Raw genomic sequence first — 72,089 nt, forward strand, 5'->3', positions numbered from 1 at the left:
TTGGGAGAGATTTGACATACTTGGAGAGATTTCACATACAAAGAGATATGTGAGAGAGATTTCCCATACTTAGAGAGATTTGGGAGAGACTTGACATACTTGGAGAGATTTCACATACGAAGAGATATGTGAGAGAGATTTCACATACTTAGAGAGATTTGGGAGAGATTTGACATACTTGGAGAGATTTCACATACGAAGAGATATGTGAGAGAGATTTCACATACTTAGAGAGATTTAGGAGAGATTTGACATACTTGGAGAGATTTCACATACGAAGAGATATGTGAGAGAGATTTCACATACTTAGAGAGATTTGGGAGAGATTTGACATACTTGGAGAGATTTCACATACGAAGAGATATGTGAGAGAGATTTCACATACTTAGAGAGATTTGGGAGAGATTTGACATACTGGAAGATAGAGTGAAAACGATTGAGAGTGTTTTCGTGTGTGATGAATGAGAGTGTTCGGCTTCGCAATGCAAGGTCTTTAGACCCCGTTGTGCCATGATTTAGGATCTTACGCACTCCCTATGAGTATGCAACATTGTATTATTGTTTTTGTTCATTGTTTAGCACTAATGCTAAGGAAATTTAAACACATGAACTTTCCAAGTGGTGTTTTCTCATTAGAATAGTGAGTTATACAGTAATTACATAATATAAACCCTATCATACAAGGTTTTAATCGAGTTGACCGGTTTGACTCGTTGACCTTGACCGGCTTAGACTTGACCCGATTTTGACTATTGTCACACTTAAGCTCCAGGTTGGTCACATGAATGTTTACATACACTTGCAAATTTGACATTGTAACAGATAAGAAACACATAAAAAATCACCACTCATCCCTCCCTCTCTTCTCTCAATAAACGTACAAGTTTTTTTTTTAAAAAAAAAAACCCACCTTGAAATGGATTATGAACAAGTTTTGGATCGCTGGTGGGTTTGCACAGGAAACAATGCGAGAGAGAGAGAGAGAGAGGTGGACCCTTAATGTTTTTAATTAATAAAACTTTAAATTAAATAGAAAAAACATAAAAAGTTTATTAGAAGGACATTTTTGTCTTTTGAGTTTTGCGAGGGACCAAAATCACAAGCAAACATGATCAAAACGACAACCAATCAAAAAAAGTTGGGGTTTGGACTAAAACCCGGAAAAAATACATACCACAGAGACTATTTTTGTAGTTTTGTATAGTACAAATAATAAAAACAAAATGTTAACTACCCCAAATACAACACCACAGGTCAAGACATTTAAAAGATCTTAACATGTGGGGTAACTAAGAAGCGAAACCACCACAACACATGTACTTTTAACATAACAATATACTTTCATGAGTAACCCAACAATATCAATGTACTTTCAGGATCAGCCTAGCAATATCCATGTGCTTTCAAGATCGATCCCAAAAGTATCAATGTACTTTGAACTTTTAATGTAGGCATATAACAATATACTTTCATGAGCAACCCAAAAATATCAATGTATTTTCAAGATCAACCCTACAATATTAATGTACTTTTTGTAAGATGTACTTCAAGAGCAACCTAATTCTTTAAAACATTTCCCTAAAAATATCAATATTCTTTAAAGGAGCCTCGAAATGAACTAAGAAGATGCATATATATATATAAAGCCTAGGGGCAAACTCGTCAAAAACTGAATCCACGGAAAAGAGCCATCCAAAATAATTTCCAACACCATCCCACATCTATTAATAGATTATTATCAACAATAGGTCCATTGTTTCAACTAGAGACCAACGCTCACCACTAAAAGCTTCACTACTACAAAAGGCCATATAGGACTCGCCAATTAGGACCCGGTTTTTCAAAAAACCGGGACATATTATGAAATAACCGGGATCTAAAAGGGGAGAAGCAATATGACCTGGTTCTTTTTAAAAAACCGGGACATATGTTATACTTAAGTAACCCGGCTCCCAACATAACAACCGGGACTTTTCGTTTTATGGGTATGTGACCCGCTTTCGAAAAAACAACCGAGTTCTATTAGTTTTGCACGCATCACCCTATCTAGATGACTAAAGTGCTCATTTCTATTCCAATTAGTCAACTTAATGCTCATATCTTGTTTCTTTTTTATATCAATTTTTTCTCATGTAGAACACAAGTAATAATAACTCAGATGATGCTTATATTGTATATTGTATTATTTGTATTGGCATCATGTTTTTTTTTTGAACGATTGATGTATAGACATCAATTTACTTTCATGTATATACTATTTTTAATCAATGGTCTAGAATTACATGAAAACATAGTCAAGTTCAATAAATTACATTAAATTAAGACTATATATTAAAAAGAATTGAACTTAGTTCGCAAAAGATGTCCTCTGATGCACTTTGATGGTTAGAAATACAACACCAATTCTGCATCAGATACCTTCAATCCCTCCATTGATATTGTTGTAGCTGAAACACCAAAACCATAAGCAAAACATCATAAACCCCACTTGTCAACAAGTAGATATATACATTTTCAACATGTTACATAATCTTGAGTTAAGTGAACAAGGTTTCGTTACACATCAGGAAGAGTCGGAAACGTAATGTTAGGGAAAGGGTAAGGGCTATCTAAAATTGGAATCTCTGACTTATTATCATTTAGATCAGACAAAAACGGAGAAGATCAACTTCACACAACCATGGGAACATATGGAATCATCTATAATCCAACAACCAACCAATAACGAAGATTGATCTAACACAACTTTACCAGGTAACCACTTTCTGTATTTGAGTATTTTAGGCTAAATTCATGCCTCATCTGAATGGCAAAATGAAAGCAAGGGCAAAATTGTCCATAATTCCCCACCACAATATATTAGAAAAAAAAAAAAACAAGAGCAACAGGAAGCTAGAGCAATAAAAAAAAAGTTCGTAGAAACGAACAGAATAAAGAAAAACTACTTTACTCCCAAATCGGCAACCAGAGGAAAAGGAGGTAATGAAGTCTTTAATTCAAGAAACAATATGAAAACTATAAGCATAGGCTCACATGACATATGAATTGTGCATATGGAGCCTTAAGCTAATAACAGGGCAGCACAAAAAAAATCAGTTGAATTTCACCAAAATAACACTAGGGGCAAAATGGTCAAGTTGGATCTGAAGGGAGGAAGTTATCTCTCAGCCACCCAATTAGCATGAATGAACACCAAGTAGCACCAGAATAGCAACTAACTCTCATGAACGGGCATCCATCCAATGGAAAATCAGCAACTCAACAACTTTTTAGTAAAAATTGATCAAAAGTCAAGACGTAGGTCATGAAATTCTCGTGGGTAATAACTCTATGGCACCAGGTATGAATATAGCTAGATGCAAGGTCCACACCAAATACCCTTAACAAGATTCTGATTCCAGGTTCTAAATATAATTACCACTAATTTCTGGGATTGTTTAGCTTGATTTTATTTTTATGTAATTCCACTCAATTACAAACATGTGTACAGCTGAGTTGAAGTTATGTCTTGTGTGTAGCTAGGAGGGTAACGTTGGAAAATTTGTTCAATGTCTTCACTCTGCAAACATGAAACACAGTCATCAGTAAAACAGTATATCTATATTCTAAACTTTATCATATCAAGATATGCCAAAACCAATAACGATTGTCATAAAAAAAAATATTGATTTTTTAATCTAACATAGGAGAAAAAGATATAAGATTATCACCAAATAATATATGAATTTTAAAACTTAACAGATCATGGAACAAAATCTTAACAGATAATGATAACATCTTTTTGAATAATAATTATCACTGATTGTTGGGATTACTTTAGCTATTTATTGAATTTATTCGACCATTAAGGCATAGAGAACCCCAACCGGAGACAACAAAAGGCAACTAAGTGTTTAATCCTCCATTAACACACGCAGATAAAGAAATTAAGAAGACCAATATATTAGGAAAGTAGATAAAGAAATTGATTACTAAAGAGAAATTGGATAATTACCAAAACACCAAAACCAACTCCAATAAATTTAGGATTCCAACAGATTTGAAAAACAAAATTTCAATAAAAACCCACAAATATCTAATTATTATCTAAACCTTTGAGAAACACAAACTGTAGACTAAAAATCTTAAATCTGCCGTAAGGTTGAGGACACCTTTGAGAAAACACAAACCCTCTAATGTCCACACAACGATTTGAATTCATTTTGCTGTTAATACTTACTTTTTTTTTAAATGTTAATTTTTATATATAGCTAATGTAAGTATTTGTTGATTGTTGATTAATTTTATTATTTAATAGTTGCTATTAAGTATATGACAGTCAAGTTAATTGATTTTGCTAAAATGTATTTATAACTTTTTATTGTGTTTGATTGTTTGTCAATTATTAAAAAGTTATGTTACATAGAGGACATCAAAATGAAAATGAAGAAACAATAAACTCTTAACGGTTCCAAAAAAGAAAACATTAATTTTTTTTATGTATTAGAGTAGCCACAGATGAATGTTTACATACTTTGGTTTTATATTTTATTCGGCCCCTCGAGTCAAAACGTTTGTGTTCCGCCCTTGGATGTAAGGACAAATTTAAAGCCCAGTGTTTGGATGCTTCAGGTGGATTTTGGGTAATTTTGACATTTTGACCCTCAACATAACTAATTCAAATATAAGTTTAATATTTCATTTAGGAAGGTTATTTTAGTAACATCTTATATAATTTTGAGTTTAGATAAGTTTTTTAATATTATATTACATTAATTTTAATTAACGAAAGGAATCGAAAAGAGTAGACGACAATGGAAGGAGCAGATGACGATGAGCAGAGAGTATGGAAGAAGATGAAAAGCTATTGATGTAGGTCCTTCTCAAATCTAAAGGAGACGTAAAATCGAGAATTGTGGTGGCGGTGGGAAACAGGCGAGGTGTAGAAGATGGATTCGAGTGAAAGATAGAAGTTTGTGTGGAAGATAGATAAAAGCAGTCGGTAATGAAGAATTACCGGTGGAACCATCATATCGGAAAAAAACGTCAGCAATCCAAAAGTGATTGGGTGAGAAAACGGTGAAGACGACATGCGGCAAACACGTAGCAACAAAAATCGATCAAACGGCAGAAACGGTCCAAAAAACAAATACGGAAAAAGAAAGCCAAAAGTAGACATGTATAAATAAAGGAAGGACCATTTTTGCCCCATCCTTAGCAAATTTACTGTAGCTAAGGATGGAGAAATTTAATATATAGTATAATTAAAAAACAAATTTGGATATATATATATATATATATATATATATATATATATATATATATATATATATATATATATATATATAATAAAGTTTTAGAATGACATATACGTAATATTTAAATTTATACGGATATTAACGTAATATTTAAAATTTAGAAGGATATGGATGAAATTTTCCCTAATTAATATATGTTACTAATAGTTATTCATTAAAAAAATAGAAACGTTGGAATATCCATGACGAAAAAACGCAAAACATATGTGCTTATGACTTGCAACAACAAGTGGATATCATACAAGAAGAGGCTTAAAAAGAATTTCTTGGCCAATGAGAATGAGAAAATCCACTTGAAACCTACTCATATCTGGAGAAGACTGCATTGCTAAAATTTAAGGATAGGCATTTATCAAAGGAATTCCAGGTTTGTAGGATACTAGGATATAATGTCTCTTGGTAATATTAATCATTATGTTTTAGTTTTATAATTGTGATTGTTGCTTTTATTGGCAGGTTATAAGTGAGAAAGTAAAGATGAGTTCAATGTGTAATACCAATTCAGCTCGAGTAGGCCCACATGGGTATTAGGGAAACAAACCTAAGTGGGAACAAGAGAAGGCATCGAGTGAGCTGTCGTTACAGTTGTATGAGATAAAAAGCTAGCGTTCATTAGATTATGTGTTGGCGAGAAGATCTAAAAATGAGTCAGGGTCCTCTTGGTGATTTGCCCGTCAAATCATATTGTATACATTTTGGATTCTCTGATGAAGTAAGAAATTTTTTAATATGGTATGAAAATAACATTATTTCTATAAGTTTGAATATAACTATGCTAGTTGTATATTTTTAGGGCTTTTGAGAGTTATGAAAAGAACACATCAATTCTAATTGTATGAAAGATCACTGAGGTAATTTATATTATTACTTATCTACTAGTTAGATGTAGTTTCACTTGTGATTTATGTTTACCTTCTATCACAATTTTAGTGCAACCAAGTCGGTGTATTGGAACGTGAACTTAGTGGGCATTATGTAATGAATTGGATCTTTGATTTTGTGTTGAACAGATAACATGGATTTCCGAGTAGAGTAAGTAATTCTTAAAAAAATCTTTTGTTCCAAAGCAAGAAACAAATTGTTTTGTTATTTAGTAGTTTTAATTTTATGTTCATATAGTTTGGTACCCTTTGGAATGACAGAACTGCATTTGAGGAAAAGGCGTTGGTTACAACTGTTGCTACATGGGCTGAAAATTTTTATGAATGATGTGGTTGTCTAAAAGTGCATATAAGGTTAGTTGTTAATCTTTATAGCATCCTACTTTTAGTTTAATGATTGTTTGCTAAATTCAACTCTTTTAAAATGCTAGACAAAAAACTAATTATTTGTTGTGTTTTGTTTTTTCAGTGAAGATGAAGGATAGTTGTTGTGTTTTGCTTTTAAGTGAGATTGGAGGATAGCTGCACCACTTGCTTATTGGACAATACCTCTGCATAGGAAAACAATTTTATTTTTGAATTTATATATGTAAGTTTTATGTACTATGAAATGACCAAATCAATGAGTTTTTAGCAGCACTTAAGCACGTTTTTATGGATGATTATAATGATTGGTTATTTAGCATGTTTATATTAATATAATTTGTTCATCAATGCATAATTTTTGTTTGTTTTGAATGTGTTATTTGGATGCTAGTATCAGTTTGTGCTTTTTGTTTGTTTTGAATGTGATTATAGTTTGTTTTTGCAAGGCTGAAAAAGACCCGGTTATTTGAATGGAACCGGATTATATTTAATCTTTATATGACCCGATTTGGGGATTGGAACCGGGTTCTTTTAGCCATATATAACCTGGATTCGTATGGTTGGACCGTGTCCTAAACTTCATATATAACCAAATGGTGGGCATTATGTTCGTCTTATAAGTCCCGGTTTTATGAACAACTGGGTTCTTTTGTGCTAGATAGGAGCCAGTTTTAAAACCGGGTTCTATTCGTTTTTTCACATAGGTCTCGCTGACTTTAGGACCCGATTCAAAACCGGGTTATTTAATTGAAATAATCGGGTCCTATAAGCTTTTTTGTAGTAGTGCTTGTGAATCTCCCGTTAAACACCTACAAGAAAAAGAAAACTCATGTCAATTATCTTCCCATATTTTTGGTAATTTTAGTGTTATAAACATATTTTAGTATATTTAGGATTACTATCCAATAATGGAGGTGGGGGTGCACACTCGGAGTGATCAATGTCGAATCGAGAATTAAAACGGGAGTTCGGTGGCAGCGCCCCTAGGGTCAAAGTTTCAAGGGGTAATACTCCTAGCGGGATCTAAGGGGCAGAGCCCCTGGTAGAGGTTTTCCCTTCATAACCACCCATAACCGACATATTCCATGTATAAAAGGAAGATGGACATTTCATGAAAATGTTGCAACTTTCATATAACTGAAAATTATTCCTCTTTACAACCTTTTGTCTCTATAAAAAATCAAATCAGCAGGTATATTCTATGTTTCAAATTTGGAAGAAGCCTGAATTCAAAATTGATTGTTCTTGAAAAATCCTAAATTAGATTTCATGATACTCCATGCAATAGGTTCAAAATAACATATTTTAAAAAGTATAGACATAAAACACGATCTTTGAATTATCCAAAAAGTGAAAACGTGGTGTAGCCACCCTGGTGCATGCAATAACTTGGTGTATGTTCTCGTAAGCATCATACCTACATTTATAGGTAATATTAAAGTATGTCACTATATGTATAAAAAATGTAAGTATGTTTCTATTTTAGGTAAAAATTAAATTACGTAATTATTTTTATTGTATTTAACATAATAAATCATACAATAAAAGTTTAATAGGATTTAATGTGACTCAAATATCTAGGACGTCTTCTAGACTGATGCTACAACGAGTATCTTAGATCATTGTGCAAATTTGTTAGAACCACCCCAGGGACTATACCTTGGGAGCAGGCTCCGACGATCAACTTAGATCGGTTTATAGATATGATATCGTTCTTCCTAGTTAGAGATAACCATCTTGGTGTAAGGGGGTAGTGTATAGGCATGATGGAGGTTGATCCCTTAGGGTCTTAAACCATAGGAGGAGAGTCCTACTCTATGGAGGAGGTAATGTTCTATTTATAGGGGACAATTAGATCAAGGGAGAATTATGTCAGGCCTTGGTCCAGCTCAATTCAAGCCCATCTAGCCAAGGCCTGCAGGAGGCGTTAGGCAGGCGCCAGGAAAGGATGGCAGGCGAGCACCAAGCGAGACTGGTAGACACGGACCAAGAAAGGTTGGCAGGCGAGCATCAGGCAAGGCTGGAAGGTGAGCGCCATGCAGGATGGCAGACGTGAACCAAGTAAGTCTGGCAGACAAGCACCAGGCAAGGCTGGCAGGCGAGCGCCAGGCAAGGATGGTGCGCCAGAGCTGTGTAGGTCTGCTAATAGACCTAACATCGTCAATTCCCCTAGTCCAATGTGATTGATATGTGAACAATTAGATTATACTAAACATTATCATGAAACTTGTGCATCAAGTCCCCCAGTCCGATGTAATTGGTTTGTTGTCAATGGGATCAGACTAGAAATGGAAACTATGCATCGAATTAAGTATATAAAGAACGATTGAACGTCGCCCATGGGATCCCTGGTATTTCATGATGAGGTAGACATGGATTTATGCAGCATGAGTTGAATTACTAATCCTTTCTTACGTTAGAGGAATGTGATATGGTCGATATGATGCATCGTAGTTGTTGGTGATAATGTGATGCAGAGCAAGGTTGTTGATAATATTATACAAATAAATGTTGTTGATAATGATGACGTCTAGAGCAAGGCTGATATATGAATATGCAGCGTGGATAACATAATGTTTCTTTCATGTCTTGGTGGAATGTCACTAATGAGCATCCACATAGTCTGTTTTGCATGAGCATTGATAACCATCTTGAAGGTGTTTTTTGTATGAGCTATACCTAGCTGATTTCCCTTAGTTTGATGTCGGTAGTTTAGGTATCTGTATCAGACTATGATGAATATGGTAGGGTTGTTATAAAAATTTACAACAAAAAGGTTAGCATGATTACAAGCAGCAAGACTATGGTCTTGGGGGTAAGTAGCAAGACTGTTGTCTGAATAATGTATTATCAAGATAATGAGCAATTAAATTTTTGTCCTAATAATAGGTAGTAAAGATTCCAAGAGTTGGTTGGTTAGGTTGTTGGCGGGGATTACACAGCAAGACTATTTCCGATGGCCAGGGAAAAGAGATGTTAATGGATGAGTGGTGAGGTTGTTGGTGAGGATGACCCATCAAGATTTTTACCGAGAGCCGGACAACAAAGATGTTGAGGGATGGGGTGAGGCTATTGGCGAGGATTACACAGCAAGACTATTGCCAAGATCCAGGCAACAAAGATGTTGTAGAGATAATAGGTAGTAGGGTTGTTGTTGTGATAATGTTCTTTGTTGAAAAGTAACCTTGTTATAGTAAGATATAATGTGGGAAATGCCTTATTGATTGTCTGATCACAGGAAAAGCATGTTGATTATAATAGAAGAAACACAAAATGTGTGGTTCTAAGCATGACATAGGCTTATGATGCGTAACTTACGATACACTACAATGCACGAATTATATCGTGTGACTTAGGATTGGGTTAGTAGCTAGTAATCGTGAAAACGCCACATGGTAGAACAACTCATGGAATGGATCGGGCTTAACAACTAGCGATCAGGAAAACATTCCACAGTAGAGCATCGCGTGGAACGGATCGAGCTTAACAACCAACGATCGGTAAAACATCATATGAGAGAGCATCGTGTGGAACAGATCAGGCTTGGTAGTCAGCGATTAAGAAAGCATCATGCGGGAGCTCATCACATAGAACGGATCGGGCTTATCAGCCAACGATCAAGAAAGCATCATGCGGGAAATCATCGCATGGAATGGATCGGGTTTAGCAGCATGAGGTCGATAAATCATCATGTGGGAAATCATCGCATGGAATGGATTGTTACAAATATCGATAAGAAATAGCACTTGAAATTCTTAGAATCGTGATTATCACTTTCAAATCAAAGTATTTGGGTGGTACTCCTAAAATTCTGACCAAAAATGGTTATTAACCATCCATGTCCAAAAACTGCCACCAAGTAGTTTTTTGTCTGAAAACTACCAAAACTGTCCTAAAACAGTTTTAGCAACCAATAAAACTGTCATAAATTCGGGTTCTACAAGAAGGGTCAAAACCCAAGTTATTTTTTCAGAAAAACATATTTCTGATGTATTTTTTTAAAAAGCAATATAACACAAATAAAAAAAATTTGCGCTACCACCCCTTGGACCCCACTCCCAGGGGCGTTGCCCCCTAGACTACCATTCGTTCAGGGGCTTCGCTCTAAATGACACTCTACTTTGAATCTTTAATAAACTTTCCGCACCTTCCTTACTTGTTTAATATCCATCAATATCGATTTTGGTCAAGAAGTCAATCCATTACACTTAAATACAATTAGTGAAACAATTCATCAACATGGATCGGGCTTACCAGCCAACGATCGTGAAGGAATTAGGCATAAAAGTACGCAATTCAAGGATAAGGTTATAATCCTTTTGATCCCTTTTGGCGGAGCTTTCCGCTATAACAGAGTTGGGTCGAGAAGCCAAGCAACTTAAGTCAAAAGGTTACGAACCTTGTTGTTAGAGCTCTATGTTATAATGAAGTTGGGTTAGGAAGCCAAGAAACTCAAGGCAGAGGTCATGAACCTTCTAAACCTTGTTGGATAAGCTTGTCGCTATAATAGAGTTGGACTAGGAAACCAAGAAACTCAAGGAAAAGATTATGAACCTTGAACCTTGTTGGCAGAGCTTGCTGCTATAATGGAGTTGGGATGAGAAGCCAAGAAACTCAAGGTAAAGTTTATGAACCTTATAAACCTTTAGTAGGATTTTACTTAGCAGCCTGCAATCTATGTGCCTGGTTCGGGCGATCAGTCTGGTCCGAAATATAATGACAACTGATGCTTTGTTGCCTTATTAGTTGTAGTGATAGTTGGTTCCTATCTATCTTTGCCTATACATAATGCAAAGTGACACAAATGACATGTTAGCGACATGATTTATATAGTAATTATGGTGGTATGCATCAAGAGACATCCGAGATTGTAGCGAGACTGTTTTCCGAGAGCTATGTGTGACACCCCAATTTTTACGGCCAAATAAATTTTTTTATTTATGCTTATTTAAAATATAGTATCCTTTTGAAGAATACATTATTGCAGAATTTGTCCCAAAACATTTTTTCTTTAAGATAAATCAGAGTCAAAACATTTTTAAATAAATGTTTTAATATTAAAAACTTCTGATTTCAACAATGATACAGAAAACATAAACATAAACCAGTTATTACAGGCCTTACAACTATTTATTATACTAATGGCCTTAAACTCCTCAAATTTATCATTAGATTTAAACAGCGCTATCCCTGTACCTTCGTATCGCTAATTGTGATACAAAGAAACTGAGTGGGTCAGGCTTGGGAGCTTGATCAACACATAAGGTTTTCAACCCACAATAATATAATTAAATACTCTTTTAAATATATTTAACATCACATAGTTAACCTAATTATCCATTCTCATTATTCTCGCTTCCTGACCCTAAGATGATGATCTCAAGGGACATGTCCTAAAGGTTCACCGTAAGCAATGATTAGACACTATCAATTCAGGGATTCCTTAGCAATATATGTCAATAACGCAACCATGTGGGGGATAGAGTACCTCAAATGAACGTACAGTTCATTAACATCTATAGGTAATGATTCTGCTAGTTCTCCACAATATTGTCTAGAATAGTCAGTGAACGTCATCTATACGTTGCTAGATGGATAGTTCATCAGTACAATAGTACTATATTGGTCATGACCTCTTGTTATTACTATTTCCTTCACATTCCTTCTCTACCCAATAATTATGGTAAAATTAATCATTTATTCTGTCAACCAATTAAACAAGCAAAATCATGTCATGTTATTGTATCTAACATATTTTTTGAAAAAATGGATAAATAGCGCACATAACATTTAATCATTTAAAATACTAAATATCTATGTATAATATGAAAGTAACTATGTACTCACTTGTTAAAACTGGATGATGTGTGGTTAGGTCAGCGCTTAGCCTAACACCTTAGTTTTTTTCCTTTCAAAAGACCTAGATGTAAATATCACTAAGTTTTAGTCTTTTTTTTTAACATTTCTCAAAACTATAATAGTAATAGTTTAGGTTCCTCAATAATCCCAATGAATATTTTAAGTTCTAGCTGATTAGAAATAACCATGTAAGATAGTATCGGAGGTAGGATCCATTTGGTATACAGAGTATACTGTTTGGAAATCCACGTTTGTAACATTCGTAATTTGGTATGTTTTCCTTTTATCCCCTTAATGCAAAATCTTTATCTTTTTGGTCCCTAGCTAGTATACGATGCATAGTCTATGAGTACGCTTAGCGTACTATCTCTTTTCTGGACGCGAGATTCACCCATGTACGTGGAGTACGCATGGCGTACGTAAGGCAGGGGCAAACCCTAATTTTTAGGGTTTGTTCCCTTTTTAAGCAACTTATACCACCTTTGGACATTCTATTGATCATCCTCCACACTCTCTACCCTAAAAACGAAACCCTAAGTGCTTTTTGTAGTTTTGACCTTGAAAGTGAGATTTGGTGGTGTTTTTAGTGAAGAAGAAGAAGAAGAAGAAGAAGAAGAAGAAGACTTGGTGGTTTCTTGGGAGTAGCTTGCGCTTGTAGATCTAGGGCCATCTTCATCTTAGCAAGTCATTTGAAGTAAAAAGCCCCCATTTTGATGATTCTTTATGCTAGATCCAACTTAGGGTGTTATTTATGCATTTTTAGGTATTTTGAACTAAGTTGAGCTTTTAATCTACTCCAAAAGCTATGGATGTTAGATCTTAGCTCCATTGAGGTCCTTTTTTCATAAAAATGCAAACTTTATGTAAGATATTGGTCCATGCAAGTGTTAAGATTCTTATCAAGCTTCTTTTTGAGTTTTAGGCCTTATGAAGTCATGCATGGGTGTAAAGTTGCCAACTTTACGTGTTAAGTCACCATTTAGGATCAGATCTGGAATTTTGGCTTTTTGGATTAATAGATTAAGTGCTTTTGAGTTGGGTTGGTAATATGGGGAGTATGCTAAGCGTACGAGTTGAGTACGCCCAGTGTTCTTAGCACATTGACTTTCATTTTGACTTTCTCGGGTTTGGGCTATATATGTGGCTTTTAAGGTGTAGGCCCTGTTAGGCCATTGTACTTCTAACTTTGGGCCATGGATAGGCTATGGGTTTCTTGGTATTGGGTTCATTATGATTTTGGGCCCAATTTAGAAGTTGGGCCTTATTGGGCCTTTGGGATACCATTTAGGAATTTGGACCTTTTGAGCAATGGGTTGGGCCTTGGTTTTGGACCAACTAAGAAAATAAAAGGGTAAAATGGTCTTTTACCCTGGATATTGGACAAGTAACTTAGATTCTTGATTATGGGTCATGATCTGATTATTAATTGGATATTTATTTGATGATGTTAGTGCGGGGATTTTTCGGACCAGCAGACTGAGATTTTATCCGAGTGATTCTGTAGCTTGAGGTGAGTTTACTCACTGTGTTTAGTGGGTCGAAGCCACCAATTCTGGCCCATGGTTTGTTATGTTTAGGATGCTAGTTGTCTGCGTGACTCTTGCATGTGTTATGTGTTCATACGTTTATCGGTCGGGGCCCGATAACTATCATGTATGTTATTTATCTTTGTGATTTTTGCATGAGTTATATGATTATATGATTATATGATTATATGTTTATATGTTTATATGTATATCGGCCGAGGCCCGATACCAAGCGGGAACCGATGACTGACAGATTTGTTCCGAGGGGGGCTCGATGCCAAGAGGGGACCGATGACGAGCGGGTCCCATTATATGTTTTATATGTATGTTATGTGGTATTTTGGAACTCACTAAGCTTTGTGCTTACGATTTTCAGTTTATGTTTCAAGTACTTCTGGTTCGAAGGGGACGGGCCTAAGATGATTGCAATGCACACACCACATCGTTCCACATTTTTATATTACTTCGATGTACTTTGATGTTATTGATACACTTTGGTTCACCATGGTTTCTAGGATGATGTTTTGGATAGTGGTTTTATTAATTTAAAAATCAAAATTTTTAGTCTTAAATTTTGGGATGTTACAAATTGGTATCAGAGTCTTAGTTTAAGGGGTTCAGACATACTCTCAGGTGTGTCTGATACAGATCTGATTTGGAAGAAATGATTGTTACAATGGTGGCACAAGTGGTTAGTGACGACATGTGGTAGTTGGTGGTGGTGGTAGAGTTCGAGTTTGACTTTTTTGAATCTTTGAATTAGTGTAAAATGTATGGTATTAAATTGTGAATTTTATATATTAAACTGTAAATTGATTGTATTAACTTGTGTATTATATATATATATATATATATATATATATATATATATATATATATATATATATATATATATATATATATATTGTTAAAATATGAACGAAAATATTAGACGGTAAAAATTACGATTTTGCTCATTTCTTAACAAAAAGACAAAAAATCAGGATTTTTGTATATATTTAATAAGTATTCACATGTTTAATAACTATGAAATGGGGGTTCTTAGAGTTATTAATCTTTTATGGTATCCATTGTTACCCTCCCTCCTTGAGGTTGATGGTTCAAGTTTCGCAGTTGACATAGGTGGAATTAAGAAATAGTTTAGGTGTAACGTCCCAAAAATTAAGGCAAAAAATTTAAAATTCTAAAATAATAAAACTATCATTCAGAACATGTTCATAAAACCATGGTAAAATCATAGTATGTCAATAAACATACAAATACATTAGAGTCATATAAAATGTGCAACAATGTGGTGTGTGCAACGCAATCATCCCGAGCTCTTCCCCTTCGCACCAGAAATACCTGAAACATAAACTAAAAACCGTAAGCATGAAGCTTAATGAGTTCCCCAAAACACCACATACCATACATATCAAACATATAATGGGCCCCGCCCGTCATCGGCCCCGCTCGGAACAGATTTGTCAGTCATTAGGCCCCGCCTGACATTGGGCCTTGCCCGATATACATACAAACACATAAACACATGCAAGAATCACAAAGATAAATAGCATACAAAATAACCATCAGGCCCCACCCGGCATCGGGCCCCGCCCAGTATACATATCAGATATCATACATGCAAGAGTCACGCAGACAACTAACATCCTAATCATAATAAACTATGGGTCGGCATTGGTGCCTTCGACACGCCAAACACAGTGAGGAAACTCACCTCAAGCTGTTGAATCTCTCAAATAAAATCTCGGGTTGCTCATCCAGAAAAATCCCTGCACTAACATCATTAAATAATATCCAATTAATAACTGGTCCACAATCCAAAACTAGAATCCTAGTCCAAAGTCCAACCCTCAAGGTAAAAGTCCATTTTACCCTTTCCTCACTTGGCCCAAAATTCGAGGCCTAATCCAATAGATCAAAAGCCCAATATAGTCCAACTTTCTAATTGGGCCCAAAACCCATCACGAGCCTAATTCCAAGAAGGCCCAAAGCCTTATAATGCCCCAATATCAAAAGACTATTGGCCAAACCAAGCCCAAACCCTAAAAGTCCAAAATATGGTTCAATACGCGAAAGTCAACAAAAGTTACACTTAGTGTACTCCCTCCGGGGGCCAGTACGCATAGTGTACAAGCTGGGTACGCCCCGCGTACTCCACATACGACCAACCCAACCCATTAAGCACTTAATCGGTTAAGTCATTAAGCCAAACTCTCATATCTGATCCTAAATTGCGTCTTAACACGTAAAGTTGGCAACTTTACTCCCATGTATGACTTAATGAGACCCAAAACTCAAAGAGAACCATAATAAGGATCCTAACACTTGCATGGTTATAACTCATAAAGATTGCAATTTTATGGACAAGGGACCTCAAAGGTGCTAAGATCTAACATCCATGGCTTTTGGAGTGGACCATACTCTCAAATATGGCTTAAAGGACCCAAAAATGTACAAATAACTCCCTAAATTGGATCTAGCATAAGGAACCATCAAGTTGAGAGCTTTATACCTCAAATAGCTTGCAAAAATGATGATGATTCTGGATCTACAAGCTCAAGCGACTCCAAAGCAACCTCCAAGTGTTCTTCTTCCTTCAATTCACCAAAACTCACTTCCAAGCTCAAATCTCACAAATGAAAATTAGGTTTTCGATCTTAGGGTATAGAGAGATGGTGGTTGTTCATAAAGAGGTCTAAGGGTGTCATAAGTTGTTTAAATAGGACACAAACCCTAAAAATTAGGGTTTGCCCCTGCATTGCGTACGCCGTGCGTACTCCCATGTACACCCAACGTACGTGGGTGCTTCCGCAATCAAAGTCTCAAGCCAGTATGCTTAGCGTACTCATAGAGTACTCGCCACGTACTCGGCTAGGGACTAAATGAAAGAATTCTGCAAAAAGGGTTAAAAGGGGACATACCACTAAACTCTAATGTTACATTAGAAGTAGAGTAAATTTGTCGTTTCAAAAAAAGTTGTTAAGTAAATAAATTTATTAAGTGATTGAGGGTTTTTTTTTTAAGTTTTTTTTTTAAATAGCAAAAAGTTTTAGAAATAATTACCATGGAAAATGCTTTTGTATAAGCTATATTACCAAAAAAAAATCAAATAGTATAAAACTTTAGAAATAGATGATTTTATAAACTAGTTTATCAAAAAAACCATCTCAAATATTTTTTAAAAAATACTAACATATATAAGTTAAGTTTATAAGCTAGGATAATCTTTTTTTGCAGTTTCATCATATACTAAAAAATAAGTTATAGATAAAATAGAATTGAGCAGTTTATATATTCTGAAAAATAGCCATAGGACAGTAATGCAGTTTATATATTCTGAAAAATAGAATTGAGCAATTAATTGAAGGAATAATAACGTGGTCAAAACAATAACATCCGTTACATTCTCCGCCCCCGTCGTTATCTCACATCCCCCAATCCCCCTTAATAACTCTCAAAACACTTTGCTCCTTTTTTCCTCTGTTTTTCTCATGGCGACCTCCAACTCCAATCCACCTCTCAAAGATGACCTCGATATCGTCATACCCACAATCAGAAGCCTCGATTTTCTTGAAATGTGGAGGCCCTTCTTTGAACCATACCATTTGATCATCGTTCAAGATGGTGATCCTTCCAGAGCCATCAAGGTCCCCAATGGCTTCGATTACGAACTCTTCAATCGTAACGACATTAACAAGATTTTGGGTCCCAAGGCTTCTTGCATCTCCTTCAAAGACTCTGCTTGTCGATGCTTTGGCTACATGGTTTCCAAGAAGAAGTATATTTTCACCATTGATGACGACTGCTTTGTGAGTTTCAATCTTCCATTTCGTAATCTTTAGCTTTTTGATGATTTTTTTTTCCAAACGGGCAACGAAAATATTGATCTTGTTGTTTAGGTTGCTAAAGATCCAAGTGGGAAAGATATAGATGCACTTTCACAACACATTAGGAACCTCCTTCACCCATCGACACCCTATTTCTTCAACACCCTTTATGACCCTTTCTCCGAAGGTGCTGATTTCGTCCGTGGCTACCCTTTCAGCCTCCGCGAGGGCGTCCCCACCGCCGTGTCTCATGGCCTGTGGCTCAACATTCCTGATTACGATGCCCCAACACAGCTTGTCAAGCCTCGCGAGAGAAACAATAGGTACGTACGTTACGTAGTGTAAATACTTTCTATCTTGTTTTGGCTAGTTTCTTGCATGAATGCATGGATAATAATAATATATAACATTTGGGTTGATTCTGATCAGGTATGTTGATGCAGTTATGACAATCCCAAAGGGAACACTATTCCCTATGTGTGGAATGAACCTGGCGTTTGATCGTCAACTCATAGGCCCAGCCATGTACTTTGGGCTCATGGGTGATGGTCAGCCCATTGGTCGCTACGATGACATGTGGGCTGGTTGGTGTGTCAAGGTTCTTACTTCTTACTAACAAGCTTACCTTTTTGTCATTGTTGTTTGAGAAACTACAAAAAGACTATTTTAACCCTTGAGTCAGTGATACAGGTGATTTGTGATCATTTGGGGCTTGGGATCAAGACGGGGTTGCCATACATATGGCATAGTAAAGCTAGCAACCCATTTGTGAACTTGAAGAAAGAGTACAAGGGTATCTTTTGGCAAGAAGAGATAATTCCATTCTTTCAAGCCACCAGTCTCCCAAAAGAGTGCACAACGGTTCAGCAATGTTATGTGGAATTGTCTAAACATGTTAAGGATAAGCTCGGGAAAATAGATCCTTACTTTGTCAAGCTTGCAGATGCCATGGTTACATGGATTGAAGCTTGGGATGAGCTTAATCCTCTTGACTCCAAGAAGGGAAACGGGAAGTGAAAAGTCAAAGTGTCTATGTGTGTGTGTGTGTTTTAGGGTCTTTTTGTTTCGAGTTGTAGTAGGTATGAGTGTCAGGATTCAAGATTATTTCTCAAACAAAGTTTTATATATGATTTCAGGTTTTGTTTCTAAGTTGATGATCTCATTTGGTAATCTTACAATAAAGTAATAGTCCCAATTTTCGGCAGATGAGATCTTGTGTTCATTATGATCTTTTATTCATCGGAAGAGGTTTTTAAACCTTTTATGCACGTGTAGCACAAACCCAACACTAATAAAAAAACCATTTCGGAATATTTTATGAATATCTTTTCTAAGGAAACATATATAGCTAATTACATGAATTTCCATTCAAGCTAATACATGATACTAATTAGAAAAAAAAAAAAAAAGACTTGACGTTTGAGATTACAAAATAGAATCACTCTATTTCTGCACAGAAATGCAGATTAAGATTAGGAGATGTGTATTAAAAAGAAAAAAAATCAAGTCTTTTATGAAGAAGAAATTGAAGTAGGTTCTTCTTCTTGTGTCTTCTTACGCTTGGGTTCAGGTTCATCCTGTTGTTCTTGATTGTTGTTGTTGTTGTTGTTGTTAAGAATCCCATCAACTATATCTGGACCCAAAAGAGAGGCATGTTTGCTAGTAATGGTACGCCCAGCCCTAAGCTTTGGGCCCCAATGTCTTTCAGGATTTGGAAGAAACCGGGCAACTTTCTTTGCTTGAGCTTTACTTAGTGATGCCACTGCCCGAGCAAAATTAGCCTGCCCAACCAAACACACATGCAAGTAGTAAGTAATTACCTTTCTGCCCCTATTCATGCCCTACCAATTAACAATGAACCATACCTGAAGCACAGGTTCCTTAGCTAGGATCACACTTCCAGAATGTTCCGGTGGTTGAGCTTTCACAGGATGATTTTTAACCTACAAATACAATGTGATTGATCAATAATAGCAAAATGTAAGTATATTGGTATTATAAATAAAAAAATATAATGAAAGTAGCTTACCCAACAACGCATGATATCCCAGATAACATCCATAGGAGCATCAGTTTTTAACCCTAATGGGTTCACATGAGTACCAGAGATACGATACCCTGCATTGATTACAGCAGATCTAAACACCATAGCTGATGGGGAAGTGCACTTAAGGGTACCACCAAGGTTGTGTAAACTCAGGAAGAGGGGTACATCTGGCAATTCCTGATATTTTTTTAATAAAAAAGTTAGAATTTAGAAGCCGATAATGATTATCATAATCTTTTTAGCAAGAAACGCACCTCTGAAACTGTAGTCAAGACAGCAGAAATCCGATCAAAAGCAGGATAGCGATCCTTCATAGATTTCACATCTGATAATATGGACCCCACCCAATCTTGATCATGAATTGGAGCCGACCAAATGGGCCCACCCATGTTATATTTTTTACCACAATCGCTACATTCTTGTGAAACAACAGGACCAAACCCAGGGAGATATCTCACACTGGTGTTCTAAGAAAAAGGTAAAATGATTTCAAGAAAAAAGAAAAATAATTGTTTATCAAAATTTAAATAAGATGTGCACCTTGGATACAGTCCTTCCGACTGGCTGGAGATGAAAAGAATCACAGCCTATACATTGGTAAACATATGAAAGCTTAAGTGGAGTGTTCTTCATTGCTCCTGCTGACCTGTAATTGTTTTATAATTTAGCAAAATTACAGCCTTTTTCCAAACTTTTTTTTTTTTTTTTTTTTTGAGATGTGAAATAAAGGATAAAGGGTATTCTCACGTGTATATACGAACAAACACTCTGACATAGAAGTCCATTTGAACAGATAACACCGGGACAATGTATCGCTTGTAACGATTTGCATGACTCTGTGTTTCATGAAGGCAAGAGAAATAAGATAAAACTTTAAGCTCAAACTGAATGAAAAACTAGAAAAAGGAAGAAAAATAATACCTCAATGCATGCAAGAAGAATACGCAAAGCCATTTCATGGCAATATTTTCCCCTAAGTGGATAGGAACCATATCTAGCTCATAACAACAGAGCACAAAAATTAATAAACTATTGCTCATGTGTAATCTTGAAAGCAAATAATCTACAGATAATAGAATCTTACTTGGAATAGCAGACTTCTCCATTGCCTCCACATAGAACTGCCATATCTGTTGCTGTACACATCAGCATCCCTCCATCAGCAATTGACTGAACCGCAGAGTCAAGAAACACAGAGGGTGAACCATATGGATCAAGATCAACCTGAACAAGAATAAATCAATAAATTCTAGTTATAACCACAAGATTATAAGTTAATCATGTAACATTACTTAACATATGAATCATAAAATTACAGTGAGAACTCGGATGTTAGAAATCATACCATGTCAAATTCCTTTGGATGAGTAAGCATATAAACTCGAGCATCAGCAAGGTTTGATTCCACCTTTGCACTTGCAACTGAACCATTGAATTTTATATTTCTCCTGCAAGCTTCAACAGATGCTACACACACAAAAACAAAAATTAGATTTTACAAAAAATCATGAAACATGATTCATGAATATACAAATTGACCAACCTTTATCATTGTCTAATGCCACAACTTGTCCAATCCCTTCTACTTCACGAGCATATCTTAGAGCTCTTAACCCTGTAGCTGATAGAGCCTATTGATTCAAGGAAAAAACTTATGTTAATTAGCAGAGAAAGGCATAAAAATAAGGTGAAGATGTGATATGTAAAACAAAAGCAAATAGATTTGAAACCTCAAGCACTCTAGGTGGCTTTAACTCCCCTCGGAATTTAGCCTCTGGTTCTTCACCATGTGGCATCTTTTCAGATTCACCGTTAGATTTACCATTAGAGGCAGTAGTCCCACTTGGTGCTTCTAATCCAGAATCATGGTCTTCTGATGCCTTCATTGCTTTTTTTGTTCTTTTAGACAGCTGTGCTTCATGTTCTTCTTTACGTTTTGATATAAACGTCCTGAGAACAGCAACAGACATATCTCTGTTGTTAACCTGCCAATTTTAGAATTTTAATAGTCAGAAATGTTTCATAATGCTATGGACTGAAGGAGGTAGATATGTTGATAGATAATATCAAAACTTGTAGCAAAATAAGGATAATCCAATTTATAGCAGAAATCTAGTGATAACTAAGCAAAATATTGACCTGGGTTTTATTGTAAAAGACTTCATTCTTGGTGTGCATCAAAATCTCAGCCTCTCCTTCTTTGATGATGGTATAATCATTGAGATCAAAAGGTGTGGAACTCTTCTGGTTCTCTTCTTCCCCTGTTTTTGTCTCTTCACCGCCTACCATGTTATCTGGTCGTTGTTCTTGTATTCCTCCTTGATTCGTATGCCGGAGTTATTGGTGGCTGGCGGCGGAAGAGAGAGGGAGAAGTTCGTAGGGCAGTTTATAAACCGCTGAGACTTAAAACCCTATTTTTGATTCAATTTTCTTGCCCCATTGAAGATGTTTATAGTTATTATACTATACTTTTTAAAGTAAATTACAAATTTGAAATTTTAATTCGAGGAGAATTCTTTTATTTGCAGATTTCGTCTAAATCTTTTTAATTAATTTAATTATAATATTAAATATCTGATTTATAAAATTATTCGATCTCTAAAATATGTGTGAAAACTTTAAAGGAATATATTTTCTTTTCACCACTCGTTTTTCAACCGCTCGCCTTTTTCAAACACAATGATTTGAAATTTATTTTTCCAAATCAAAATAATAAACACATGAACAAGATTAAGCTCGTAATTTTACAAAGATGAAATCTATCTTTTTCAGCTTCAAGTTTGATCCAGATCATCTATCAGAACTTTGAAAATCTGTAATGACTTTTCTGTAATTTGATCTTTAAAAAAAAATGAAATAAAACTTTATTAACTAATAATGGCAATTTAACTTGTATAAACTTTGATTTGGAAAGTATTATATGCATATTTGTGTTGTAAATGATAGGAATATGAAAGTCATATTATTTCCACTATTCAAACTATACCATATATCTTTGAGTATTCAGACGAAAGGTTTGTCTCTTTGATCTAAATGAATATACTCCTATAGTTTTTTTTTGTCAAATGTTTTTTTCTTTTTTAATTTATTTATTTATTTTAGCAAAGTAGAGGTTCAAAATCCAGGTGTTTTCACTGCAAACCCTAAAATCCGAGTGGTAGCTTCTTGGAAACCTATAATATTTGCAAAAATTATTATCCCCAATGAGTAAGCTCTCAAAATCCCTAATTTTTTTATCCCTGAATGGCAAATTGTATAAATGACTGAAATACCCTTTTCTAAAACACCATGATATTAACATTTTTAGTATATAGGTTTCTTCTTTTTGATGAAATACCCTTCGTTTCTATTTTTTTTCTTCATTTCAGCCATTCTTGACCTACCAAAATTGGTTACTAAGTTTAATTGGCTTATATACACAAATTTTAATGAGGTGACATTTGATGTGGCAAGAGAAATGTCCACATAAGCATATATTGATTGACACCTTTTTGACACTTATATGTAAATTTTAATGAGGTGACATCTGATGTGGCAAGGGAAACAACCCCTTATATGGACATTTCTATTGCCACATCATTAAAAATTGTCCATGTAAGCAAATCAAATCTCTTAACTGGCTTCTTTAGGTCACTTCTTTCTGAAATTGAAAATTTCTTTTATAAACTTACTTTTATGTAAAAGAAACTCATAATGACTTTTCAGGTAAAATGTTGATAGTGTAATGACTTTTTTGTAATTTGCCTTTTTTTAAAAAAATGAAACAAGACTTTATTAACTCATCAAACGCTCGACGAAAATTTAACTTGTATAAAATTTTATTTGGAATCGCATAGGACCAATTCCCGATGATTGATATTTGCTAGCATCGGTGTTGTGTTGGGCGTGTGCGAAAGGTTCAATTTTCCTTTTTCATTACTATTACTTTGTTTAGTTGCTTTCGCTAAAAAGATGTCCCAAGGGTCTCAATTTTCTTTCAAAACCCACCCTCTATTGAGGCAAATTAAGTTTTATTTACATTTTTATATGATTCTTGCTTGTTTACATATTTCCTTTTTAGTTGTAATGATTGCGTATTCTCGAGTTTTTTCGTGTCTTTGTTACAGTTGTTAGGCGGACTTGATCTACTGGATTCGATTCTTCAACATTCAATTAAAGTACAATCCTAATATCCGCATCTCAGACTTACTTTCTTCTATACTATTAATCTCTTCTCCAAGGTAACACAAGTAATCCCTCACATTCTAATTCAACTTTTTTTTTTCTTTTTTATGAAATATTCTAATTGATGATTGTAATTTCAATTTCTGAATTTTATAAATTGTAGTTTATTGTACTTTTTCATGATGAATGTATTTGAATTTTAGATGTTTGATTTTTCAGATTTCTTACCGTAGATGTGGATTTCTGAAGAGCTAGATCTCTTCATGTATTTGAATTTCTTTGCTCCATAGATGAGGTTTTTTTGAGGTTTATTCCCCTCTAATAGAAATCTTTAAGTTCACTGATGGATTTCAGTCTTCTTGAAACGAAGAACAACATAGTTGGGATGATCTGGTGCAATAAGAAGAGCCAATAATATATTTGTTTTTTTTTTTTTTTTGGATTTGTTAGTTGTAGCAAGTATATTTAAAACTGTATGGAGCATCATGAATTTTTTTTATTATATCATTATTCTATTTAGTTTATTATTTTCTATTTAATGTTTACTTAATATAATAAAGTAAAGTAACACTCTTTTGGAAAAAAAAATATAGTAAACTAAGATAAAAACTTTAAATATAACTATTATACTATGATATTAGTTTCTTGTGATTTAAGATGTTGTATAAGTTAAAAATAATTTAAACGAATCTTTGTGGAAAGTACAACTTATATATATATATATATATATATATATATATATATATATATATATATATATATATATATATATATATATATATATATATATATATATATATATATATATATATATATATATATATATATATATATATATATAATTGGAAGCCTCTCTCAATCTTTGATCAAAGCTGGATGCATTTGCTCTTGATGTTATGGTTGTCTGAAATCATACTTCTGCCCATCCTATGCAAATCAGAGACTAATTTGGACTTTTTTGCCCTTACTGTTGGTGTCACCTATAGCCTATCCGGGTGATCTCAGCCATTGTGCTCTATTTTTTTTTTTAATTGCTTAGTCTCTTTTACTAAAATCTTTATGCGCTTCGTTCGACCCTTTGCTGATGTAGGTTTCCAACCACCGATCTTTCATAGGATTTAGAGTTATTAAAATCTAATTTGTTTTTTTTTACACATATTACTGTTTTATCAGCTCTGGTGTAGAAAGGTATCTCATATAGTTGTGGATTACACACGCGTCTTAGCAATTAACATGGTTTGACAAGTAATTTGTTTTGATTTAAAAGTTTATGTTTTTTTTCATCTATTTCCCATAAAAAAAAAATTAATTATTATATGTTTCCTCGCGTTTAACGCGGATTATAATCTAGTTTAATTTTAATATTAAATATCTGATTTATAAAATTAATTGATGTCTCTAAAACATGTGTGAAAACTTTAAAGGAATATATTTTCTTTTCACCACTCGTTTTTCAACCGCTCGCCTTTTTCAAACACATTGATTTGAAATTTATTTTTCTAAATCAAAATTAATAAACACATGAACAAGATTAAGCTCGTAATTTAAGTTTTCAATATAACCCAAATCAAATTAAATGTTATATTCTGTGCATAGAATATTAGAACTCTATAAACAGTGGCTTAAATATACAAACTCCGTATTGGTATTTTTCCAATTTACAAACATGAGAGATTCTTGCAAACTACATGCATATATGGATATTTTAGTTATTTTAAATCCGAAGTAACATTTGAGAATTGGTCATGACTAATGAAAACTAGTTTCGTTAGGAAATGATTCGTAAACAATAATTTTTTGTCATACACAATAATTTATGTATTATATAGTTGTACAATACAACACTTGAAAACACAAATTGTTGTGTACGGAGAAAATGTGTTGTGTACGAATCAGTTCCTGTTTCTAGTTAATAAAAACAATATTTGATAAAATTAGTTGATAAGTTAGTTGAAATATATAAAATAATATAATAGATATATAGAAGGTTAAGTTTTTTTTATAATTAATAAATGATATATTTAAAAGAATTTATAAGAATAATTGTTGTGAACCTAAATAAAGAAAACAAACGTAATCGTCATATTGGTTATGTCAATTTCGTTATTTAAATTTAAATAATATGGATCCCTTAAATATCCAAATTTTTATTCTATAATGTTTAGAGAATCAAGCCACCTATACTCACAAGTAACAAAACCTACATCTTACATGCCACCATCATAAGCAAGGGCGGAACTATGAAGGGCTAGGGGGCCATGGGCCATGGCCCTGGTTTTTTAACTTATAATATGTGGCTTATATAGAATAGAATTGATTTTGGGCGTGTTTGGCACGGAGCTTTTGGAAGCGTTTGGGAGCTTCTAGCTTTTAACTTTTGACAAAACACTTTAGTTTAAACAAAAAGCTTCGTTTGGCAGTACGAGCGTTTAGCTTTTAGTTTTATCAAAACGCTCTGATTCTAAAAGCTACTTCATGTAGCTTTTAACAAAACGCTCCGGAGCTTTTGAAATCAATTTCCATAATTACCCTTAAAAATATATTTATATACTTTTTTATTTTTAATCAATTGTCCTTTTATGTAATTTTATATATTTCAAAAGCTTCCAGCTCCTTTTGCCAAACATTCATATAACAAATAAAAGCTACAGCTTCCCGCTACCAGCTACCAGCTACACGCTACCTGCTACCCGCTACCAGCTAACCGCTACCCGCTTCCAGCTAACAGCTACTTTTGCCAAACACGCCCTTTATATATCAGTTATCTTTCAATTCAAGAGAATTATTTTAATAATTAAATACCCCAAATCTAAACAAGAAACATGATATTATTAACAAAAAACAAGAAGTCAATGAAAAAAATCAAAACTATTCCCAATAAGATTATGTTAGATTTGGAAACTAAAACTCTATATAAAATGGAAAAGAAAATAAATAAAAAATAAATAAAAACATCCTAATTTACGAATACTAACTTAATCTTTGAGAAACAACAAACCCTAGCTAATATACTAAAAAAAAATACCACTGCCGCAGAAACATTGCTCACCGGAAATTAAAAAAAAAAAGATCATAAGAAACTAATGCGGCGATCTCTATCCCTCCGGTCTCTTCAGTCGTTAGCCGTTAGATGTTGCTTCCTCTACGCTAATACGATCTACGCAGTTACCAGAGAACTTGGCGGACATTTGTTTGCTATTGTCTTTCAACTACAAAGTCCTTATCGTCAGAATTGTATCGTGTTAGTTTCTCGTTCTTTTTATCATTAAATAAATATTTCTCTCTTTCACTACAATATTATATTTGAAAAGGTGAATTACATATGAAATGGTAGGCATAGGTAGTCTTGCATTTACAGGAATAGAAAACTTTAAAGCCTACAAGAATTTTAATTATTATTTGTTGCTTTGTCAATTTCTAGAATGTGTGAAAAAATAAATAAAGAATATTATAACAAAAATGCATATTACGAAAATTCAAATAAAAATTAAGATAGTTTTATTTGTTAGAGATGTATTAATGTATATCTTACATGTTAACTTCTTTATAATCATCAATTATTATTTAATTTTGTACTATTTACAAGATTATTATGTTATAATTTTGATTATTTTACTTGTATTAAGTGTTGATATAAATTCATTGGAGGAAATAATTGAATCCGCAAAATATGATAGAACACTTGATCACTGGTAATTTGGCTAAAACCCTTATTAATTCTTTAATATGACTATCTAAATCATTTATTCAATCCGAATAACTATAAGACCCGGTTGCAAAACTAGGTTGTCTTACCCATTTTAATGATGTTGTATAACCCGTTTTTAATAGTGTTTGTGTCGGTCCCCCTAGTTTCAATATCTGTGTTCCGCCCCTGATCATAAGTAACAAACATGAAAATCACAAATAAAAGACTAATCTTAATGAAGGAAAAAAGTACAACTTAATATCTTTTAGCTAACTGCATTGTTAGATGTATTGGTCAGTGGCATAGCCAGAAAGAAATGTAATAAATAATACACGGTAAAAGTTACACTACATCAAAAAAATCTCAAAAAGAATTTTACTACAACAAATTAAAAATAACACCGGCTATCTCATGCTTCTATAAAGTTCCACACCTCGTATTGGGTATGGTTTAGATTTGTTTTTACGAATATGTAAACATCACATGTTGTAATAGCATGTTATGTATGAATAAATGGAAACATTAATAAATATTAATAAATAAATAGAATGTATGAGTGAATCAAATAAACATCGACACAAAAGGATTATTGTGCTTGGTTGGTTTAAAACAATCTATCTCTTATAATAAACAAAATCTATTTTTGCCACACATCTATATTCTACCTTGTCACTTGGCCACGTATCATCTTATGAAAAAATTATATAATTCCGATTAAATCCGATAAATTAAATAAATTCAAAAATAAATCAGAATAATTAGATATCTATTAATGTAATCCTGTTTTTTTATGAAATTATTAAATGTTTCGGTTTCAAATTCCATGTTTTTTTGGAAATAATATCAATTCATGTTCTAAATCTTTGGTTACAAATCCTATATTTTTTTGAATCATTTTAAAGATTTCAAAGAATCCCAAAAAATCAACATTTTGAATTCAAATTTTAATAATAAATATTGAGACTCCATTTAATACATCTTCAACTTTGATTCCAATTGTCGAATTTGATTATGCTTTCTTCTTCAACAATACATTTTCTGCAAATGATACATCATAAGAAATAGGGTTAGTTCATCTTCATATCTTCACAAACCAATAATTCTAACCTTTTTCTAAAAATACTTTAATATCAATCTACTTTCAGTTCTTATTTGTTTGTTGAGATGCATCCTACTTGACTAATCTATTTCTGCTTCGATTTCTTGATAAATAAACTCGATATCAGATCCTACAATCTCATATATGATATATGATTATTTCTTGCATAAGAGTAATATGTTTGTGAGTCCACCATTCCCTTTTCTCCAAAATTTCACAAAAAAAATATGTTGCTTAAAAATATATATATATATATATATATATATATATATATATATATATATATATATATATATATATATATATATATATATATATATATATATAACCGAAAGTATGTATATCATCCGGAAATATTAATTCAAATTCAAAACATCCCAAAAAATCCGAAAATTATATCTCCTCCTCTTGGTTTTGAATCAAACAGATTGTCTTTGTAATTCCAAAAAAAAAAAAAAAAAAAAAAAAAAAACAATGATCTAGTTTAAATGTTACACGATTTAAATCTTCCCATTATATCCATTTTTCTACTAACAATATAATACTAATAATATTGTGTGTGTGAGGTTCAATAGATAACCACAATTAACCAATGAATCAAGGAACCAATCTTTTTTTCAACTTTTAAAACTTATTTTTTATCAAAAAAAAAAAAAAAAAAAAAAACTAAAAATACAGAAATTCATAACGTTTTATCCTTTTTCCAATGATATAAAATTCGATTTTTTTACGTCAAATTCACAATGTGAATCTTTGAAAATTCACAACATGAATCCGGATTCACACGGTGATTCCGAAAAATATTTTTCACATTCACAATGTTAATATATGAATTTGGATATTTTTAGATTTTTTTCCGATAAAAAATAAGTTCTAGAAATTGAAAAAAAGTTTTGGTTCCTTGAAGAACCAATAATTATGGTTCTCTATTGAACTTTTATATATATATATATATATATATATATATATATATATATATATATATATATATATATAAACTTACACACTTTGAAAATCCTATTTACGCATGCATCATTTCGTGACTCACTACATTCATACATCGGGTTAGTGCTTTGTCTTCATTGTTTGTCATAGGTGCTATAATTCCAAAAGGGTAGCATTCAAATGAATTCATGGAAAACAACTTTGTGTGCCTAAAAAATCCGGATTCTGCAATTAGAAGAATTCATATATAAGAATAAAAGGGGGGAAATACCAATTGTTGAATTGGGATTCAACTTGTATTGCTGAAAAGAATGAGAATATCAAAGTTATCACTGATGAATTGAAGGTGTGGCAACTAGAGATTTTTCATGGAAGGCATATGCAAATTGTTGAGTATTGTAGTGTCCCGGTTGACACGGGGATTAATGTGTTGGAGCATCGTTCATTTGAATGTTTGGAAGGGGGTTCGAGAAGTAATGTCGATGTTGAATCAAGAAAGTCTAGAAATGAAATATTGTACTCTTATAACTTATTATAGTTAGAGTTGTAATTTTTGTTTCTGTTTATGGATATTGTGTTTAAATATTCGTTTAAAAACTTTTGCTTAGTAAAAGGCATAGAATATACAAATGAACTTTTCGTTTTCTTTTTTGGTCAAATCTTTCGATGTTGAAGTTTGATGACTAAATTGCTGTAATTAGGTAGATGTTTGAAAGTATATTGGGGCAATAGAACAAAAGGGTAATATGATCATTTTCATCATTCAGATTGTCAGTCAGATGTATAATTAAACATCCAAGTTTTAGTCAGAGCTAGACTCGGTCAGAGTTTGTGACTCGGTCGGCCTCTGACTCAGTCAGATCTAATTCAATCAACAACTATCAAACTAACTCTAAGTCAACTTTGAAATGTGTGGCCGTGTGGGTATAATAAAAAAAACTACGAATTTCTTAGTTATTTCTTGATAAATAATTACGGAAAGCAACTTATTTAGTCATTTTTTAGAAATTTCATTTTTTAATAATATCAAAATTTTAAAGCATAACATTATTTGTCCATGTAATAAAAACCGAACACCAAAATCATATTTATTAGAGCAAATGCTATTTAATTTTCTCCTTTATAGTAAGAGTGAGAAAAATCGAATCATAAAACTAAAATAAAAAATGTAAAAAATAAAGAAATAGAAACATCCATAAAACCCATGGGTTTGTTTTTTTTTTTTTTTTTTTTTTTTTTTTTTTTTTTAAATCAAAATATTCGATTCGGTTTCAATTTTAGGAATTAGGAAACCACAAAAAAACCTACCCACACTAATTTGTATAAATTGCTTATAAATATATTTAGTTTATAGATATTATAAGTATGTTTGAGTTAGCTTTTTTATGTCAAAAATGATTTTTAAGAAAAGTGCTTATTAACTTATGGTTTTTAGGAAAAACTTGTTTTAAAAAGTGTTTGGATACGAAAAGCTGCTTTTTCAGGGGTAAAATGGTTAAAAAGCTAAAAAACTAGGATTTTCCAGCTTTTTGAAAGCTTTGCATTTTCCTAACCAAAAAGTTGTTTTAAAAAACGCTTTTTAAATAGACAAACACTTTTTTAGCTTATTAGCTTTTTAAAAAACTAAAAAGCTATCCCAAACACCCACTAAATTTACATAATTTTCTAACAATGACTTAATTAACAAAACAATGAGTTGATTAAGGTGTTGAACATATGAATTTGAGATATGAAGTTTCAATCCCTTTAGCTTATTTTATTTGATTTTTAGTTGTTGTGGTTTACTCATCCCATGTTGGGGGTACTAAAAATTCTTATTTCTCTTTGGTTATAAATGTTAGGGATGTGCTTCGGGCCGGAACTGACAGAACTCGAATAACCCGAAACCCGAATTAGACTAAAAGTGGGAATCGAAACCCGGACCAATTATACTAATATGGGACTGGTTCGGTTCGGGTAATACGGGTTTCAGTTCGGTTATTAACCCGAAAGGACCGAAATAACCCAAATAAACATTACACAAAGTTTTTGAAATGAATAACCCGAATAAACCGAAATGACCCGAATAACCAAAATAAGGAAATTCTATATTTAGTTTAAGAAAAAAAAAAATATTAATTTAATATTTTTTTCTTAAACTAAATATAAAATTTTCTTATTTGGGTTATTCGAGCCATTTCGATTTATTTGGATTATTCGGGTCATTTCAGTTTATTCGGATTATTTGGTTCAAGTGACTATTCATTTTTCGGGTCGGTCTTTTTGGCCCGATTAAACCTTTAGTTGGGTAACCCGGACCGAAAAACCCAAAACCCGAATTGAGCAAAAACAGATACCCAAGAACCGACCCAAATAACTTATTCGGTCCTAATTCGGGGCGGTCTGGTCCGGGTTCCAAACGCACATCCCTAATAAATGTATTGATCAATTTGCAAACTTATACACCACATTTCATTTGATCCATTTGTAAACTTTTTTATTATATTACATCTATCACTACATCGATTGACGGATATAAAAAAATTTAGGGTGCGTTTGGTTGTGGAAAATTTTTCAGTTTTCTAGGAAAAATTTCCAAGAAAAACAGAAATTTTGAAAACGCGTTTGGTTGGTTCAGTTTTCTAAGAAAATGAAAATTTTTAGTTTTCCAAATTGTATGTAAATTAGAAAAGTGATTTTTACAGTTTTCTAAAGTTTTTCAAATTTTTAAGATGAAAAATGAAAACTCTACCGTTCCAACCAAACGCGTTTTCATTGAAAATTGAAAATGAAAACTCAACCCTATTTTCTGAAAATATTTTCATAGAAAATGAAAACAGTTTTCCACAACCAAACACACCCTTAGTTTTTTCATCAATAAAATAGCAATAACGACCTACAAACCTTAAGATTTAGGTGGTGTTTGGTTTAGCTTTTCAAGTCCAAAAGTCCTTTTTGAAAAAGAAAAAAAATGAAAAGATGTTTGGCAAACTTGTTTTGAAAGTTACTTTTGCAGTTTTTATATAAGGAAAATGAACTTTTTGGAAAAGTCAGGAAATCCTGACTTTTTGTAACTTTTTTAAAAAAGACTTTTGGGCTTTTAAAAGCTAAGCCAAACACCCCCTTAGACTTCATATTAATTTGGGAGACTAAAACTTCTTTTTCGGTATAAATTTTTATAGTTGTGGTTTGGGTTTAAAAAAACCGACCTATATTGGTTAAAACCGTAAACCAAAAAATCACAACCGATTGGGTTGATATAATTTTGGTTTTGAAAATCAAGAAGCTGATATTACGGTTTTAAAAAACCGCATCAGGCTGATCCCTATTTTGTGGTGCTTCATTTCATTAGAGTTTTGATTAATTCATACCAAAGCATGGGGATTTTTCCAATTGAGTATATAATAGTTCAGGGACTTTTCCAGTAAACTTATGAAAGTCCGGGGGTGTCTTTAGCACTTTATAAATTCACTTCCATCCTCGATGCCTATTTCAGTTCACAGTAGCGATAAGGCGAGTATAATCTTATACCATTTTGCTGCTATTTTTGGAATTAGAAAAGGAAGCACGAAACAAAATCATGCTGGAACACATAACAGCAAGTGAAGTAGCCGGCTATGGAGTTGGTGCTCTTCTCCTTTGCGCCACAATTTCCGCCCCTAAGATCGATTCTTTCATCTCTGCTTCTCAACGCAGGTAATCCCTTATTGTTTTGTTTTTATCTCTCTAGATTCAACTGTTTAGTTGCATCCATCATATTTGGAAGTAATCTTGCACCTTGCTTATGTTTTTTCTTGATTAATTTCATCTTAGATATTTGAATGTTATTGTAGGGTTAATGTGGAAAGAAAGAAATTCCCAAAATTTCTTCTAGTTCGATGCATTCATAATCATGTGATGCAATTTTGAATCTTATTTATGGGTTTTTTCCATTTCTTTCATATTAGATAATAGAAGAAAATTCTTGGATTACAGTGTAATAAAGTTGGAACAATGAAATTGTCAGCTCACACATTAGAAGAGATAATTTTGGATTATGATTTATGGGGTAATTGGGTAAATAGGAAAGACCGAAGAATAAAACACCCAATATTTCTAGATCGACGCCTTCTAAGTTCTAAGTAACTTGTTTTCTATTTATCTATCTTTTATTCATTTATTTATTTTACCAGTTTGACTGTGTTAATGATATAACATAAGCAAGCTTTTCTGATGATATTTGTTGGAATACGTAGCTCATTAGGCATGTGCAAGAGATGTGGTGATCTAAGGTTGATTGCATGCTCAAATTGCAAAGGTTCTGGATCACTCAGACAAGATGGCGTATTTAGCTTAATCACTTCAGATGAAGTTAAGTCAAAGACGAGTTCTTTGTCATGCAACAAATGTGGAGCTAGAGGCCATTTCCCTTGCCCCGAATGCAGTAAACTGTAAAGTAATTCAACTTGATTGTTTTCGATTATCAGGTTTTATTTGGAATTGTATATTGTCATTATTAATTATAAACAAATATTCTTAGCTTTTAAATCCTCTAGCCACAATAAGTCAATACTTGTGGAGTAAACTTAGAAGTCTGGATTATAAGGTGATGAAAATAAAATTATAATTCGTAACATCCACATTATGTTGATGTAGGTTTGGGTATTGATACAAATACCAATCTGTGGATTAATGAATAGTTTAGGATCCGAAACATCATTGAAGTGCATAATAATACTAGTTTAATACTAACAGGTGTAATATTTTTCTAAAACATCGTTGAAGACTTGAAGTGCATAATAATACTACGTTGATCCTTAAAAGGGTAATATTTTTCTTGCTAAAGATCATTTCAGTTTATTGGTATCTTGCATAATTGATCATTTTTTGATGACTTTTACCGGGTTTATATATGAAATAATTTCATCACTTAGACTATACGTGGACAATGTTACCAGCGGCAAACACCGCCCCGGTGGACTTATTGTCGGCGGCATTATGTCGATGGCAAGGTTCTGCCATTCAAAAATTTGAACGTCGGAGATGTTACCGTTGCATTTTATGTCCTTTGGAGTGTGTTTGATTTTTTTTAACCTTATATATATATATATATATATATATATATATATATATATATATATATATATATATATATATATATATATATAGCTCATGTGAAAATACAAATAATTTGAGAAAACGCGAAAATAAAGAAAACCTATGAGATTGTGCCCACTTGAACTTTATATTTTGGACAAGAATCCATCCAAACTTTTAACTAGATGATAATAATCGATGATAAATGAGAAATTGTTTCATATTTGCAAAACATGTTTTTTTTGACATTTTTATTATGAAAACTTAAATCGAAAAGTAGTTAAGGACGTGAAAAAGAAACGGTTGTTAAAACGACCTTTAAATCCATATTACCATAATATGCTCTAATGTGAACTTATTATCTTTAATTTATTGCTAAGGCTGGACGGAGTGGGAGCGGGGAAGGGTCGCGGGTGATGGGTTTTGGTCATAAGACATCCTATGTGCTCATACAAACCCTAAAGCTCGGATCTAGGTTTCTCTATTGTACATGCTTGAATCCAAGACTATAAACCCTAATTCTAGCATATGGAAATCACAATTCACATGTAAATAGGTTTAAGAACTTACCTTGATTGTTATATAGCAATAACAATCCAATTCCTCCTTGAATTGACCTTGGAAAGCTGAGAGTCACAAGTGTCACTCCTCTAATGGCTCACAAACACCATAAGCAAATGGAGAAGGTATAAAGAGAGAGGAGAGAGGTTAGAATTCATATTTAGGGCTTCTTGGGAAGGGATACACGAATTCATGGCCTTGGGGTTGTTTATATAGGTGTAGAGATAGGGTTTCAGTCATTATCCTTATCTAGTTGATTATCCATTAAGCAACCAATAAGATAATCCTTGAATCCTTATCATACTCGAATTCTAAGGCTTTCCAACCTTAAATTCGTTCACCACACTTATAAGATAATCCTTACCTTATTTTGTAACTATCACATAATTACAAATCAGCCCCTCTAGTTTAATTAATTACATTTGATCACAAAACTAATTCTTAATTAATTATTGACCAATATTAATTAAACAAATATGATTTCTCCTTTAATATATTATTCTTATAACATATTAATAAATCATATTATTCTCTCTCTCTTTATTCATTTCTCCAATCAAGTTGCTTTGGTGAAGGCAACCCAAAAGGACCATGCACCATCGGGTCAAGTACATACCAAAATAGTTATGGACTTAGACACTAATCCAACAGTCTCCCACTTGGATAAGTCTAACAACTATTCTGCGTATGACTTCGGATCCCGATCTGCAATCGTAGCTTTCCAAAGCCGCTGTCAACTATGATCATATCAGATACACGTGTCCTTAGATAAGGGATCATATATTCCTCCATTCTAGATATCATATGAGAAATGATTTCAAATCATTTTCTTTGTACTACTTCTCGATTTCTGATTTATGACGACTGACTAATTGAACAAATCAAATTAGCCCTAGCCCGGCCGAGCATTTACGTTTGTCATCACTAAACCATCGAGGGGCCCAAAGATATCGCTTTTATTCTACTTTGAATAAAAGGAATGGATAAACTTTGATACAATGCTCGCTTGCACTCACGCACCAAATCACACACAACAATATGTTTTATAACACCAAGTTACTGGTGCGTTTACATATTATCAATGTGCAACCGATTTGCAAGATACAACTCACACATCTCGGTTTCAAGAATATAAGATGTTATCGTCTCACCAATCACTCGCGATACAATTCATGGAGTGATCCAAGTGAGCGTGGGTCTAATCCAATGCTCAAATCACATTCATAAGCACTCATGAACGTTGCAGCAAACATTTGCTTATGTCTAATACTTTTCTAGACATTCCACACACCAATTCACGACAGTCTTCATTCATATCTACTTCCAACATATGAACGACTGTGGCCCGTTTGAATAATTCGATTATTCTTAATAAACTCAATTATTCTGGAAGTCAAAACATGCAAATGTGAAACACAAGAATAATACTAATCCCATATGGCCTCAAACCTTTGAGTATAAATAAAACTCCTTTTATTTATCACCATATCGATTACTCATTATTTGTCGTTTCGGGTAATCAACTTCTTACTTGAATTCCAACACTTGTCCCATGCTCCTAGCATGCACACAATGTTTACCTATGGTTCTTACTTTGTGAAATAGATCAATTGAACACATTTCCAATCTTTCTCATTTTACAACTTCAAATCCTTTTTCCATAAGTGTAAGAATATCAATTCTTGCTACTTATAGAATATGCTAGATTCTAACACTTTATGCAATGATCCTTACGTAATTTCACTGCACCAAAGTCACAAAGACTATAGCCAATGATATTACAAAGTCCTCTATCGGAGATTGTTACAAGACAATTCCATAGATGTGATGTCTCTCACTCACAGTACATTCTTTGAACATCCTTTTGCATAGAAGTTTCTAATCTAATCATAGATTTCTCAATATTCAATTCCCAATATGGACACACTTCCATATGTTCCATATGACAACTCATTCTTAATAGAATCTTATCTATTCGTAATGATGTCGATATGGTCCATCCAATATGGAAACATTTCCATATTTTCCAATACTATACTTCCAACTACTCACAAGCGACCAATCCTCGTCGAACTTTGGGTTGTCCTTTGATAGTTGTTTAATTGTTTTAGTCAAAACCAATTCTAGTCCCTTTTCCCTCTAAATGCGCTCGACATTTGGAAAATTTTAGAATGGTCAAACATCATTTGCAATGGATCCTATACTCGAAGCGTATGGGACACGACGTATAATGTTTTATTTGCTATGTTCTCAAAATTCGAATTGTGAAGAGGGATGCCGTAATCATAATCGAAACTTTAAGAACACACTTTGTACCTTTGACTAAATTTTATTAACATTTCTCAACCTAATCCTTTAGATTTGAAATGAAGCATAATATTCTCTCCCTTAATTATAGTAAAACAACCTTTCAACTCTTACAACTTTGCAAAGTATGACTCTTGTTTTCTATAATTAATATTGCTAACCTTGCAATACTTTCCTTAATAATCATACAATCATAACATTTATGCTCCCACTATCATGATGATTATTATAAAACATAACACTTATGCTCCCACTAGCTTCGACATGTATTCATAAACATCTTAACTTTCAGAAAACAATACTTATTGAATTTCTTAAGTTCATGTTTCTAATACTTAGTACTTTGATAATCCTTTATCAATGCTTCTTGAACTTATACACCTTTGCCTTCGATAGTTCATATGTGTGTCTAAACAATTAAGACTAGTTGCCAAACCTCACAATTCAAATTATGGAAAGGGATGCCGTAACCATGATTGAATTTGAGAATGCAATTTTACAATCACTATCTTCTTAAATCTTTCTTAGTGAAAGCATTTCCTCACAATCATTTTCATGAAGGAGGAAATCTTATGACACTTAGATTTGAGCGGTGTATGTGTTCCTATCCATGTGAATTTGTCAAAACCAAGGTTTACGACAAATTCAAACTCTTATGGATCGAACTTTCTTGGTCTCGATTTCTTGCCTTTATGGTAGCACAGCTGCCCACCATGTCTTCCAAGTAGTTAAGCAGCTCACCCTTTCCTATCAATGTACCTTTCATTGATTAAGGTGCTTTGCCTTTTATGCGTTCAAAAATGAGAACTCATAGAACTCACATGCATAATTAACTTGATTGGATTGGCACATAATCAAGATAATGTCAACACGACAGGTTGTAAACCTCAACTCGTGTGCTAGTGATGATCGATAAGGTTTATTTGATTTGTTCTTGAAACCTTTCAAGACCATTAAGACTCCCACTGACTCCTTGACATATAAGATTCTCTTGTCAAAACATTTCTTGACAAACAAATATTCAAGAGTTAGTGTAGCTTTTATCAAAACTCTTCACAAATTGGTCCTAGTTGGTCTTTGTCTTATCTAAGACATCACAACTTACCACATTTAATGAAAGTTATAAACCTTCTTAATACCTTTCACTCAATGTCACAATCTTAACCTTAAGACTTGTTATTGGAACGAAGTATGATTGACTTATTGATTTAACCATTTCTTCAATTCTTGATTCCTCTTCTTAGACATACAATTGTACTAAGACTCACTTAGAAGATCAATTGAGATATGGTTCTTAATCATTAAGACCTATCATAAAGCATAAAAGCTACTCTCCCTTCTTCTTAGAATGGAAAAACTTTTATCTTTCTGCCTACTTGATTCTTCTTATTCGTTCTACTATTGATCTAAACCCTTTAATCAATTTAGAATTACACTTAATCTTGTAAGTATAATCATATTTACTAAGCCTTTAGTAAATCATGACGAATATCTTTGTTATTCTTATGGTGAACTTGATCAACACACTACTTTGTGTACTTGATCTCCTAGTCCTTCACTTGACACTTTGTCAACGAATTGGTCTAATTTCCAAATATGAATTTCTCATTCATCATGCAACCAAGTTGCATGATTCCAAATTTCTGTCCGATTGAAACTTTGGGCGATGAGAAACTCTCCCTATTTGGTAAATTCTTGACATTTCCATAAATAACATAAACAAGAATCATATCCATTCGTTGTAGAAATATTCAAACATCGATTTTCATAATGATTTCATTGTAAGGAAATAAACAATTAAATAAATAAGTCAAACAAAATTTATTTTATTTATAAAAGCAGCGGAAAAAATTGTCCTTACAATGCAAAAATCCATTGAAAACTATGTACAAAAGAAATTTTCTAACAACCCTATCATAACTTTCTAAGCTCAAAATCTAATCTTCAAGTCCATGCGATCGAGATCCATCTCTTGTGATTAGATTCATCTTGCTTTTTCTTATCAAGCTTCCTTTCTTTTCAAAACATTCAAATGCAATCTTATTACATCATGTATCAATGAATAGGAACTTAATTGAGTTAGATAGTGGATATTTACCTAAAGCGCAATCATACTATTGACTCTCCCATCTCTTAGATCTCTTAGGTAATTAGGGCAACTTTGTCTCCAATGGCAATCAAATTGACTCTTTCGGAACAACACATGGAACTACTTCAGACATCGCCTTTCTCTTATGATCAAACTTTTCGACCATTGCATGTCTTTCATTGCCATTGTCTATATCCATAGAGGTCTTGAAGGCAGATTCACCAATTAACTTTGCTTTTCTATTGCGCCAAACCATTGCTGATTCGGCAGCAATAAGCATATAGGTGAGATTTATAAGGGTCACGTTGTGGTTCGTCATATAGTACTCTCTTACGAACTCACTATATGAGTTGGGAAGTGACTGAAGAACCCAATCAACAGCCATCTCTTCACTAACAACGGATCCCATCATTCTTAGTCTATCAATGCGCGACTTCATCCCTAGGACGTGTGTACACACCGACTTTCCTTCTTTATGTTTACTTGCCAAAAGGGCTTGAGTGATATTGAACCTTTTAATTTTACAATCTTGTGGGTTAGGGAGAATAATTGGAGGAGGAGGAGGAAGTGAAGCATGATTTCTTGATCCTCGAACGAATCGTGGAATATCATCTTCATGTGGAAAGCTTGTTCCACGGGATTTAAGAAGACCATAGTTGTCGAACTTTGACATCTACAAAACGGGAGAAAAATGAATTCAAGTTAGTTGATAGATTGAGTCCTTGGTAGATCACCCAAATGAAATTCCAAGGCTAGGACCCAACACAATACGCTACAACCTAGAAAAGGGATGCCGTAATCTAGTTGCAGAATATTTGAAGGTAAGTGAATGACGATTCACTAATTTCCACCATGAAAAACGAAAAAGAAATTTAAGTTTTAAATCTATGAAAACTCCTAGATCCTTTGAGATACATTGAACTTTCAATGGCATGTTTAAATCTCGATATGCCCCTCTTGTTTGTGACTGGGATGCCGAGGATCACAAAGCGGGTGTGAATAACCATGCAAACTTACATGGTGCCCTCACATGTTACAGTCACCTATTCGATGTGCCGGTAAACCACACACGCTCCACCGAACTATGACAAACATTGAGTCACCCTTTGCTACCTTTGCTTAGACCCATTTAGTGTGCCGGTTAACCACACACGCTCCACTAACGTCTTCGCAAGGGCACAAAGTGTAATTTCATGGAATTGCATCAATTCACTTTTGCCTAAGTAACTAAGATTGGGAATTTTATGAAAACATTTAGTTACTTTAGTAATTCATTATACTTATAATGGAAGGTTTCGTCCTATCCTACCCGTTCGGCTAACGACCCTCCACTAGTCAAGAGTGCGGTGGGTAAGAGTGGATACCCATTCAATCGCCATTTTATAGGCAATTTCCTTAAACACCCCTTATAGACTAGCTTCGTGAATGAGGCCTACTAACGGTAAGACTGACTTTTACTCATACATATATATAATGTTAGACCTTTAATGTTATATATAGTATAGGGCGTATTTTATACTTTTAAAATACTAGGTGGTCTAATTTAACAATTATACTTTTAATTCAATTAAATTGTAAACCTAAACTTTTATGGATTTACTAAACCTCTTTTAATTATACACCTTAATTAATTAATAAAACCATAAGGGTGTGATGTGAACTTTTTCAAAACAATACTAGAGTTTTAGAATTTAACATTCCTAATTAAACTTTTAATCAACTTTTAAATTCCAAAACTTGAGGCAAGTTTTGAAACATTTCAACACATTAGGGTTTAGAATTTAAATATGCATCAAAATTAAACTATTTAATCAAAATTTAAATTCCAAAACTTGAGGGCAAGTTTTGAAACCCTTTTCAAAACATTAGGGTTTCAACTATTTAAATTTCAAAACAACAAAACTTTTGGGGTTCAAATTTAAACTATAAAACCTAAAGGGCAAAATATGAAACTTTTCATAACAACAAGGATCAAATAAAAAATAATTCAAATTAACATTTAATCACATAATTATCCATATTTGATTTATTTAATGATTTCTTGCAAAACAATTTATCAATTTACTCAAAATAATTAATCAATTATCACATAAGGAAACAATTATCTTATTAATTGATAAATATCTTCTATTAGATCAAAATTAAAGTCAAATATATCATATAAACAGATTAATATTGATCTAACATGATAAGGTAACTATCCATAAGCAAAAACAGCAAGAAATCCCGGATATACCTCTGTCTGACGCACGGACTCGCCGAGTCACCCTCTGGAACTCGCCGAGTAGGGGCAACTCGCCGAGTCCACAGTGGGACTCGTCGAGTTCATCAAGCAGAACATCAAAAAAATCGAATTTTTCAAACATATCAAGCATCAATACAATAGAAACCAATCAAGGCTCTGATACCACTGATGGGTTTTGGTCAAAAGACATCCTATGTGCTCATACAAACCCTAAAGCTCGGATCTAGGTTTCTCTATTGTACATGCTTGAATCCAAGACTATAAACCCTAATTCTAGCATATGGAAATCACAATTCACATGTAAATAGGTTTAAGAACTTACCTTGATTGTTATATAGCAATAACAATCCAATTCCTCCTTGAATTGACCTTGGAAAGCTGAGAGTCACAAGTGTCACTCCTCTAATGGCTCACAAACACCATAAGCAAATGGAGAAGGTATAAAGAGAGAGGAGAGAGGTTAGAATTCGTATTTAGGGCTTCTTGGGAAGGGATACACGAATTCATGGCCTTGGGGTTGTTTATATAGGTGTAGAGATAGGGTTTCAGTCATTATCCTTATCTAGTTGATTATCCATTAAGCAACCAATAAGATAATTCTTGAATCCTTATCATACTCGAATTCTAAGGCTTTCCAACCTTAAATTCGTTCACCACACTTATAAGATAATCCTTACCTTATTTTGTAACTATCACATAATTACAAATCAGCCCCTCTAGTTTAATTAATTACATTTGATCACAAAACTAATTCTTAATTAATTATTGACCAATATTAATTAAACAAATATGATTTCTCCTTTAATATATTATTCTTATAACATATTAATAAATCATATTATTCTCTCTCTCTTTATTCATTTCTCCAATCAAGTTGCTTTGGTGAAGGCAACCCAAAAGGACCATGCACCATCGGGTCAAGTACATACCAAAATAGTTATGGACTTAGACACTAATCCAACAGCGGGGAGGTTCCCGCCCGATACCCCGCGTTCTCTCTCTTCCTGTGATTGGCTGATTATTTTATTTTATTTTATTTTTTTTGAGTTGCAGGTTTTAAACACGAAGAATGGAAAGAAACATTTTTTTTTTGCGTAGTGTGGGGATGAATAAACTCTTATGTTGGTGTTTTTTTCTTCAATAAAATGGGAAGAAACATTTTTTTTGGTTTGGAATTTCTTAAAACACCTGGTGGTCATCCATCCTTATTGACGATTGATGAGCATGTGTCTAGATTTTAAATCTTCCTCCTTTCTTCCTTAGCACTTGACTTGAAATTAATCTTCGCTTCTTAAAAAGTTAACTTTCCCATCTTCCTTCTTTACCGGTAACAAAAGATGAATGTTTCCCTTGTGGGTCAATGTGGAAAAACGTTGCCACATCTAGTTGTTTTCTATAAGTTCACTTCATCTTCTTAATTTGAAGCTATAGACAATTCGTCACTCTCTGGAACCTTCACAAAATAAATCATGATATAATGTTAGAACTGTAAAGATATTTGACAAAACGTCAACCTTTAGCACTATTTTTCATTTCAACTTGCTAAAAATGAAAATTATAAATCAAAATCTCAAGTGTAAAAGAGGTTATACACCAAATATTCCACAAAGGCCACAACTAATGGCGACTCTCCGATCAATATACAATTGGCTTTCACTAACCTGTACTCATAAACCGAAATCAAGAAAATTTGTGATAAAAATCACAAATTTATAAGAGAATGAAATTTAAGCATCGGTAATCATGTGCCAGGGTAGTGCTTTCGCTTGCAGCAATAGTAAAAGCATCCGAGGTACCAGGATTGCATTTGCTTTTGACAAAAGTAAATTCTTTAAACTACAAAAAGTTTCTAACAGATCTTGAACTGTGTCATAAGTCTCTCAGTATCTACCTTGTCCCCAATCCAATAGCCATATATTTAGTCCATATAATTATGTCCAACACTTCCAAGTGCCTTCCCTTTTAAAATGCACTCCACTGATCAAGTTTTTACATGATAGGATTATTGGGCCTCCTTCATGTTCAAAACTACAATTTGAAGTATCAGGAAAAAAAATTAAAAAATTTCAAATTTTAAAAATATAAAATCAAAAAATTATGAACTTAAATGGCTCATTACCAATGTAGACCATGTAAAATTGTTTTAACATGCTTGTAATTAAGTAGTTATTCTTTTATTAGATAATGGTAACAATACATTTACTTACGTGAGGATTTTAATTACATCTTTTATTCAAATTTAGTTCAATTTTAGAAAAGTGTGTTCATTTGGTTGTTTTTTCTTATGGGGATCTTTAGGTTTCATTTGATGGTCATGAAGCTGATGTGTAAGTATATGATAGGAGGCTGATGTGTAAGTATATGATATTGTTGACTTGAAGTATCTGAGAAGTAAATATGTTAAGGATGTAGTTGACAATATGAACTATATGTTCAGTTTTATATGTTAAGGATGTCATTATGAAACCTAACTTCCATGTGATTTGGGTTTGAGTTAATTCTTTCAGGGTTGATGGATATTTGTACAACTTTTTAATAGGTCAGGATGTAGTTGACAATATGAACTATAAAATTTCGTCGACGGGTAACATATACCAAATCTTCAAAGAAAGCATGTAAATAATCTTAACATTTATAGGTACTGTTTCATATTCAACACGAGGATCAACAATTGACATATTTACATATGTAGAATTTCTTATTAAGAATTTAACAGAGACAAACATGACAGTAAACAAATGATTGAAAGCAAATGTACAATGGATCTTGTTGTCTTGGTTCATGAAAGTGAAAGTGCATTGCAATAACGGGTAAAAGCTAAAGTACATTAAAATTGTAATTCAACATTGAACATGCAATGCTATAAATGTTGCAATACAAAGAACTGAAAGTAGTATGCCATGAAAGAAAAATAAATGAACTTATGTTGTTTTCCACATAGTTTTATCAGAAATAACAAATACACAGAAGTCTTTAGACATGGAAAGAGTTGAAATAATGGTGAAAACTTGCACAGATTGGTCAAATCAAAAGAAATGCTTCAGTTAAGGATACTTACCATTCATAGCTCCTTGTTTATGAACCAAGACAACTAGATCTTTAACATTTTCGTTTACTACCCTACAAAAAGCCAAAAATAACATGGAAATCATACACATATAACCTGCAACTTTTTTTTTATTATTATCATTACTTATACCATCAAGTGAAGAACTTGCCATTTGGATCCGTGAATACATCAAACATGACTTTGGGCTGTTGATAATAGAAATCAATCATTTTTTTCTTCTTTTCATTTAATCATTGAAGTTCAAAAGATAAAACTTCTCCTAGGCATTTTTTATCAAACACACTGTGTGCATAATCAAATTCTTATTTGGTAAAGCATAATCGACATCTTACTAATTCTAATTACACACGTCTATAAGACACAATCCCACAAAAGATTACGCCCTAAAAGTAATCAATCCAAAAGTCGAAATAAAAACTTAATCCATGAATCAGTTAGATGATCCACCTTTGTGTTTTGGTATCAAGGAACATCGATATCCAATTCATCAAAAAAGAATGAAAGAAGTAGGGATGTTTTTGAAATCGATGTTTTAGAAAAAAAAAAGTAAGGATATATATATATATATATATATATATATATATATATATATATATATATATATATATATATATATATATATAGGTAAAGGTTCAAATGAGAGCCAAAAAAGATTAAGAATCTAAGAACCAACTAATTAAATTTAACTCACTTTTTACATAATACTCGTTATATTCAAAATTAGTTCTAGACTTGGATTTAGTCTCTCTCTCTCTCTCTCTCTCTCTCTCTCTCTCTCTTCAAGCTTCAATAACTCAACTAATGTCTTCTTTTGATTTCCACCACCGGTTACTCCTCAACTGCCGCCATAACCACCCAGACGACAATGCGACCTCCGACGATCACGACTGTCGATGATCCGGTGACTGTTGTTGTTGATAACGTCAAACCACCATCAGATCTATACCATTGATGTCAGCTACTGCCATTACAGTCGGATGGAATCCTTCAGTGTTTGCGACGAGCATCTAACCTCCGATGACCTACATTGTTGTTTCTTTGGTTAACCGTCTTCAGAACCATCGACGTAAGCCTTGTACCATTAGATTTGTGAGCTATGCTTCATTTCCAACCACCTTCCGACCCCTGACCTCTCCAAATCACCAGAAAACATTGTGTCGCCTCTCTCAACCTTTCAGATCTGAAGCCAAAGACGTCAGAAAAGTCATCAAATGCCATTGATCTTTCAGATCTGAAGCAAAAACACACCGCTTTCTCGGATTTGGTTTGATCTGGTCAGATCTGATGTGTTTGGTGTAATTTCAAGCGTAGATCTTGTTAGATCTGAAGTCAAAGACACAAGGATTTCTCATATTAGGTTAGATCTGTTCAGATTTATAATAACCGAAGACTCTAAGAAACATGACAATCTTAGATCTATAAACCACATCAGATCGAAAACAATATGCACACAAGGTGTTTGATGAAATGCTTCAACGAGATCTGTAAGTTTTTAATTTATGAACAAGTGTTCAAAATTTTGTGTTAAGCTGTGAATTGTTGTCTTAACTGTGTATTATACTATGAATTCTGATTTTTTTGATGCATTAAGTTGTGAATTTTAGTGTTTGAAAAATTGAATTAAGTTTTTAATTAATATCTGAAATGTTTTATTAAACTGTGAATTATGAAACTTTTGTTATCTAGGTTTGAATTTTATACACGTAAATGAGCTGTGAATGTAGTGTATTAAAGTATGAATTTTGTATATTAAGCTGTGAATTTTATTCATACTTTAATATAATAAATTCATATTTTAATACATATAAATGCCTCTAAATAAAAATGTCTAAATATAAGTTTTAAGTTGAGAATATGGATCTAAATATATAATTTTGTGTATTCAATTGTGAATTTATTGTACTTAACTGTGAATACGCTTTATTAAACTGTGAATATTTTATCTGAAGTTATAAATATTAGTTTTAAGTTAATAATATATAACTTTCATATGTATAAAATTATGAATTTGTTATATCAAGTTGTGAATTTTGTGTATTAAACTGTGAATTGACTATATTAAATTGTGAATGTTTATCTGAAGTGTATTAAATTATGAATTTGTTATATTAAATAGTGATTTTTATATATTAAACTGTAATTTACTGTATTAAGTTGTGAATTGACTGTATTAAATTGTGAATTTTTTATATAAATTTGTGTTAAAATAATAATGATTTGTGAATGAATTTTTCTATTAACTTTATTGTGAATGTATTTTTTTTGTTGTATTTATGTATTAGTTTTTAGATAATTATTTTGCATTAAATTCAAATTGAGGGAATTAATATGTTTATTAAACTGTGAATATAGTATTTAAGCTGTAAATACATGACTTTATATATAGAAATGATTTTCAATGAATGATGGCTGCGAGGGTGGCACAAGATGGTTGATGACAACATATGTTGGTGGTGATAAAGTTTTAGTTTAACTTATCTGAATATGTCAATTAGTGTAATATAGATTGTATTAAGTTGTGAATTTTGTATATTAAACTGTAAATGGACTGTATTAAATTTTATTTTAATAAATTGTGTGTTAAAATAAGAATGTATGTATAAATGAAAATATTATACTATAAAAATTACGAATTTCCCTTTTCACATACCAAAATGACAAATATAATGATTTTTAACATATTTAATAAGTATTCACAATACATGTTACTTATGATAAGGGGGTTCTTAGGGTTCTTAATCTTTTACGGTTCTCATTTGAACCACTCCCTATATATATATATATATATATATATATATATATATATATATATATATATATATATATATATATATATATATATATATATATATATATATATATGAATTACCTTTCAAAGGGACAATGAATACCTGAGAATCAAGAAAAGTGTTCGAATTCAATTTTTGGTGCACCAAAAAAAAAAAGAAAACTCGATCATAGAAAGAAAGAAGCAGGTGTAGTCACAAAACTACATAGCGCATCATGGTGAAGGGTCATCTATGGCGGTGTACTGAGAAAGGCAATTAGTGAAAACCAAATATCCCCAAGGAATGTATTTGGTGGAAGAAGGCGGAGGCGATACCATGCACATCTATCTTAGTCGTCGATTGTTAGGGGAGGAACCGAATCTGGAGTTGCGCTTAGAAGGGAATGGGAGTTGCTGAATCGGTGGGCTACTTATGTGGAGAATGCGAGATTTCATAGGAGAAGTTAAAAACGCCTGTTGTGGTACGTTGCATCGTTACGAAGGTAAGATACGTGGCGTGAAACGAACTCTATAGATTTGACTTTGGCAGAAGGAGATAAACAGGGTGTTTATATATAGCATATTTAATTGCAAATACGATCAAGCGGACCTATCAGTAATCACATGATGTATTTAGCAAAATTAGTTGGTAACCCTAGGTTGGAAGCTGTAGCTTTTAGTTATACAAAAGTGTTACGTCCCGATTTTCAATATATATATATATATATATATATATATATATATATATATATATATATATATATAGGGCTAGGTTATTTTGTTTCTTACATTTATTGTATGGTAGAATGCACCAATAGAAATTTAGTAAATTAAATAATCATTTAATTAAATAAATATAGATATTAAATGATTTCCATAATTATATGTATATTAAATGATATCCGTAATTATAATTCTCTTTTTTATGGAAACTACTTAAATCCGTTATTAATGTCAGCAATAACATTCTTTCAGAATGAATTCGCATCTAGGTTTTTATATATGAGTTCGTATTTTGTTTCATCATTCACTCACTTAAAATACAATAAAGTTGCATGAAATATGAAGAACGAGAGCGTATTCTACTAGATTACACTCTCATTCTGATGGAATACACTCTCATTATTCTAGATATGAATTAATTCTGAAAGAATATTATTGTTGACATTAATAACGAATTTAATTAGTTTCCATAAAAATGAGTTATAAGTGTGAATAGCATTTAATATGCATATAATTAATACTAAAATCATATTGGTGCATTCTAGCACGCAATAGATGTGAGAAACATTTGAACCTACCTCTCTCTCTCTCTCTATATATATATATATATATATATATATATATATATATATATATATATATATATATATAGGGTTAGGTTCATTTGAGACCACCTATATTTTGTGAGACCGTGAGACGCATTTTTTTATTTTTTTTAATTTTTTTTAGTTAACTCAAGTTCCGAATATAATATTTAAAAAAAGAATTTTTGAATTTTTCTATTTATTTTGCATTTTAAAATTATTTTTTAGAATATGTACAGTGTAATATTCTATTAGAATATTTCACGTATTTTTCAAAAAAAAAAATGGAATTTATTTTTATTTATTTTATTTTTTTTAGTTAATTCAAGTTCCGAAAATAATATTTAAAAAAAGAATTTTTAGATTTTTCCATTTATTCTGCATTTTAAAATTATTTTTTAGAATATGTCAGTATAATATTCTATTAGAATATTTCACGTATTTTTCAAAAAAAATGGAATTTATTTTTATTTTTTTTAGTTAATTCAAGTTCCGAAAATAATATTTAAAAAAAGAATTTTTAATTTTTTCCATTTATTCTGAATTTTAAAATTATTTTTTAGAATATGTCAGTGTAATATTTTATTAGAATATTTCACGTATTTTTCAAAAAAAAAAAAATGGATTTTTTATATTTTTTTTATTTTTTTTTAGTTAATTCAAGTTCCGAAAATAATATTTTAAAATATTTTTTTGGATTTTTCCATTTATTTTGCATTTTAAAATTATTTTTAGATTTGGTATTACGGTCTTACAAAATTAGAATAGTCTCAAATGAACCTGAACATATATATATATATATATATATATATATATATATATATATATATATATATATATATACTCAAAAGTCCATTTTTATTAAAAGATCATTGTCATACATTTATTAAACATAAAAATGAGTTTTAGCAGAAGTATAAAAACATTATTAATTTCTTCGATGTGACTACAGTTACGCTGGAGCCTTAAGATTAGACCTGGCAATGGGGGCGGGTTTGGAGCGAATCGACCTTGATCCAAACCCTCTTAACAAATTCCAAAACCCGATCCAAACCCACTCCATAACCCGCAGGGTTTTGAATAATCAAACCCGTACCTTATCCACCGAATCAGCAGATATCCAAACCCGCCCCGTAACCCGTAGGTTTTTTGAATAATCAAACACATTTTACTTAAATCATAAAATCACATTTGGTAAATAAAACAAATGTTGATTTAGAAAACACATTATGTACTCGAAGACTTTCGATTGGAATTAAAATCATTATTGTAGTTACTTCCAATTGGTTTATGACCCTCAATTGCATTGATATAGAATAACAATTACAAACTTTCTTTCAGTTGATAAATGAATTTATTGATTTATAAATGAAATTGATGATTACATGATGAAATATAAATGAAATGACATCATGATTCTTGGGAGAAGACTGAAAGTCTAGAAGTTGAGTCTCCGAGTTCTATGTATAAATAGTTTAGTCTTTGACCTTTTCTCTTTGGACTTTCGATTGGAATTTAAAGTAAAATTTAGGCAGTAAAAAATATAAATGTATAATTCTAAAATTTATATGGGGCGGGTTATAAATGGAGCGGATCGGTGATGATCCATACCCGACCCTTTTAATAAAAGGGTTAGCGAGTACGGGTCGTTAACGGGTAAATGGGTAAAAAACTATGCTCCAAACCCGTATAATTGTTAAGGGTTTGGATCGGATTAGGGTCGAAACCCGCTCCATTGCGAGGCCTACTTAAGATGCTCAGAAGAACAACCTGAAAAATAGTTATTCAACAACTGTAAGTTAACACACGACCCACAGAGGATAATTTATGTGTTTTTATTTACCGTCATCTAAAGTATAATGTTCTAATAACCAAAAAGTAAAGATTTTCTGCTTTAACATGTGGATTTTAAATGTAAACATGAATAAGACATAGAAAATTGAAGTATATTCTAATAATCAACTATAAAATGAAAGTTATATTTCATTTGTTGCATGACTGTTGTAATCATTCATTGGTATGAACATCGTGACATTGATAATATGCTTGCTTATGATGTTAAGTGATCTTTACTTTAAATATGTATGGCATGATTTTTTATATTTTAGTATTGACAAACTGGTACCCCACAAATTGATGGTCTAGTAAGATTGATTAAAAACCCATCGTTCAAAGGCAAACAAGAAGTATATCATAAACAAAATCAGTAACATCACGTTTCAATAGGCTACTTTACCAGGTCCTTGCTGATTTGCCATAGAGAAAGAATAAAATTGATTAACATGTCAACATTCACCATAATATTTTGTAGATCACAAAAAACAAAAAAAAAAAATCAAAAGTTTTAAGGAAAAAAATATGTAAAACAAATTGAGTTGCATAATTCTTATATCAAACAAAGTTTTGATTATATTGTATGAATGTACAAACTAAAAATAATCTTCTTATACAAAATTAAACATGTATTAATCTTTAGTTATTTATTTCTTTTACCAAGTACACGATCTATATACAAACTTCCATTCACATACTTTTTAAAATCTCAATTTTTATATTGTTAGGTTATAAACCCAACAAATTTATACCTTCAAGACGGAGATGGTCAATCATCATTTCGTTGTTTTCATTCTTCATTGTTTATACACATGCGTACAACTTCAATGTGATTTTGCTACAAAATTTGCATAGATTTTATAAGTCCCTTCACAAGAAAAAGAGGTTACAATTGTAAGAAATATCAACTTACTTTTGTTCATTGTTTGTGATAACATTGTACTCATGTTTGTTTGTGTAAAATATTTTTGGAATTAATATACAAACTTACTTTGTTATACATGCATCTGCAACTTCAATCATACAAGCTTCTCTAGGGATCCTTGTTGTAATAGCAATTTTGTTTGCAGATTTGCATAAAGGGTAAACAAGGTAAGCAAATGCAAATATAGTTTTTTACGGGTAAAAAAATAAAATTACATCAGTATTTAATATTAGTAACACATAGATTGATGGTGCAATGTTGTAATAGAAATAAATAAAAGTATGATGCTATAGTTCACAAATAAACAAAATTACGTTGCTAATTCTTGCATTTAGTTGTATATTTTTCTGTAGTTGTATCATACAATGTGTGTTTTTGGTAGATGTAATCGTAAAGAACATATAAAATATATTCTATCGACAAAATTACCATATGTAAATTAATGATAACTTTTTTGAATAAAATGAAAAGAGAAATTAGCTTACTTTTTCATATGCCATATCTGAACAAGTTAATTGCCACTTGTTAATATTTTCAGACTTGAATCCATATTAACTAACTTAAAGAACCCAAAGGTCATCGCATCAAACATATAGCAACAAAATGTCATTTACAAATTTTCAATATTATCCCAAAAATAAAAACTTTGAACACCAATGACAATAATTAGGAATTATTCAAATTTTAACAAACTTAAGCTTAAAATAATAAATTTACTTTTCTGGTGTTAACACTGTTGATACATGGCATAAAGCTAAGCAAACCAATTTCACTTGGGCAAAAACAAAGAACAACATGAGGAAACTGAAAATTTAAATTCTTCTACGCATTATTACTTCAAGAAAACTAAAAAACTTTATAAAATCCTAAAGTATATAACATTTACAATGAACCTATGTAATCAAGTTCAAGTTTTTTCTTGAATGCATTTTTCCCATCAATCATGTTGAGAACAAAAGCTTCCATCAAACCATCACCATATGACACAACATGAAAAATCACATTATAAGTCCGCAAACTTCACAATAATTAAATTTCATAACATGTTAAAAAATTGGTTATCTATTTTCTAATGGCACGAGAAAAAGAAATTGAGAAAGTAGGTTACCATCGTTCACACATAGTAACCATCTATGGTTAAGTAGAAAGACAACATTTTGAAAAAGTCCAAAAGTCGACCAACTATGTACACCTTTGTAGAAGAATCCAAAAAGACCAATCGATCATGAATCGACACGAGATGAATTGGCAAAATCTTTAGCTGCAAAATAAGGGTTCTTTTTTAGATGACAAGTCAAAAAAAGAAAAAAAAACACATCAATAAGATAAGTTCAAGGCTGAAAAACCTGTAATTAGAGCTTGAAGTATCAAGAACCCATGAAAACACAGTTTTAAAGAAACATACCAACATATTAGGGCCAGAAGATAAAAATTGGAGGCCACTTTCTTGAATAGAGAATTGATCTAGAAATATAAAGGCTTAAAAGGGTATACTCTTTAATATCAGTTGAAAAATGTTAAGGTATGAAGCTTTTATATGAAATCTAAATTTTCGTATAACCGTGACTAATTGAGTAATGACAGTTACCAAGCTATTAAACATCTTGATATATTTTGAATTATGTAAGGATTTAAATTACATCCTTTCTTCAAATTTAATTCCATTAATATAAGAGTGTCTTGATTCAGTTGTTTTTTTCTTATGGAAAAAGATGTCTTTATGTTCATATGGTCATGTAGTTGCTGCTATTATATGATGTTGCTAAGTTGTATTATTTGGGAAATAAATATCTTCAGGTTTATATGTTGGGCATGCTATCATGTAACCTAACTTCATAGGTACTTTGTTGTTATTTAATTCTTGGCATTTGCTGGATTCTTGTCCAAGTTGTTAATAGGGGTAGTTGTATTGACGATGCCAATTTTAAAACCTCATGGAAAGGCAACATAACCCAAATCTTCAAGAAGTGTATGTAATGTGTCATTGAAAATCTAATTAATCTAATAGAAGATTGATATGAAAAGTAAATTAAATCTAACCTCTAGTGGTTAGATGGGAAAGTAATCGGTGTCTATTGGAAGAGTTGATCCCTTTTGGGTGTAATTGATGGTTTTGTAAAAGACGGACTTTCTTTGTTGCCTTGCCTATCATCCAACAATTCCAATTTCAAGACCCTTTATGTAGTGAATTGAAGACACAAAGATTCTTTATGAATCCATCGTGGTCAGTGAACCCTAACCCTTATTTAAGGAATTAAAAACACACAGGGTGTATGCTGAAAGAGAAATTAAATTGATTACCTAACTGTCGTGCTTGGAGGATTACGAAAATTGTTTATGAATCCATCACGGTTTTGAAGAACATGAGCAATAGAAAGAAGATTACGAAGAACAGGGAGAATACATCTGGAGGAGCGGGAAAGCGTGTAAATGAGGGATATACGAATGTGAAGGGAATATGCCAGACTGGAATTAGGTGTTGTGAATGAAGTTTGATGATCTTGGCCACGTTCGAAAGAAAAGTTACGTCGGTTAAGCGGATACGGCATAGTGGGAATGACATTCTCTGAATCGATTTTATCAATGGCGTCGTTCAGAAGACGTTTACGTGGCGTCTAGTTAGTGGGGTGAATTTGTTCTAGGCGGCATCAGAAAAATAAGGCTTGTATATATATATATATATATATATATATATATATATATAGGCTTAGGTTATTTTGTTTTTACTAAGTATTATGTGCCAGAATGTATAAATCTGGATCAATGGATGAAATTAATAAATGGACATGATTTGAGGGTGTATGATATTACAATGGGGTAACATATAGCATATAATCACACAATTTTAAGCAGAAGGGTATTTTGGACAATTAACTACATTTATAAAAGGAAATTTTTGGATTTTTAGGGATGATTAATTCTCTTAATTTAAAAAAAAAATCTGAATTTTTTAATTAATTCAATTTCAAATTTTTACCGATTTTATTCTGTCAGAATGATGCTCTTTCAGAATTTTATTCTAATAGAATATTATTTTGTTAGAATGATGCTCTTTCAGAATTTTATTCTAATAAAATATTATTGAAGAAAAACAAAATTTTTGAATCAATTCTTATATATTCTTATACATCCAAACTTAAATACAAATTCATACATATTCTTACATTCTAATATAATTATACATATTCTAAAAGAATATGAAGGTCTTCAACGCCTTCTTCCAGCCATTCCTATCACAAATACAACAAAAACTAATACTTGTTAAAAACATGTTACTTACAATTATCTATCACTTAGTATATTCTGGTAGAATACATAGAATATGATATAATACATATAATACATTTTGGCAGAATACATCGATTTTATTCTGATAGAATATATAGAATACATTCAAAGGTATTGTATTTATAGCTAGTAATTCTGACAGAATGCATACTATAAGGTTAAATTCTTTAAATACTCTTTCAGACATTTCAACAAACACTTGTTAGACATTATCATCAAACAAGCCAAAAACCATATTTGATTTACTTGCAATAGTTTACATATAAACATAATTTCCAGCAACATGATTTAGAATGCATACCACAAGGTTCAAAGAGTAAATTAATTTGTGTTGATGAAAAATAAAAAGGCACAAACAACCTAGAATTGTATTCCATAACCGAAAGAAAAACAAAATATATGGCAGACCCATTAAAGCATAGAAACGTGGTTTTCATATAAGATTTGGAAACATTATTTTGTAAAAAAGAAGAGCATCCACATAAAAGAAATTGAAACTCATCAACTTGAACACATGAATAAAGAATGTTACTTACATTATAAGGCCCTGATACAAGAGTTGGAACCATACAAACTAACATCTTTTTCTATGCTTCCTTCTAACTGAAAGTGACTCATTAAGCAAGAAAGAAAAAATTTTGGAATAAGTAACTGAAGTTCACTTAGACATTTTAACAAACAGTTGGTGTGCAAATTGGAATATTTTCAATTCCACCAACATTTCACTAAGAAAGCAAGCTGGTCCTTCTTTCAGGAATTTAGTCGAGCACCTTATGTGCATAGCTCGTTCTTCTTGAACACGTTAGGTTTTCCCTTACTGAACCATCCAATTCAGTGAACAATAGAAATAGATAATTTGAATCACAAGTTAACGATTTGTAATTAATGAGAATTGAAGAGTTGTTAACGGATAAATAAGGGCATACGAATTTTGCTCGATTTGGAAAAGCTCTAGAGAACCGATCATCGAAGGAACTGTAACAATGATGCAGAAACATACACCGGCTTCTTGTGACTCCAAAATTGCCTCGATGTTGAAGCTAGCTTCGATTGAGACGGAGCCACCGAGAATAACATATTCTTAATCAATGGAATGGGGAAACATATTTGCAGCAAGAGGAGGTTTGACTACCTCTTTTGATCAGACGATGTTCATTCGTCCATAACAAAATTGGAGGAGGCATATTACGTATGATATAGAAGGCTAAGGTTAAATAGTTGGTCAAACAGATTTTTATGTCAATTTCCATGAATTAAGGGATTTTATTTTAATTAGCATGCTAAAATTACATAATTACCCTTATTACAATTTTTAATTATTTAATTATTCCTAAATTCCTATTGGTGCACACAGGCACACAATAGTTGTCAAAAACATTTGGACATATATATATATATATATATATATATATATATATATATATATATATATATATATATATAGAGAGAGAGAGAGAGAGAGAGAGAGGGAAGAGTTATATGGAAAATAAATAATTAGGGCAAAAATGTTGGAACCAATGAAAGCATGACAACACATCATTTTGGAATAACTATATAAATAACTTACATGGTATATTGCTTATGAATAAAGAAATTGACACGTGTCACTTGATCATTGGTTTCAACATATTTTGCCCTAATTATTCATTTTCCATTGAACCTACTTCTCTATCTCTCTCTCTCTCTCTCTATATATATATATATATATATATATATATATATATATATATATATATATATATATATATATATAAATAACTTACATGGTATATTGCTTATGAATAAAGAAATTGACTTACATAACTATCTCTCTCTTTCTCTCTCTCTCTCTCTCTCTCTATATATATATATATATATATATATATATATATATATATATATATATATATATATATATATATATATATATAACTTACATGGTATATTGCTTATGAATAAAGAAATTGACACGTGTCACTTGATCATTGGTTTCAACATATTTTGCCCTAATTATTCATTTTCCATTGAACCTACTTCTCTCTCTCTCTCTCTCTCTCTCTCTCTCTATATATATATATATATATATATATATATATATATATATATATATATATATATATATATATATATATATATATATATATATATATATATATATATATATATATATATATATATATATATATATATATATATATATATATATATATATATATATATATATATATACAGGGAACTCGATTCTCTAACCAATCTATAAAGTGCATATAAAGAATCTCAATTTATAAATGAAGTTACATATTTATTTTCAATGAAGAGACATATTTCTGCCATTCTAAAAAACAGACATTATTTCTAAAAAATGAAGCCACATGTAGAATTTAAACAACATTTTAAATAAAGGCAGTTCACAACTCTGGTCTAAGTGTCTAACCCATTAAATTGTTATTCTTTTATCATCACATCACTTCACTTCATCGTGTCATTAAAATGCGTTTTTAGTGACCCTTTGACATTCCGGACAATGAATACTGCATTTATTATTTAGTTCGATTTAATATGTCCTTTATCACGTACCATTGAATTTTTTTCCCAATTGTCCCATATCACTTCAATCAGTTTGGCATGACCTTTATTTCTTTGTTGCATCTCTTAAGATGAGTTCATTTAATGGATTTTTGTTCCAAAAAAAAAAAAAAAAAAAAAAAACTGTTTCGTATTTATAAATCTTTTATAGATAAGTTGTTGAATTTTTCAATATGTTCGAATCAAAATTTTCAACAGAATATAAGATATCTAATTTTCCAAAGTAACCTGATGAATCTTTATGTACTAACTTTTCCTAAGCGACCTTCATTTTAGTTTAGCTTTTCATATCTACATCATTTCAGGTTCCACATCAACGTCGAAGTAACTAATCTATTTAGTAGATATTATCTATAAAAAATATAATTTTTGATATATTAGCCGTTCATTAAAAGAAAGATGACAAAATTTCACATTGATCCATGTGGCTTCTATATTACACATTTTTATAGCAAGTATCAAAACATACACCATTAGTTTTTGTGGTTTTATTTTAAAATATATCATTTTTAGAGCAATTATTAGAAACCCTTTATCATTAGTTTTGTGGTTTTATTTTGTTATATTGTTGGGCGACGTTTATGATTTTTGAAAGATTTTGTATGTTTAAGAGCCATATTAAATTGATATTACTAATTAACATATATCATAAAAATCACACTAACAACAACTTATACAATTGATTATTTATTAGAAATTGATTTTAATAAATATTCAATAAACTATTATAACTAATTGAAAAATCTTTATTTAATAAAAATAATAATTTTAATTAGCAAGTAACATAATATATATATATATATATATATATATATATATATATATATATATATAATATGATATGATATGATTTATTAAGTCATGTACAATATTTTGGACTAAAAAGATTTTTTTTGTTTTTTTAGCCAAAATCCAAATTTTATATCTTGTAAAAGAGTTTGAAAGCTTTTATAAAATTTGGTATTTCTCTTGGATTTTGGAAAATTAGAAGAGATATAAAAGAGTATGGTGTTTTGATTTTTATAATCAAAAGAACACTTCTCTTTATTGCATGCTTAGACAAAATGATTAAACATTAGATGTGAGACTAATGTATTACATGAGTTTATTAAAAAAAATATTGAATATAAAGTTATAAGCATAAAGTATTTTTTTTTTAAGTAATATTTTTACATAAATATTAGGATATAATGAATAAAGCAAGTTTTTCAATATATATAGTAATAAATGAAAGATTATGGAAACTTTTTTTTTTATTTATAATTGTATTCCATAACATTTTTGTTTTGAAGAAGTTATTGTATAAATGAAAATTATGATATGTGTAAATATTAAATTATGAAAGAATTGATTATTGCCTAATTTGTGGTTGTACAACATTGTTGTTGTTATTGTTTTGTTATTGAAATTTAATTTAATGATTCTACATAACATAAATAAACCAACATAAAATTTGGAATTATTTTTAAATTTAAGAAAACTAAAAGCACAAGAAAATACCAAGTGAAAAAAAAAAATTAATAAATCCTAAAAAACGACATGTGTCAAACTAAAGGAGAACATGACATTTGACAAAAAAATAATAATTTATTAGGATAGGTTAGAGCTAAGTGTATGGTACCGCAAAAAGGTGAAGATCTAATGGGTAAAGAATGCAAGTTAAAGGCTTTCATGCATTCCTCATTTCCTTACATCTTTTGAACGAATATGCTCATTTTTCTCTCATTCTTCTCACTTTAAAGTGTTAGAGTTTAATTTCATATGCTTTTTTAAAGTTCATACGTTGATTATGAACTTTAAGCTTAAGAGTTTAAGAGTTTTATAAGACTAGCATCTTAAATCATGTTAGATTATTCTAAGTGTCTCAAAGGTTTCACCTTCTCCATCAACTTCCAAGCCCCCCTAGAGGATTTAAAGTCTACAAAGTTTATTAAACTCTTCTTCTTTGGTGCTTGTTTTCTTTCAAACTTTGCAAGAAGATCCATGGCGGGTATAAACTAGTTTTATGTTTATTCTAATTTTAAAGTCTTCCATTGCTAAAATCTCAATTTTTTGAAACTAATTTTGAATAAAAACCCAACAATTGCTATCAAGAGCCACCTTGCAAGTTTGGTTAGATTTTATGATTTTTGGAAATCTTATTTTTTGGTAAATATAGATATATTGTTTTTGTAAGAAAATTGGTTCATACATATTTTTTATGACAACTTTATAATTGTTGTTTTATATGACAAAAGTTTCATACATCTTTTGTCATTTAAAGTTGTCTTAGAAAAACAAAGGTTTTTTAATGTGTTTGTTGATATGTATGGTGTGCATAAACTAGCCAATGACCATTATGTTGTTGTGTTTGTTGTTTTGTTATAAAAATTATTGTAATAATTTATTTATTCATATGATATGTAATAAATTAAATAAATTAGTTTTCTTGGTTTATTTTTGTAAATAATAGATTAGTTTTTAAAAACAATTTATTTATTAAAAAATGCAATAAGAAATGAAGTTGAAGCCATTTTTTGAAGTCAAGAAGACAAATTTTGAAGTTCATGTCATGTTGTGAAGTTAGTGACAGTTTCGGAAAAGTGTCACTAAAGCTGTTTTCTTAAGGGCTATTGGATTTTTAGCGACAGTTGTCGAAATATTATCTTTAAAGAAGTTTTTCCAATTGTTTTGCAAGCAATGAGTGTTTTCTCTAGTGTGAGTTTCTACAACATTACAAGAATATTTTGGTCCTTTTAAATGTCTCTTACGAATGGACTTGACATCTTTTGTGTTGATTCACAAAAATATCATTAGTTGGTTATGTTTATGCACATACATTTTTATGCATGTTTGTGTTGTTTACTTTATTCAATTATTATGTGTGGTTGATAAATTAGTTTTTTCACATGCTAAAATAATTTTGAACAAAATAAACATCAGATGGAGTTTGGTTTTCAAAATTTATAATATGAACATAAAATAAAACAAGTTATTGTTTTAAAACAAAAATCGGTTTCATAAAAATGTTAATAACGACAAATTTTGAAATACTCAATTATAAGTTTTAAAATAATGATTTTTATAAATTATACAAACTTCAAATATATAAATAATAAAAGGAACTTTTATTAAAGATAAAAAAGTTTCAAATGCGCTCAAACTCAAACTTAATACCAGTTATTAAAATTGAATCACGTTAAACTATATAAAAACTAGTTTTTTATATAGAACCTTTAAAAATAATTTTCTTTTGAAAATTGATACCATGACTTATTATATGCATGTAATAACCATGATATCATATGTTTCTAAACCTAGAATTATAAAACATATAAAAGACCCCTTACAAACCTCATATCTATGCAATCCATTTTGAAGAGCACTCACACATATCTTGTATACACTAGTGGGATAAATGATACTTAACCGACCACTTAGTGTTATCTTTTTATGGCGGGGTGTATTCGCGATTTCTATAACCAAGTTACAGGCCGATTACACAAGTTTTTTAAATTGGATGATTTGATCGAAAATCTTTTGTAACAAAAGATACCTAAACAAGAGAATTCCGATGCATATATGAGATCAAACATGTCTAATTAAATTTGTTATTAGAGATCTCATAAATCTAGGAATTATATATTAAGATATAATTTATAATCGTTATCTACCGGGTTGGATTCAAATGTATGGGATAAAGGATACCTAACCATTTATTTGTTTTGCAACTTCGATCCTAGACTTTGATAATAAATGTTTTTTGGAAACTAAAAGGGTATTAATTATTAAAGAGTTTAAATATTGAAGACTAAATGAATTTTAGTAAAATTTTATAAACAAATAATCCATTCTCATTACCATGATTTGTCATTTTTCTTTAATGACTTAATGAAGCAATAACATTCAATAAATATAGCTTCAAATAATGGGTTCATGTCTTGAGAGAAAATCTCGTAAGATATATGAAATTATATATACTTAGAGGTCTTAATCCTGAACTATTTGTTTTAAGCAATAGACCTGAACATGATACCTAGTAAAGACATCATTGTGATGCTAAATATTCTTCTAACATCAACAAGGAATAGTGATTCTTGACTTCCACGAAGTCTTAAATAATATATATATATATATATATATATATATATATATATATATATATATATATATTTGATGATATAACAGGTTAAACAATACTCTAAAAAATACAGTGATATTTTGTTTTTAAACTAATTCAAACATTGGAATAATGTAAGGTTAAAAAGAGTCATATTGTGTGATTTAAGTGGTCCATGTTTCATGGACTGAACACCTTTACGCTCAAGAAATCCAATAAGGTCCACATAGATGGATCTTGTTTCTCTCATGGAGAAAGTGGACACTAGAAGAAGAATTGCTCCTCTTATCTAGAAAGAAAGTCTAGAAGAGACTAGTACTTTAGGTATATACTGGATAGAACTTATGTTTTTCATGTAACACTTAAGTACTTGGTACTTAAATGTTAATCTAATATTTGTGAATGACTTGCATATATTTACAGAAGAGTAACCAGCCAAGCATAATCAAGTTGGAACTACACTCTTAGAGTTTAGTTTATTATTTATTCTAAGAACATAAATTACTTGTAATATAAAACAAAGTTTGTTTTGAAAAAATGTATGTTTTAATTTAGCTTGTCTAAATATATGTCTTAGTTTAATTTATGAATGATTGACTATTTACTTATAATGATTACTTTCATATTCAGAAATGATTAAAATTCTGATTATGAGACTAGATCTCTTAACAAGAACTATAAGGTAAATATCAATGTTTTATGAATTACAAGTTCTATATGCAAAATACTTTTGATTTACACTTGCTGTAAGTCAAACTCATCTTTGACATTGTTATCTTTATTATATAAATAACATTCACATATTCCAACTCAAGAAAGAGATCTTTAAAGGAAAATAATGTAGTTTATTTGACATATGTAAATGTTATATATATATATATATATATATATATATATATATATATATAAGGTTAAGTTCGAATGAGAACACTATTTAATGTGAGAACGTGAGAACACTACTTTATGTTACTATTCTACTATGAATTTTGTATATACAATGATATGACATTTTTCATCAACAAATATACGAACAATCACATATTAATATTCATATTAAAATTTTGTATGTACAACTTTATGACATTATTCATCACCGAATATATGAACAATCACATATTTAACATTCACATTAGAATTTACTAAATTACTACATATATATATATATATATATATATATATATATATATATATATATATATATATATAGATATAAATTTTATAGTAGAATAGCAATATAAAATTGAATATATTCATATTATAAATACTACAATACTATACATATTAAATTCATAGTAGAATAGTAACATAAATTAGTGTTCTCACGTTCTCACATTAAATAATGTTCTCATTTGAACTTAACCCTATATATATATATATATATATATATATATATATATATATATATATATATATATATATATTTCTAATGATATTTTCACTAAGTAGTAGAGAAAATAATTGTTAAGGAATTATATACTATGGTGTATGGCATCATTTCTAATGAATGTCTAAGATTTAGCGCAAGATACCAAATCAACTTTATTAACAACTATATTAGTTATAGTTATATTTTACATGTTAAAACATACTTATTAAATCTTGGTTAAAGCTTTCAAATATAAAGTTGAGATACAAATTGATAAGAACTATCATAAGCATTAACGATAATAAAGGATGAATTAAATCTTACTTAGTATGATTTACTTTCTAATCGATTGAAATATCCTCATTTTATTTCCTTGGGATAGCACATAGATCACTATTGATTGTAATTTGAGTACAAATACCAACGAATAAGTAGATAAAACATTTTATATATAAGATTTTGTATAGAAAGGCTCCATCCCTATCTTATTTAAATGTATTGTGCATTTGAAGCCTATGTTGGACTAAAGCTTCTACACCTAATATCTACTAGATACATATTTATATAATGCTCTAAATGTATCTTAGATTATTATATGCAAACCCATCGAGAATAAGTTTTCTTTTTCTTTTGAATGCTAAGTTAGCAGAAAACAAGCTTCTAATGACAAAGAAAGTGGTAGGTACATGGAACTTGAAGCAACTCAAGAACCATAGCCTAATGTAGTAACAATTAGAACTAGTTTTAACAAGTGATTGTTGAACTTGAATAATAGATATTCACAAACACAAATTGTTCACATTAATGGTATAAATCATCTTTGACTTGAGAAATGTGGAACTCTCATTGATGAGCTTTTCCTGGTGGTTTCTAGCAAATCCATCAACTACCAAGATGTTATGTCAGCTCTCGAATATGATATCTGACTCAGAGTCATGAACATGAGTGTAATCCATATATAATAATAAAGTGTGGCATTGATTAACCTTCCTCCCTATGGGAAGGCTAGAATCAGTAACTAATTCTTCTTGAAAGAACACATTACATGGATAATTATACATATTTAAAGCAAGACTTGTTATAAATGGATTTTCTCATACTCATGTCAGTGCTATGGTCCTCATCATTCTCATGCCATTGACTATGATAAAACCTTTTTCACAAGTAGCTATTATTAGATCAACAAGGATATTATTTACTATAAATTCATATTCTCAATATGAGATATAGCAAATAGATTTCAAGAAAGACCACTTTTTTTAATAGAAATCTACTAGAATCTGTGTTCTTGGATCCGCATCCTCGGTTCAGCTTTTCGGTTGTAAGATTTCGGCTAAGGTTCTCGGTCAAGAAGCCTTGTTCTCGGTCAAGAAGCCTAATTCTCGGTAAATTGTTTTCGGTCAAACTGTTTGACTTTCTTGGTTTTCGGTCAAAATCAAAGTACACAGTCAGATTTCTTTTGGTAAATTATGAGTTCTTACAACAACACAAAAAAGGTTAGTGAAACTTTATGTACTCAAGCCTGTAGTGATACGATTAAATATTATCGCGATAAACATGATTTATTAATTAGGGAAATTGAGGACCTTAGATATGAAGGATATACTCTGAGAAAGGCCCAAAAACCCTTAAAAGAAAAATTAGAGGCCCAAACCAAAGATCTAAAAAGAATTAAGGAAGAATACAACACTAATGTGAACATTATGATTATGCTCATGAAAAGATTGCCAGTCTAACTGCCGAGCTTGACACATTGAAAATATAAACTTTGAAAATGCAGATTTTAATTTTAAAAAATTTGATGTGTCAAGTAAGAAAGTTGAGACAATGATTAAAAAGCAACATAGATGGAAAGACAAAAAGAATGTAGGTCTAGGGTATGATAGTGTTCCTCCTCCATTCAATGATAACAACACCTTTGCTCCTATGACTGAGGAAGAAAAGTAAAGGGAGGCACACCTATAGTATGGAAAACCTACTGTAGTTGAGACAGTAAATAATGATAGTATGAACGATACTAATGTTTCTGCCTCATGTGCAGATAAGGTCACAGTGCAAGATGGGCATGAATAGAACAAAAATAATTCTAAATCTGCTGAAAATAATTCAAAAACTTGTGATGATGATACTCCCACTGTTGAAAAATTCAAGCCACAAAAATTTGTTAAACAGTCTAATAAATGTTCATGTGCTTGTGCTTATGGAAGTTCCTTGAAACAAACTTCATTTGGACAAGGACCAAGTCACAATCCTATTTATTTTAAAAGACAGACTTGTTTCAACTGTGGGACTCCCGGTCACATTTCTAGAAATTGCCCACATCATTCATATATTCCCTACTATGAACAAGGTTGGCAGAACGTGTCTAGGGGAGATCTTCCAAAAGAAATCCTTCGAGGTCACGTTCAAGCAATGGTGATTGGAATGCTAAAAAAGGCCAAAAAACAGAACCCAAGGAAAAAAGGGGCATGTCGGACAAGAAGCCTTATTCGAGAGATGGTTTAGCCAAACCAAAATCGGTAAGGTCGAATTCATCTCAAGAGTCGTCTTCTAGCTCACACTCATAATACAAGCCTAAATCGAAAGGTAGTCACATCCCAAAGGTAAGTGAAAAAGGTCCCATTAGGTCCAACAAGAAAGTTCTCAAACCTAATTACCAATGGTTTCCCAAAGGTCATATTTGAAAATCATCCAAAAGTCCTGTAACTTCTTTATGTTTCTTATCTGATAAACATGATATGTCATGGGAAAGAGTATTTTGTGTAGATAGTAATGGTAAAACCAATTTCAAAATAGACTGGGTTCCAAAAACCAACTAATCCCGCACTCTTTTTCGGAGCAAGTATGGAGGAATATCATCAGACTTCGGTATGTTGATAGTGGCTGTTCCAGGCACATGATAGGGGACATCTCTCTTATGCATGACATTCAGAATTTTCATGGAGAGTATGTGTCCTTTGCGGGAAGGAAGAAAGAAAATATCACAAAGGGGGACTGTATTTAACGGCGTGATGAATTTTGAATATGTTAACTTCGTTCCGGAATTGAAACACAACTGAGGTTGGATATGTTGCTGTCTCTGCGTGTTGATCTAAGGTCATCTGATGCAACTTTAATTACTAAATTACAGTTTAAATTTTCTCGATACTCCTGAATTTTTCTGAAAATGATTCGTTTCAAAGACTAATTTTTTATTTATTTTTGTTTGTTTAAATTTGCGCATTTATTTTATTTCCTTTCTTCCCTATGCACAAATTTAAGGGGGAGAAACCAAAAATAAGAAAAATTATAAAATCAAAAAATTCAAAAAATATGTTTTCTTTTGTAAGTGTTCTTGGGAAGTGATATGAAGTTTAGTGTTAAAGGGAAATATGAAATATATGTAATGCACTGAAGCTGAATTGTTTAGACTTTGTGCTGGTAGACATGAAGGATTCAAAACGAAAGGACTAGACACTGTTGATAATGAAAGGACTTGACAGTGTTAACTCATCTGGACTTAGATAGTTACATTTGGACGGACCATACGACACTCGGATAGATTGAGCAGTGATATAAACAAGGGAGCCTGCGAGATACATTAAAGTTACTTATAATCTAGAATTGTGGCTCAACACTTCTTCGACGTATGGACTTATGTCCTTAATTCTGGTGATGATAGGGTGACTGGGGGGTTCTTATAAAGTAGGTCTGTATGAAATTGTTTTTCTTTCTTATCCTCTATGTCAGTCATATGGTTTCCCCTTTGCATGATTGGAAGAGATCTAACATGGGACACAACATATGCATCTCTATTTCTATGCATCTCTCTATCTATTCATCTTTCTATCTATCTATGTTAGTCATATGTTGTCCCCTCTGCGTGATTGGAAGAGACTCAACCTGGGACACAACATATGCACCTTTCTATCTCTCTATCCCACGATCTATGTTAGTCATATGTTGTCCCTCTACGTGATTCGAAGAGATCCGACCTAGGATACAATATATGCATCTCTGTATCTATCTTCTCTCTCAAATAATTGAACACTCACCTAAAGTAAAGAGCACTTTGGAATTCCTTGATTGCTAGGGTATGTCGTGAAGTGTGGAACATGTTCTAGTGCACTTAAAATTGAATTGGTTCATGACTAAAGGTTGACTGTAGATCTCATTGCTGAATTTAAGTTGCAACAATATCCTTGGTCATCGTCAGCAAAATGGTCTATTTAGGAATATAATTGTAATGACATGTCACTTATAATCTGTCCAACTTGCAAATATCCTTTGTGTTTAAGTGGATTACAATATTTGTGATTGACCAGAGTTATCCACGTAGGTGTGTGTTGATAAATGATATTAAATTGCAAGACACAACTTTTGATCCCAAAAGTTTTAAATTTAATTATTAAAATGTGTTTGTTTTATTTTATTTTATTTTATTTTTGTTAAATTTGTTCATATTTTTCATCTTTGCTCAAATTTAGGAGGAGAATTAAAACCAAACAAAAATCATAAAATTAAAATAAATCATAAAATTAAAAAAAAATCCAAATATATGTTTATTCTGTTTTTATTTCTTTTTCAGAAAAATAAAAATCTAAAAATATTGTTTTTGAGCGTATTTTAATTTTATTTTTATTCTTAGTCATTTTATTGCGTGCTAAGTTTATTTTTAATTTTTTATTTATCTTAATACACGAATTCAAAAGAAGAAGATACTCAAGGAGACTGTATCAGAATTTTCTGAGCAAGGAGAAGAAACTTGAAAGGAATGGATGGTCATTACACTTCACACTACTTTCACAAAAAAAATTGAAGGCATGAAAATGTACAAAGTGTCAGTTAGGCAGTATCTTTCTAAGAATTGTTGTATTCAAGGAACTAAAAGTTTGAAACTGTACAAATTGTCAAATTTGGTTTTGTCAGTTATCTTTACCTAAGAATTGTCATGGCACCAGGGCGATTCACCCAAGCGGGAAATAGATATCGCTGAACATCCTGCCCAGGGTCTTGACAATCTTTTTGTCATACAAAAATGCGGAGACTCAAATGTATTCTCGGATACATTCTTCGTAGGTAAGGAATTAACGGTATTGGCACTAGGGCAATGCACCTCGCAAGGCACGATTATCGTTAAACGTCCCGCTAAAGGGCCTTGACCTTGTGTCATGCTAAAATGTGGAAATATGTCTTCCAATATTTTTGTCACAAGATAGTTTTGTGAGTTATTTCTAATTAACTCTCACTGGCACTAGAATGGTACACTCAACTGAGATTCAGAAACCATTGAACGTCTAGCTAAGGGCCAAGTTAACGTGTTAACTTGAAAAAATGTATCGAGATCTTTGCTCGAGTATATGTAGGGGGTAACATCAAAAATAGCCACGACTAGTTCTTCGAAACTCAACAAATCGCAGTGCGTTCCTCCATGATCACATAGATACTACGGGTAGTCTCCTTCTGAGCCAGGGCTGGGTCCTTGAACAACTGTGGTAAGAAGGGTCTTTATGACTCCGTGATCCCCACTGAATTTTTAGTCATAGTTACTTTTCAAGATGCATCTATGATCGTTAAAGAACATTCATTCGAAGGAACCAGAAGTGAAGATTATTTTTCAACACTCAGTATTTCAACCCCAAAATCAAGGTGAAATTGTATTTTAATTTATGTGACGAATTGCATTGAAGCCTCCTCAATCAACTTGCTTCTATTTATGAACCTGCTGAAGTGATCCAAAAGAATCGGTCTCTTTGTAATTATATCTGAAGTATTTCAAAGCTGAAAGTGCTGATTTTCAAGAACCTTTACAAGAAGCCTCTATACCCAATGTGCGTTCAAATTCAAATTTTTTAAAGGAAGTCCAATTGCTTAAGATAAAGTCGTTCATGTAGAAATTCATATGTTTATTTTGAAGTTGTGAAGAAATCGAAGATAAAAGCTAAAAGTCAAGAACAAAGAGAAGATTGAAAAGAAAAGTAAGCTATAAACCAAGGGGGAGATTGTTAGAACATGATTTGTGGTTTATACTTTACTTTTTCCTAGCTTTTAGAGTTCTCGGTCTAGGACCGAAAACACCATGTTTTCGGTGGTGTTTGGACCGAAATCACCATGTGATTTCGGTGGGCTTAATGATGCTTTCGGTCAGCTTGGGCTTGGGCCTGTTAAGGCTTTATACTAGGTTTGTATAAATAGTTTTTCAGCCGTTTAGGAGTTAGAGTTGTTCATCATTATTATATTCGGCTGTTAATGAAGTTCTTGGTGTACCAGACGATTTCAACTAATAAATCGTGTGCATTAAGAGTTATTTGTGTGTTCTTGAATCTCTATCTGATTTATATCCCGCATTCTTTAGATTGTTTGATTGGTATCGTATTGATCTAAGTGTTTTGGGACTTACAGTAAAGCTTGAAGATCCACTTGTGGATATAAATCAAACATCTCAAGGTTGCAATCATCATTTTAATATAAAACCACAAGGTATGCTTTTATATCAAAATGAAACACATGTGTGTTTACTAAGAACTAGTAGAAGCATAGTGACATTCCTAATTGTGTATGAATGAAAGATACTTAATCATTAGAAATTACATTCTGACCATGTGAGGCCTTTTCACCTTGACTTGGAATGTATTTCTACTAGGAAAGGCTTAGGAAGGACAAGATACATTCTTCGTATGTAAAATCTATAGAGATAGATAAAATAAATGTTAAAAGTTTTATATATTTATGCATGTATTGATAATATCTTGAAAGAGATCAAGATAGAAGATTCCTTTGGAGGAACCTTAGCATTGTCTCATGACACTAAGTTTGAGCCAACCTCAAAAGGACTTAGCTCAAAGGTTTGAACTAGCTGAAATGATTAATATTCGATTTGCTTGGCAAATGAATCCATCATTTATGCCATATTATTCTTAGTGCCTGGTATATGATCATGCCATGAGCACATCATAATATATCAATTAAAAACATGGTTAAGTCACTAGATGACTATGGGAATATTTTGAGAATAGTTAAGGAGAACAAATAGAATGTATACGAGATACTTAGCTTAGAGTAAAATCTTCATGCAAAGAGCTACATAAGATTCCGATTTATAAACAAATATATAGATAATTATGAATTATAATTGGATTATGACTTCATTGTGGGATGAAGAGTAAGTGTAGTTAGAATAAGTTCCAAGCAAAACAAATGACACAATTTACTACAAAATAAGAATACACTACTTTAGAAGTATAAATAAATATGATTGGATGAATGAGTTCATTGAAAACCTATGTTGATTTCTACCATCCAAGAATCACATAGAAATGTTTGTGACTTCAAGGATATACTTAATCAAACTAAGAGATTCTATGTCACGAAAGAACACCAATCATATACTCCAAGATTTTTAACTATACCTAGAGTAAAGTCAAATATGGAGATGATAATATTCACATAATTCACACAAATTAAGTTTAGTCGAACCCATTAATAAAGTCCTTCTTTTGAGCTAAGTATGAATGGTCTCACTTCAGCTGTAAGACTTTATTATTCTATAAATGGGATTTTGATTTGGATTGAGTGTTTGGAAATTTGAACATTGTGAAAACAACTATTGGGTAATGTATTTATATACTGGGATATGATCATCATATTAATACTTATTATGTTCTATGTTAACATGTTTAATCCATGAATAATCTTATTATTCTAAAAGTTCAAGGTCAGTTATAATTGTAGGAGCAATTATGAAGTAAGATTAAAATGAATTGGATTGCTTAACTTTTAAAAGATGATATATAAGGTTAAGCAATATTCCAAAAAAATATAATGATCTTGTCTTTTTAAAAGTAGTTCATGCATTGGAATAGTGCAAGACTAAAAATAGTCACCTTATGTGATCTAAGAGGCCCACTTTTCATGTACTAAACACATTTAAGCCCAAGAAATCCAATAAGGACCACATAGATGGATCTTATTTCTCTTATGGAGAAACTGGGCACTGGAAGAGGAACCGCTCCTCTTATCTAGAAAGAAAGTCTGGAAGAGACTAGTATTTCTGGTATCTACTAGATAGAACTTATGCTTTTCATGTAAACACTTAAGTACTTTGTACTTTAATGTTAATGTAGTATTTGTGAATGACTTGCATATAGTTACAAAAGAGTAACCAACTGAGCAAAATCAAGTTGGATCTATACTACCGGAGTTTAGTTTATTATGTATTCTTAGAACATAAGTTACTTGTAATATAAAACAATGTTTGTTTTGGAACAATATATGTTTTAATTTAACTTGTCTAAATATATGTCTCCGTTTAATTTATGAATGATTGACTATTTACTTAAATCGTTTTTTCATAACGAGTACTTTCATATTCAAAAAATGATTAAAATTTTGATTATGAGACTAAATCTCTTAACAAGAATTATATGGTAAATATGAATGTTTTATGAATTACAAGTTCTATACGTAAAATACTTTGGACATAAACTTGTTTTAAATCAAATTCATCTTTGACATTGTTATCTTTGTTATCTAAATAACATTCACATATTCCAATTTCAAGGAAGGGATCTTTGAAGGAAAATAATGTAGTTTATTTGATATATGTAATTGTTATATATATATATATATATATATATATATATATATATATATATATATATATATATATATATATATATATATATATATATATATATATATATATATATGATTCATAATGATATTTTCACTAACAAGTCGAGAAAATAATTGTTAAGGAACTGTACACTATGGTGTATGACATCCTTTCTAATGAATGTCTACGATTTAACACAAGATACCAAATTAACTTTATTAACAACTATAGTAGTTATAAATATATATTACATGGTAAAGCATAATTATAAAATCTTGGTTATATAAATTTGAGATACAAACCAGTAAGAACTATCA

The 72,089-nt window shown here is 31.5% G+C and overlaps 3 protein-coding genes across 3 annotated transcripts; 2 read left to right on the top strand and 1 right to left on the bottom strand.

Moving 5' to 3' along the window:
- The first annotated feature begins 17,334 nt into the window (after nt 1–17,334).
- On the top strand, nt 17,335–18,908 carry LOC111876649 (UDP-arabinopyranose mutase 1). The gene is made up of 4 exons (XM_023873202.3): nt 17,335–17,741; nt 17,832–18,082; nt 18,189–18,357; nt 18,450–18,908. Exons 1-4 carry the CDS (start codon nt 17,424–17,426, stop codon nt 18,774–18,776), a joined length of 1,065 nt encoding a protein of 354 aa, XP_023728970.1. The 5' UTR covers nt 17,335–17,423; the 3' UTR covers nt 18,777–18,908.
- Nucleotides 18,909–19,048: 140 nt separating this feature from the next.
- On the bottom strand, nt 19,049–22,241 carry LOC111876648 (probable tRNA (guanine(26)-N(2))-dimethyltransferase 1). Its single transcript, XM_023873201.3, has 12 exons — nt 21,946–22,241; nt 21,537–21,791; nt 21,350–21,437; nt 21,152–21,273; nt 20,891–21,030; nt 20,728–20,800; nt 20,554–20,642; nt 20,347–20,452; nt 20,061–20,273; nt 19,789–19,983; nt 19,625–19,702; nt 19,049–19,540 (listed from the first exon to the last, which is right to left on the bottom strand). Exons 1-12 carry the CDS (start codon nt 22,093–22,095, stop codon nt 19,271–19,273), a joined length of 1,779 nt encoding a protein of 592 aa, XP_023728969.1. The 5' UTR covers nt 22,096–22,241; the 3' UTR covers nt 19,049–19,270.
- A 10,944-nt stretch (nt 22,242–33,185) lies between these two features.
- Nucleotides 33,186–34,208, top strand: LOC111876647 (uncharacterized). Its single transcript, XM_023873199.3, has 2 exons — nt 33,186–33,377; nt 33,917–34,208. The coding sequence occupies exons 1-2, from the start codon at nt 33,262–33,264 to the stop codon at nt 34,113–34,115; spliced, it is 315 nt and encodes a 104-aa protein (XP_023728967.1). The 5' UTR covers nt 33,186–33,261; the 3' UTR covers nt 34,116–34,208.
- The last annotated feature ends 37,881 nt before the right edge of the window (nt 34,209–72,089 follow it).

This window comes from Lactuca sativa, chromosome 2, assembly GCF_002870075.4.
Source record: "Lactuca sativa cultivar Salinas chromosome 2, Lsat_Salinas_v11, whole genome shotgun sequence".
In the NCBI taxonomy this organism is placed as follows: domain Eukaryota; kingdom Viridiplantae; phylum Streptophyta; class Magnoliopsida; order Asterales; family Asteraceae; genus Lactuca; species Lactuca sativa.

Excerpts from the sequence above, each read along its gene's own strand:
- LOC111876649 (XM_023873202.3), top strand. The coding sequence starts at position 17,424 with ATGGCGACCTCCAACTCCAATCCACCTCTCAAAGATGACCTCGATATC. Across the intron at positions 18,083-18,188 it reads CCTCGCGAGAGAAACAATAG|GTATGTTGATGCAGTTATGA; the intron begins GTACGTACGTTA and ends GATTCTGATCAG. Across the intron at positions 18,358-18,449 it reads GGGCTGGTTGGTGTGTCAAG|GTGATTTGTGATCATTTGGG; the intron begins GTTCTTACTTCT and ends TCAGTGATACAG.
- LOC111876648 (XM_023873201.3), bottom strand. The coding sequence starts at position 22,095 with ATGGTAGGCGGTGAAGAGACAAAAACAGGGGAAGAAGAGAACCAGAAG. Across the intron at positions 21,031-21,151 it reads ATCCAAAGGAATTTGACATG|GTTGATCTTGATCCATATGG; the intron begins GTATGATTTCTA and ends ATTCTTGTTCAG. Across the intron at positions 20,643-20,727 it reads TTCTTCTTGCATGCATTGAG|AGTCATGCAAATCGTTACAA; the intron begins GTATTATTTTTC and ends CATGAAACACAG.
- LOC111876647 (XM_023873199.3), top strand. The coding sequence starts at position 33,262 with ATGCTGGAACACATAACAGCAAGTGAAGTAGCCGGCTATGGAGTTGGT. Across the intron at positions 33,378-33,916 it reads ATCTCTGCTTCTCAACGCAG|CTCATTAGGCATGTGCAAGA; the intron begins GTAATCCCTTAT and ends TGGAATACGTAG.